We start from the raw sequence: 72,089 nt of genomic DNA, 5'->3' as shown, positions 1-72,089 counted from the left end.
AGGAATTGTTCAATGAATTCTGTCAAAAAAAGGTCGGAAAATTTGTTCACTAACACCTGACAACGAAGATAGTGTAGTGGAAGGCAGCGTTTTCCAGAAGGTCTAACTCCGGCAGGGCTCACCGATCCACCGACGATCGGAAGAAGCTGCTGCACGTATATTCCAGAATAGGGCCCTAACAAAACATAAACGATCAATCGATTACCTACAAACCATTGCAATATGAAAAAAAAAATCCACACAATCGAGAAACGGAGTGGAATTAGGTTTAACGCCGGTGAAATCACAACGACATGATTTGTGTTCTAGGGTATCAGTCTTTGATTTGGGGATGAAAATTGATATTTATATGGGGTAATTTTATAAATACATGAAATAAGTGAGGACAAAATAGTAAAAGAACATGTGGTTTGGGCTGACATTTAAACGGATTACCTAAACTCACCTCCCTTGGCCTGATGTGCGATCCGCCATTCGCTTGATGGGTACCCGGGCCCAGGATCAATCTGTAGCCCAATAGTTGTGAACCAAATCAAAGATCTGAGTGGATTAGAGGATCAATCCACCCAGATCAGCCCAACCAAAAGAGGCCTTAAGAAATAAAATAAGAACTTTGGTTATGAATAGCGAAGTTTTTCATGCATAAGATCTTTAATTATTTGAGTGTACTTGATTGTTGGTCTTATTGTGCTTATTTGAAAATTGCTATATGATCTTATTTTGCTTATTTGTATTGATCATTAGGTGTGAAAATGAGAAAATGGTAAGTAGAAGGGCGCATGTGTTGAGTGCATAAGTGTCATGGTTTTAAAAATATAAAATTGTTTTGGAAATTTTTTCTAAGTCTCGGTTAAATAACCAAGGGTAGGTCGAGTCGGTAGTGTAGGACCTAGGGGTAGTTTGATTCCGCGTAGTTAGTTCGGGTTCGTAATATATGGGTTATTTGTTGAACTTAGATTGATTTTTTCAAAGAGATTTCCGATAATTTTTCATTGCATGCATGTCTTATCAATATATTGAAGGTATATGGTTATAAAAGTAAGATAATTTTAGTCTACGGTCTTCGGTAAGAAGGGATCATATATGGTTTATAAGGTGGTTGGTTACCTGACCCTATAGGCTTCAATACAATGATCAAGACATAGGGTTATAAAATAGGGCTGTCAATCGGACCATGTGAATCGAGCTTGGGTCAGCTCAAGCTCATATACCATCGGGCTTCATTGCATAGATTCAAGCTCACATACCATCGAGCCTCATTAGTATAGGCTCAAACTCGGCTCATGTATTTATTCGAGTTTGGTTTATATCGGACCCCATTACTATATAACTGTAATGAGTAACAAAAAATTATAAAAAGAATTAATAAACAAGATTTACCTCCATTGATGCCAAAAAATAAAAAACCCTAAAACAATCTTTGAAAGTTATTGGAAAAACTTATAAAACAAGACTGAAAGAAGTAAAAAATGATTAGAACTGTTATTATTGGAAACGTTTTATATTCTCAAATCTCGGTGATAAATTTCAGCAATTGGGTTTCAGTGAGTATTTTGCATTTGATTCATATTCTCCTTATGGCCACCGCCACCACTTAATTCTTTTTATTTTGCAAAATAAAATAGTCTTGTACGGTTGTAACTTGTATGTTGTCATAACATTAAAATAATGGCACTTTACAAATAAGCCCATCAATGGGTACTTATTCATAAATGGGTCCAGACAATATACTCTTTCACGAAAAAGTCCACACATGATCTAGAGGTTTGTAAAAGACTAAAATAGCCTCTCACATTTTAATATGCTCCAATTCCATCCTTTAATTTAAACTAACCTCAATTTGACCCCAAATTTTACAAATTATTCAATTTTAACCCAAAACACAATTTTATGGACAATATCGTCCGTTACCGCCTTTGACTTTTTTTTTTCTTCCTAATTTTTTCGCCGGTTTCCGGCGTTGATTTTTTCGCTTTTTTATTTTCCTGATTTTTCCGTTATCGGTGTCCGGCGTTGATTTTTTTCGATTTTTTTTCTTTAACACCTTTTTGCCCTTGTTTAAACAACAATTTTTGTTGTTGTTGACTGTAATATTAACAATAAATGTATTGTGAATGACAGTACAATTATGCTAATGTACTTTTAGTGACAATATAATTATGTTAATTTACTATCAATGACAGTATAATTATTGTTTATGACAACACAATTACGGTCAACGTTTAGCGGCGGACTTAAAAAATAAAATAAAAAACCCACTAGAAAAAATCAACGTCGGACAGCAGTCAACGATGGAAACCGGCGGCGGAAAAAACAAATCAAAAACAAAAAGTCAACGCCGGAGACCAGCGGCAAAAAAATAATTTCTGAAAAAAAAAATAAATTGAAAGAAACAAGTTAAAATTGGATTTTTGTGGTCAAAATTGATTAAATCGGGGTTACAATTAAGAATTTGGTGTAACTGGTTAGGGGTAATTTTGTCATATACATTAATTTTTCCTTTATTTATAATACATATTTATTGGATGAACTTATTGGTGAAAGAGATATAACCCCTGAACCTAGAATTACAAAAATGGTTGATCAGGGACTTATGCACAAAAAACCCTTAAAATAATAAATATATTATATATTTTATTATTAACCTAATCGGTCGGGTCTTATTCGGGTTGAGTCATAGTAGTTTCAAACTCGACTCATAAATAAATCGGGTTTAATAAAATAGCTCAAACTCAACCCGACTCACTATAAAGTATGCTCGGCTCAAATATAATTGGACCGAACCATTGGGCTTCAGTTAGACCCGGCTCAATTGCCGGTCCTAGTTATAATGGTGAGAAGTGATCAAATCCTATGGGCTTGAAAAGAAGCAAAAAAGAAGAATTTAGATAAAAAAAAAAAAAAGGGAAGAATTTCTGTCTTTGGACTATCTAATTTAAAAATTAATAATTTTTTATAGGAAATGTACCAAATGTGCTGAAAATAAATTAATAATAGCTTAGTTATATGTAAGGGAAAAAAAATGGTGGATGAGGGGACAGGCAAAATATCCCGGAATTGAGTTGAACAAATGAGAAGGTTTAGAAGTAAAACCTAAAATGAAAGTGAAAGCAGAAGATTAAATTCCAATTCCACTGGGGTTGGAGAAGGTAGTTCAACCTGAACCCTACCTTGTTTGCTAATTCGGATTCCACCGAATATAAATCAAAAATCGCAGAAAGTCAAATCATCAACGATGGCGGCTCGATCTTCTTCTTCTTCTTCTTCTTCTTCTTCTTCTCAAGGAACAATCAACATCTCCGCTACTACTGAGAAGGTCCTTGTTGATAATCGGATTACTCTTTCCTACTACTACCGCATCGCCCATAATATTCTCAACAAGGTAAACCCACCACCCAATTCACCTTCTTTCTTGTTTTCTATCTGTGCTTCCGAGACTACAATTTGTTGCAAGAAAATGCCAAATTGAACTCTTTAATTTTTTGGATTTTGGTCCAGTATTTGTGACATGTTTTATGAGCTCTTAGTTGAGCCTCAGTAGGATTAATTACTGTTGTTTTTTCTTTATCAAATTGTGATCTCAGTTATAGTGGACTTAATCTCAGGAAATCATACATGAATAAAACATATTGTAATCTCTAAGTTATGTTTTGATGCATTCGTTCATCTTCACTAGTTTTGATGCACTGTTATCAACACACTTCTGAGATTCTTAAATCCGTTCTTCTTAGTCAACAACGTGTTGGCCAGACCATTCCACTGTGTCGATTCTTGTAGAGTACCCAGGTTGGGATTTAGCAAATGTGGTGATGATAAAGCCAATCCTTGGCTGATAAGCACTCTATCCCGAATTCTGAATTGATGTAGAGCTTTGTGCGAGAGTTAGAAGATGAAACTTTTGGATTTTTTGGAATTCTGAATTGATGTAGAGCGCATTCTAATTAGGACATCGTAAGGATTAATAGTGTATGGAATCTTGATGATTAGGCACGAAGCTAATGTTCTGAAAACATTTTTAGCATTCTGTGTTAGAGTTTCACGAAGCCTTGTTTGGTTAGCATCTGGTTGAATGTCTTTTTTCCCCTGGATCAAAAATGTCTTTGTCACACTCATCCCGCAAAACACACCATCACAAATCCAAAATTGGACTCACAATGCATCATAATCATTAATATTTCAAATTATGAGAGCCCAAATTGGATCCACTACGTAGCATAATCATTAAATTTGAAAATTGTTTTATTACTGTAATTGCATATCATCTCCTTTTTACATTAAAAACATTGTATGACCAAAAAAGGAAACAGGAAAAATACTAATGTGACACCACTTTATTGATACAGCTTTACATGATATGATTTCTGTCGTCCAAGTTATCCCACAAAAAACACAAACAAAAATTACTGCTTTATCTCTAAATTTTTTCAGAACACTTTCCCCAGTAAAACCAAATATTACCAAGTATAGCCTATGCTGGTGGTTGTTTGATTTAGCCGAGACCATAGTCAAAGGAGTTTGAATCTTTGACGATCTATTCTTTTGTACTTTCTTGTAGCCTGATGAGGAATGACTGAAATTACTAATGCCATCTACAGTGAAAACTTTTGAGAAACTAAATCTGATCCGCAGGCTATATACTGAACCAGATCTTTTTTCAGGCTAAAGTAGACAAATTGTGCTGTAGATGTCATCTTATGTGGATAGTTGTGTCACATAATACTTTTCGAATATTGTATGTTTTAAATTTTGAAAAATAACATAAACACACACACACACACACACACACACACACAAACAGACACACATATTATAATAACATAGAAATTACAAAACTTAATGATGATGCTGTATTGTGGGTACTATTGTGTTTGGAAGAAGAAAAAAATGTGATTGGGGCAAGAAATGATGAGCATGACTTTGGTCTTTGACTGGAGGAAGGAAAAGCCTTACCAAAAGCTTTCCAGGCGTAGCCTTAGAGATTCGCTAAATCACCAATGGTTACTGTTGGAGTTGTAATCTCCACAATCTTTGAATTGGTACCAGTCGTCTCATTGGTTGGTAGCCCCATTAATTATTATTGATCTATTATTAGTTAATTGCTCTATGATGATGATAGATCCGTATATTCTAGATGTTACATTCCCTATATTCTAATCACCCATCACCTTTTTGCTTCGCCTTCCATCTGTAGTTTGTGCATCAAAAGTTATTTGCAGAATTCTAATGTTGGAAATACTTGGTGCTCCGGTGGAAACAGTTCTTTATAAGTTTATTCAAACATCATGAACTTATTCAGAATAATCACTTCCTTGAAAATAGATCAGTTCTCTATCTAGTGTTAGAATGCAAAGCATGTGCTATGGGGCCATTTGGGTGGTCCATATTTCCTCTGACTTTGAATATATCTGATTAAACCTTAAAAATATGGGGATGCTTTCTTGATATGTACTGTACTGCATTGCTTTGAAATTTAATTTTGTTGTTATGCTACCTCGCAGATTATATATATATATATATAATATATTTTTATTGTTGTTTCCTTTACCTTTGTTTATTTATTTTACACGAGTGGCAATTACAATGTCAATGTTTGACTAAATCTTGATAATTTAGGTATATTGTTCTTTTAACAAGACATCCTGGTAGTTCGATTCTTGTAGATGAACTTCTATATTTTTGTGCTTGAACTCTGAGATGGTTTCAGTTTACCTTTTGAGTTTATTAGTGTCAGCACTTTTTGAGTGCTGGAGAACTGATATTTTGCCGAAATAGTCTATCGGTAATGGTTTTTGGATATTTCAGTTTCATGAAGTTTATGTCTTGTATTTATGCTTTTATGTAACGTTATTGATTGGATCCTTTGTTTCTCATCATTGTTTTTCCTCGTCATAAGATGTATCTATCATGCATTTTATTTATTTCCTACAATCTCGGGACTTATTCCTATTTTTCATCATGTAGGCTGACATCTTTCGTGAAGAAAATAATATCATTGATTTGTATGTCATGCTCTTGCGGTTTTCAAGGTGAGGAATAATGTTGTTTCTATATTTGTTGCTTAAGTTACTCTCAATTCCTCTTTAATGGAAAAACCTATCTTATGAACGTTGCCTGTTGTCCTTCCGTTTGTTTTAGTTTGGTGACTGAGACAATACCTTGCCATCGTGACTATAAGACATCTCCACAAGGAAATAAACTTTCTCTCAAAAGGGTAACAACTAACGACTATTGCTCATTTTTTTATTACTCTTATTGTACTGTTGATGTTGGTGTTATTGCTGCAATGTTTTTTTCTGGTTAATTTTTTAAAGCCTGTTATTTTCGTTAATGTGTCACTGCAGAAATTAATAACTGCACTGACTGAGCTTGAGGAACTGAAACCAGCTGTCCAAGAAAAACTTCAGGAGTTGCACATTAAACAAACATATCAACTAAATAAGCAGAAAAATCCTCGTCAAGATGACTCGCTGGATTCTTCAGTTGCATGGCCTGCAATCAAACAAAACTTCAATGGTTACAGTACAAATAAGGTATAGTTATTGCACATAGTCAGCTACTACTGTGTCATTGCAATGTTGTACCTTTTAGTCTTAAATTTTGCCTGAAACATGTTACTTATGATTAGTCTTCACTTATTAATCATGGTATTGAGGAAGTTCGTAAATTCTCCTATGTACTGCGTGTGATTTTTCTCCTCAACAAATAAATTATATCTTTATTCTACATCGTACAGAGACAACAACCTGTTACTAGCAAATTAGGATATCAAGGTCCGAAAGCTGTAGAAGAGAATCTTCGCAGAATGTAAGTTTCCATTTTGTCACCACTCACATTCGTTGTGCAAAAGAGAATATGCATTTTTGGAAACTACTTACGATTATCATTTGTCATTATGTCAAACGTTTTATAAGATTTTAATACTATCATGGGGTCACTTTTCATGTTCTGACTGACATTTTCATGTGTAACATTAGGAAGCAAACATTTATAAAGAACTGGATTTATCATGATAATATTTCTCAATGTTTTTTCAATCTTTCTTTGCTTTTCCATAGATCATTAAGTATTCCCCGCCCAACAGAGGAAACTCTTTCTAAACATTCTATTTTGGGCCCAAATGGGCTTCGTGGGCAATGGCAACCTCCTAGTAATTATAAGGTGGTATGACGATCTCCTGCTGTATATTGCATTTTATTAATTTCAACAGCTTTTTTGATTTTATTTCATATGCAGGTTCAGTATCCAAGCAGTGTAGACTTCACTCCTCTTCAGATCCCAAGGTTAAAACTAATATCAGGCCATTATTTCATTTGAATTTCTAGAAAGCTACTATTTGATGTTAGAATTTAGATATAAAAAGCATGCGACTCTGTGATATATAACTCGATTTTCAGTAATCTTATTATCAGTAATAATATTTCAGCCCTTGTTCTCTATTCATTGGATGTATCGTAACTTTTGAAGTATGTTTTGTATCCTTATAGGGTTAGCGACACTCAGCAATGTATCAAAGATGGGACAACGGAGAGAGATGATGAAAGCAGACCTGAACAAGAAAGATCAAATTTGGAATCTGTAGTTCAGCCAAAAAATAATAAGCCCCTGATTCAAGAATCTGATTCTCTAATTTCTTTTGAAGATGAAGAAAGTTCTTTAGAAACCAATATTATTAGACAACCTTCTCCCCCTCCTGTTCTAGCAGATGTACAAGATTTGATCCCGTCTGGTGCTCGAACAGAATGTGGGATGGACGATGCTTCCAATGATGCTTTAGTATGCTACGAAGATCCCCTGCAGTTGCATTTAGTAAGGTTTTATGTATTATTGTCAATGCAAATTTTCGTTTTCCTGTCTGAGCACGATTTATCTTCTTAAACATCTGTATGTTTAGTGAAGCTTAAATAGCTTAGATATTGATCATGGTACTTGTTCTTATATCAGCCAACCAAATTGATGGACAGTTTTATGAAGATAGCTAAGCCAAACACAAATAAAAACTTAGAAACATGTGGCGTCCTTGCGGGTTCACTTGTAAGTATCGCTAAAATTTTGATTTTCGGCTCAAAGATTGAGAATTATAGCTGTGATCATTTTAATATCATGGGACTATTTATCTATATATTTGTTCTAACACAAATCATTTTTGTTAATTGCCACAGAAAAACCGAAAATATTACATCACGGCTCTCATTATTCCAAAGCAAGAATCAACACCAGATTCGGTAAGATATGGTGTGCACATGCCTACAGAAAATCACAAGTTGATTATGTGTGAATTTTATACACAACCACTTTTATTATGCAGTGCCAAACGACTAATGAGGAAGAAATATTTGAAGTGCAAGACAAGCAGTGTCTATTTCCTCTAGGATGGATTCATGTAAGTGTATATTCTACCTTTGGGTGGGCTTGAGCTAGCCTACATCTCATTTTTTATTATCACCGGTGTTTAGAATGTGTTTCAACTTCTCAATTTTAAACTCTTGTTGCGCAAATTAGTCATTTCGGCTTCTGACATTCGCAAATTGGCTTGAAATGCATTAAGTTGAAATAAAAAAAAACTATAGGATCCAAGCAGCTGAAGACAGCTCCAGTATTTTTTGAGCCAACAGTCCATTGAGCTTAAGCACTTTCAAGATTGTATGCAAACAGTTCATGAGCTTTTAGTTACGTTTACATAACTTTATTGTTGAAACAATAATCAATTCTGTCATAGTTCGAATTAATTGACTTTGATATTATTTTTTTCTCCCAACTATTTATTCTCCCAATTTATAAGCTTTCATTTCCATCAATCTGCTCATTTCACCTTCCAAAATATTCAGTCATCTTCTCACTGTAGCAGTGGCAGAGTACTGAAAACTGAACCCCTTATTTTGATTTCATTGCCATATTTTCCCAGCGATGTCAACTAGCCCTGATCCTTCATTCTCAAAGCAATGCTTCGAAGCTGAATGGAAAGAATTAGGATAAGGAAAAGTGAGTAAACACTCCTGGTGAGCAACCATGAACAGTGTTCCTTCATGGCGTTTTGGAGACCCGATTGTGAAAAAATGATTGGACTAGAATACTGAATTTTCCTCTTAAACTTATTCAGAGTTAAGTGGTCCAGAATAGTTAACATTGTTGAGCAGCCTCATCGAGTTGACAAGATTACGATAAATATCAATTAGGAACTAAGCCTTCATGCATCCAACATACTAAAAGAAGATAAAACTGAAATGTGAATAGCTGTGTAACATTAGGTTCACTCAGTTATTAAAATGAAGAAGATAGTAAATATAGGAGCAGGCTATCCAGTGAGTACCTGCTGTTACTTTGTTAAACCTAGGAACTCACTCTCTCTTTGCAAAAAGATATAACTATTAAACAGGTTTACTATTGTTATCGTTTGTCAAGATGCATTTATGATGCTTCCTCAGTTAGAAGTAACTATTCAATCTGCTTGTTGTTATGTTTTCCATGAGTATTTAGTGATTTTATTGTCTGCCGCTCATTGCTTCACTGGGGTTATAAATGAATTATTTGCTTTTTCTTGCTTTCGAGCACTGCTATCCATATTTCAAATTCATGCGTCAAGTAGCTTGATGACAATTCACCCTGTCCATCCAATCTGTGGTTTTTATCCGCCAGTATGCTGGTTTTCGAATTGTATGGAGGACAAGTATTTGATTATCCTTTTTTTTTTTCATTTGCAGACGCATCCTACGCAATCTTGTTTCATGTCATCAATTGATGTACACACGCACTATTGTTATCAGGTATAGCTTAATCTCAAACTTCCCCTTCAGGCAGCAACTATGAGTTCTAACTATCTGTATCAAGTAATTTATGAGCTTGAAGAATGTGTTGTTTATTTAGTTGTGCAAATATGTTTTGACATTTTCATTTACAAACAAATGGTCGTCTCTTGTACAGATAATGTTGCCAGAATCTATTGCCATTGTCATGGCACCGCGAGACAATTCAAGGTTACTTGTCTGATTTTCATTGCTTTTGATTGAAAATTGGAAACATGAATAACGATGTATGTGTTTGTTGTATCAGAAAGCACGGGATTTTCCGGTTGACTTCAGGTGGAATGACAGTCATTAGGCACTGCCCAAAGCGTGGGTTTCATTCCCATGACCCTCCTTCTAATGGAGATCCAATATACAGACATTGTACAGATGTCTATATGAATTCTACTTTAAATTTTGATGTCATTGATCTACGTTAGATATTTTACTATTCATCATCAAATATAAATTGAAGTCATTTTCAATCCATTTTTTATGTAAATTTCTGGTATTACATTCATGATCAGTGTATAATAGATTCTTTTACAACATGATCCCTAAAATGTATGCTTAATTACATTTGAAATAGCAATCTATGAGATTACAATGTTTATAGAGCAAATAGCACTAACCCCGTAAAGAAAGTCCATTTTTGCACTATCCGCTTTCAAAATTTGATAAAATTAACGCCAACCTTTTAAACCTAATTTCTAATTGTAATTCCAATTTAACTTCAATTTCATTAATTTGACCAAAAAAGTTTCAATGTTACCTTTTCTTTTTCAACCTTTTTTTTTTCTGCCACCGGTTTTCGGTGTTGATTTTGTTTGATATTAATATTACTGTTCTTGACAGTAAAATTACTGTAAACTCAATAATATTACTGTCAACCAAACTAATATTTGTTTTTTGTTTTTTTAGGGTCTATTACAAATAAGTCCACATGGGCTACTTAATCATAAAAATCCAAACTATGTACAGAGTTGTGTAAAAGACTAAAATACCCCTCACATTTTAAAATGCTCTAATTTCATCATTTAAGTCAATTTAATCTCAATTTGACTCCAAATTTCACAAATTATTCAATTTTGACTCATAACCCAATTTGGACTACAATTTCGCCCCTCGGCCTCGATTAATTTTCTTGTTTTGTTTGTTTTTTTCTTTTTTTTTCTTTTTCTGCCGCCGTTGACCGGCAGTCAACGTCGGTCTCCAGCGGCGTTTATTTTTTTTTTCTTCAACATTTTTTGGCCCGTTTAAACAGTAATATTGTTGTGGTTGACAGTCCTATTAACTATATTATTGTTTAACACAATAATATTACTATATTACTTTCTAGCACACAATAACATTAACACAACAAAATCACTATTTTTGTGTAATAGAGTAATATTAATATGTTGATCGTTCAACAAAGACAAACATAATAAAATGTCAAAAGAATTAATATTGATGTGGTTTATGGTAATATTACTGTCAACCACAATACTGTTAATTCGTTTGACTTTATAATAGTTTATAAAAATTATGGGTGTACTCTTATATTTATAATATTTACACGTTTTCTCCATGTTCCCGTATCCATATTCTTAGAAAATGGAGTTTCCCGTTTCGATGTGTCCACGTTACCATGTTCGTGCTACATAGCTTGTTATATGGATGTATTTATTTTTATCTGTTTAAATTAGGGTTAAATGCACTTTACACCCCTAAAGTATACCCTATGTAACACTTACGCCTTAAAGTATCATTTGTAACACTTACCTCTTAAATTCTAATACCTTCAAATATTTTCTTTTATTAAAAAGAATAACTAAAAGAATAATTAAATTATACAACTAAAAAATCCGTTGGAAAAGGCAATATTTTAAAATATAAAAATATTATCTTGCGTTGGGTACATATTTAATAAATAACATCTAATTGTTATTGGACCAATTAATCGAATATATTCATATCGATAAATTTTAAGAAATCAATACATAAATAATAGTAATCTTAAGTATTCAAATTTATTTTAGTTCATTAATTTCTTAAAATATATTTTTATTCATTATTATAAAATATATATTACTTTCTAATTCTTTTCTAATAATTTAATTTGAGTTACTTTCATTTTTATGTGATTCAATAAATGCTAAAATGTCATGTTTATTATGTTTTAAACGTTAAAATATAGAATAATTGATGTTGAGGGGGTAAGTATTACAAATGATACTTCAAGGTAATGATGACAATTTAGCTCCCCCCGACGGATCCCCGCCCCGACCCGCCTCGAAAAAAATGGGGTGGGTATGGGGATTGATTTTTTTATAACCGTGTACACGGGTATGGGGACGGGTTTGCCTATACTCGCCCCGTACCCGCCCGCATTATATATATATATATATATATATATATATATATATATATATATATATATATATATATATATATATATATATATATATATATTTATATATTTGTTAATTATTATATTAAATATTAGCTATAAATGAGGATTTTTAGGTTTCGGTTATAATTAAATATTGGTTTGTTTGTTGAAATTGTTGAAAAACTAATAAACAATATACAAGAAATAAATATACAAGAAATAGAGAATAAAGTAGGGAGAATATGTAATATGTTATTCCATATCTTCAAGTGTACAACATACAATGCATTGCACCTAATTTATATGTGTAGAAAAGGTAGTCAAAGGTCATGAGTTACAAGACCTTAATGATGAATAATGGTGGATGTAAATAGGTTTAATGGAGAGTGTAATGGTGGTCATCCATAACCTCCAAGAATTCACAATAGAAATAAGCCTTTAAATTATAAGTAGATTGCATATTTATTTATTAAAAAAAATAAATGGGGAATTTTACCCGCCCCAGTACCCGTGAGGATTTTATGGAGCAGATATGGGGATTATTTTTGTAAAGTTCAAGGATTTGATGGAGATGGGGATGAGGATTTTTGTAGCGGGACGGAGATGCAGTTTGCAATACCCGCCCTATACCCACCCATTGTCATCCCAATTTGAAGTGGGTAAATGTTACAAGGGTGCAAAGTAAATTCAACACTTTAAATTATCACGAAAATTATGTTGCATCAACTATCAGTTTTGGTTTACAGTGATTGTATATTTGTATCTAGTGCAGCAAGAAAATACAATCCATTAGATGTTTGTAAACTTTAGTTCTTTAGTATTCGTCTTCACCGTTTTGAAAATGATTTCTGTTAGAACTTCGTTAGTGGTTCCACCATTTAAAACTAATTATGTTGGTAACCGGTTAATCCTATTAACATTAAATACCCTTATATCTTTTATAGTATACCCACACTATTATTTTACTTTTTTGTTTTTTGACTTTTTCAGTAAGGTTGAATAGAACTTAAAATACACTCATTCACAAGATATTCAATGTAAACGTGTAACAAAAAAAAATGTAATCCTAAAACTGTATTGTGTACCACTTTCTCCTTTAAGATCAATCACTACCTATAATTATATAAATATTTTATATTATAAATATGAATAATTAGCCTATTATTATTATTATCTATTGTATTACGGATGTTGATTCCTTATTATTCTATCTATCATTATCATTGTAATTTATTTGGACAAGTTACATTTTCTTTAAAAAAAAATTTGAGGATACATTTTCTTTTTAATCTTAAAGATACCTAATATGCATATTACCATCTATCTGACTATTCTCCTATTTTTCAATAATTATATTTAAAGAACTGCTAGTATCTTGATACTAAGTTGTTGTTTTTACTACTAATAATGTAATTTATGTATTTTATTTTACTTTCAATTAAAAAAAATCTGTAAAATATCTCGTTTGGTGTAATTTTATTTGCGCTAAAACTTTAATAATAATTAGCTAATGAAGTATCAAAAAAAAAAAAAAAAAAAAAAAAATTGAAACTTCATTTGGTAGAAGTAATTAATTTTGTTTGTTCCACATTCAAATCAAGATTTATGGTTGTGTTTTTGGTAACCTGTAAAATAAAAACTTAATACAAAATTCTAATAAAAATATACAGTTCGATTTGATTATATTCATATACTAAAAACCTTAAAATCTTATCACATATTTTTATTTATCTGTAGTTGATATACAATATACACTTCAATAAAACTTTAATTTGAAAAGGGATTCAGTCAGAAATTTTATAGCTATAATTAATTGCATGTAACAATTTGTTTTTTTTTTTCTTTCTAAAAATGACTAATATATCATCTAATATCCAATCTCTTCCACTCTGTATTCTATACACATATGATAGAAGAAAAAAGATGATTTTATCATTCAACTCTTTTAGAGAATACAGTAGTCATAATTTCTACAGGTAAATTAATCGAATTACAAGACTCCTTTGACAAAGCAGCTCTATTCCATGAGCTACCTTGTTTCCGCTTCTCAAAGTATGTTGAACTCGAAACTTCTCGAAGCTTGCTCCCAACCGTTTAATATCTTCGATGATGTTTCCATATACAACTCTAGAGTTCGAGTCCCCTCTAATGGTTGCAACAACAATATGTAATATGTATACACTACACTATCCATCAATAATATCGATATATAATTAAATTAAATTCACACAATAAATTCCCTTTGAATTTCATTCATTATATATTTATATTATACCTTTTTGCTTTTTTCCATGACTTACCTTTTTAAGTAATGACTATACATATTAGGGATTTTTGTGCATAAGTCCCCAACCAAGCATGTTTATTATTCTAGGTTTAGGATCTATATCTCTTTCATCAATAAGCCCATTCCTTTAATATCTCATATATAAAAGAAGGGGTAATGGCAAATAGGCCCATGACAAGGGCACTTAATTAAAAGAGGGACATCCAACTTTTTTGTTTTTCAAATAAATCCAACCCATTCAAACTTATTTGCAAATAAGGAAAATCTCTTTATATATACCAAAATTACCCCAAATTCATTGAAACCCAATTCAACTCCAATTTCATGATTTACACCCCAATTTAGCCCAATTTTATCAATTAACCAATTTTAACCCTAATTTCAATTTTGACCTGCCACCACCGGAGACCGCCGGTCTCCGGCGTTGACTCTTTTTTTTTTGAAATTTTTTTTTTCCTGAAATTTTTTTCCGGCCGGTCAACTGCCGTTGACCGCCGGGTCTCCGTCGTTGATTTTTTTTTTTTTTTTTTTATTTTGTTTTTTCTTAAAAAAAATATTTTAATTAATATTACTGTCTTGGCTGCTAAATTACAGTCTCCGGCAGTTATTTAACTGTCGAAGACAGTAATTTAACTGTTAATTGACTTTTTTGTTTTTTTTTTTTTTTCTTCAAAAATATTTTAATTAATATTACTGTATTCGTAGCTAAATTACTGTCTCCAGCAGTTATTTAACTGTCGGAGACAGTAATTTAACTGTTAATTGACTTTTTTATTCTTAAAAAAAATATTTTTAATTAATATTACTGTATTCGTTGCTAAATTACTGTCTCCGGCAGTTATTTAACTGTCGGAGACAGTAAGTTAACTGTTAATCGACTTTTTTTTTTTTTTTTTTTGTTTTTCCTTACAAAAAATTATTTTAATGAATATTACTGCCTTGGATGTTAAATTACTGTCTCCAACAGTAATTTAACTGTCTTAGACAATAATATTAATAATATTACTGTTCGGAAAAATAATATTACTGTCCCAAACAGTAATATTACTGTCTGAGACAGTAATTTAGTAGCCAAGACAGTAATATTAATTAAAATATTTTTTTTCTAAGAAAAACAATTCAAAAAAAAAAAAAAAAAAAGTCAACGCCGGAGACCGGCGGTCAACGGTGGTTGACCGGCCGGAAAAAAATTTCAGGAAAAAAAAAAGTTTCAAAAAAAAAAAAAAGAGACCGGCGGTCAACGCCGGAATCTGGCCGGAAAAAAAATATTTCAGAAAAAAAATTATTTTCTGAAAAAAAAAAAGTTTTGGGGGTTAATGTGATATATTTGTTTAAATTCGGGGTCAATGTGTAATATTAAGGAAGTTAGAGTATATGGGTGGAATTGATAAGAATTATATTATTGAGGGTATTTTAGACTAAAGACATGGGGATGGGCTTAATTGAGAAACTGTTTTTTTTTTGTGGACAAAAATGCATTTAAGTCCCATGTGATGGGCCTTTTTGCCATTTGCCCATAAAAGAAAGAAACGCTAGGGCAACCCTAAGAAACCCTAATGTCATATGTGTAATTTTTTTTTCAATTTTTAATCAAATTTTTATCTCCTTAATATTATTCTAAATATTATTTTCGAATTTTATCATATTTGTATCCCCTATATATTATTTTAAATATTATTTTTTAGTTTTATCAGATTTTTGTCTCCTAAATATTATTTTTTATTTTTATCAAATTTTTATCTCCTAAATATTATTATAAATAATATTTTTTAATTTTATCAAATTTATATTTCCTAACTATAATTTTAAATATAATTTTCAACTTTTAGCAGATTTTTATCTCTTAAATATTATTTTCGAATTTTATCAAATTTATATCTCCTAAATAATATTTTAAATATTTTTTTCGAGTTTTATCATGTTTTTTTTAATTTTTTATCTCCTAAATATTATTTTCGTTTTTTATCACCTATAAGTTTTGTTTTAGGATTTTTACATAATGAATTGTTGTTAGAAGTTTTATTGGATATTATGTTGTGTTTATTTTTATTTAGTTTTTTGAACTGAAATTAAGTAGTTATTAGTTTTACTTTTATCGACGTGGATGCTCTTATTTTCGAAAAATTATGAAAATTTTAGAAAATTTCGGCTAAGTTTTGAAATTTTAAAGCTTATGTGATTTCCATTTTTTTTCCGAAATTCCAAAATTTCCGGGCCTTTTGGAATTGTAATGAATTTTTAGATTCCGAAAATTTGGAATTGGAATTGGAATTAATTTTGTACTTCCGAAATTTTTTGGAAATTTTCCGAAAAAGCTAATTCCGATCCGATCCATCCGACATTCACCCCTAGACATAGTTGATGATTTTTTTCCTCATTCAAATTTTCAATCTACTGGTATTAGCTGATTCAATTCATTTGGAAAATTATTCAATAGTAAAGTTTTTTTTTTTTTTTTGTATAGTATACTTAATAATGTTCCGGTGATGAATTATTAATGAATGATTATAATAGAATTCTGATCATACGGTACATCAAACGTTTGTTTATATTCTTACAACATCAAAACAATGCAATTTGTTGTCCCGTTCATCAGACGGGTACAATTACTAGTTTATTATAAATTAAAGGAAACGTTCATGTATATTCCAATATTACCCTCAACCATTTATACCCAATTCTTAATTGTAACCCCAATTTACCAATTTTGTCCACAAAATCCAATTTTGACCACAAAAATTCAATTTTGACTTTTGTTTGGAGCATAATTTAATATGCTCCAATTTCATCTTTAACTTAATTTAATCTTAATTTGACCCCAAATTTCACAAATTATTCAATTTTGACCCAAAATTTTTTTTTTTCAAAAAAAAAAATTTCAAAATTTTTTTTTTGTCGCCGGATTCCGGCGTTGACTTTTTTTTTTTTTTTTTACCTTTTTCTTTTTTCTTTTCTTTTATTCCGGATTTTTTGGCCGGTTTCCGGCGGTCTCCGGCGTCGACTTTTTTTAGTGTTTTTTTAAGTTTTTTTTTTTTGGTTTGTTTTTGTTTTTTTTACGTCCGCTGCTAAACGTTGACCGTAATTGTGCTGTCACTGACAGTAATTTAACGTAATTACACTGTCAATGACAGTTAATTAACGTAATTATACTGTCATTGACAATACATTTATGTAATTGTGCTGCCGTTGACAGTAAATTAATGTAATATTATTATTATTATTATTTTTTTTTTGTTTGATTTGTTGACAAGTCAACGTAATTATATTACTGTCGTTGACAGTAAAATAACTGTAAACACAATAATATTACTCTCAACAACATCAATATTATTAGTTTTTTGGGTTTTTTGTTTTGTTTGAGTTATTCACGGAGTAACGTAATAATATTACTGTCTATTATTGTAATATTACTGTAAACACAATAATATTATTGTGGTTGACGGTAATATTACTATTGTTATAGTAATATTGCTGTCAACCACATCAATATTATTATTTTGTTTGGATTTTTTGTTTGTTTGAGTTATTCACGGAGTAACGTAATAATATTACTGTCTATTATTGTAATATTACTGTGGTTGACGGTAATATTACTGTTGTTATAGTAATATTACTGTCACTCACAGTAATATTAATTCTTTTGGTTTTTTTTTTATTATGTTTACCTTTGTTGAACGGTCAACATAGTAATATTACTCTATTACACAATAATAATGAGTTTTGTTGTGTTAATATTACTACTGTGCTAGAGATTAATATAGCAATATTACTATGTTAAACTGTAGTTTAGTTAATTTTACTGTGTTTAACAGTAAGATAGTTAATATTACTGTCAATCACAGCAATATTGTTGTTTAAACGAAAAAAAAAAAGTTACAGAAAGAAAGAAAAAAAAAAATAAAAAAAATCGAAAAAGTCAACGCCGGAAACCGGCGAAAAATTTCGGAAGAAGAAAAATAAAATAAAATAAAATTAAAAATGAAAAGTCAACGCCGGAATCCGGCGGGAAAAAAAGTTTTTGAAAAAAAAAATTGAAAAAAAAAATTTAGATCAAAATTGAATAATTTGTGAAATTTGGGTCAAATTGAGGTTAAATAAAGTTAAAGACGAAATTGGAGCATATTAAAGTATGAGGGGTTATTTTAATCCTTTGGCCTTATTGATAAAAGAGTTTTTTCTCTAGATCTCTTTATAAATAAGTACCCATTGATGGACTTATTTGTAAAGACCCCTACATATTATGTTACATTCTTTTTATTCATTATTTTTTAAGTAATGACTTGACGTATAGTATTCTTTTTTATAAGAATAAAACTTTTTGAATCATAAGTGAAAGGCATTTTTTTTTCTTATGAAATTAAATTATGCTTGATTCTTTGAATAATATGGTGAAAACTTATCTTCACGCAAAGTAATTTAAATGATTCTAAATATACATTTTTCTTTTTTATCTTTTACTCCACATAATTCTGCAAAGTGGTTTTTTTTTAATGAAAGTCTTTTTGCAGTTCTTGGAAATTGTAAAGAAAATTTCAACCTAAATAATGATAAAAACACCATCATTTCGCATAAATTTAATTCCTAAACCTAAAAATTCGATCAACCTAAATAAGAAGAAAAATCATTTATAGGAAATTCAATATTATGAAAAACTGTAGAACAAACTCACTTTATAAAGCTGAAAATTCCGAGAAGTAGCCGTTTTATTTCAATGGTAAATGTTTTGTTGTGATGGACACCAAAATTTTCTATTTTGCAAGAAAAATTTGAAAAGCAAATAAAAAAATAAATGATAACCTAAAAAAAAAACATAAAAAAGATGAAGACAGTACCTTCATTAAAGTGAACTCCTTGTACAAGACTCTAACTCCGTATCTTTGTATCACATATGAATTTTGCAAATGTAATTACCAACTGTTGAACGAAGAACTTATAGAAATAAAAAGGGAGATATATGTTTTGGTTAGTACACGAAATGTGAAAGTGGAGAACTCGGTGAACTCACCAAATTGTGGAAGTGGAGATAAATTGCATTATTTCTTTCAACTTTACATATGATCAACTTTATAATAGCAATCAAGTACATACTTATCACGTAAACCGTTTTTTTTCTCATTCATTCTCCAACTCTTCAAATTCTTTTACTCATTCTCAATTAAGGTGAAATCAATTGCTTATCACATGTACCTATTAATTTGTAGATGCACCTCTACGTGTGGAGTTATTGATTATTATTATTTTTATTTCACTAATTAATTTTACTAACTTAATCACCTACACCACTTTTGTCGATCAAAAAATGGAAGAAACCCAATGATATTCGTCCTTTTATAGATAAAAAAATAATAATAAAATAAATAAGTAAAATAGTATAGAATAGATATGATATAGATAGATTAAAAAACTCTAAAAGTTGCATCTATGATTATATTTATCTTTAAATTTTCAACAAATTTTCTTGTTCGCTTCTCTAATTGAAATTTTAGGAACTTATAAAATATGTATGAAATAAATATATATTCTAATCTAAAAACTCCCAAATTCATTAGTTCATGTTATAAATATTTTCCTTATTGTTTGCTATACTTCTAATATATTTCAACTTCTAAATAATGAAAATACAAAAAGAAAAAATAATAAATACTATACAAAAAAAAAAAAAGGAAAATCCTGCCATTTCCGGCTCCGAGCTTTGCCATTCAATCTGATAGAACACCCAAAACCGTAATCAGCCCAATCCAGTCGGCTCAACTCCACTTCTACTTCACCATTTGCTGGCCGGGTTTAACTCTATGGATTTAAGAAAAATGGGGAGGTGAAATGGAGGATTTCGGAAACCTATGGGGAATGTCTGGTTTCGGTTGTGTGGAGATGAGGAGTGAGTCGAGGAGTTCAACCCACCAAACTTTTGTAATTTCTTCATCAAATTGTCATAATTCAAAAACTGTCCCTGGTTTTACTAGTGATCGTGCGCAACTTCAACTAGTTCCGTACATGGATTCTCTCATTCATTAGTTGAATGCTAGCAAAACTCATGCGCGAGGCAATACCAGGTTTCTAGTAATAGTCGAAAAACCATGCATTGAAGTGAACTAGCCCTGAAGCTGAAGCTATTAAAAGTGACTGTTAACTATATCAATAATAAAACTACCACATAGAAATAAAAGCAAATAGGCTAGAAAACATTAGTATGTGAAGTGAGATATCACGGGTATTCAATACCCGACATTTGAAACAATTCTTAGAGCTACACTCACAGCAGTAGCAGTGTCATTCAATAAACACAAGACTTGGAATCTTAAGCCCACTTCACATAAACGGGAATCCAAAATATTGAATATACTAATTTATTTAAGGTTTGAAATAACTAATATTGGTTTCTCAGCTCCGCATACATAATGAGGAAAAAAACAACAAAAATATTGCATGTAAGAAAGAATTTCATGCTTATGAGAGATAGTGTGACAATGTGAAAATCGAAGTTCCCAACAAAATTCGTGAGTTGGGGGTATCAAGGATAGTAACCAGTAAAAGTGAAACCCCTTCCAATAATCTCACCGGCACAAAACCAAGCAAAACATTCAATACCAAAAAGAGCAGCAATGCCAGCATCCTCAACTTTGAGCTCCTGCCTGTGCTTCCACATGTTCTTTACGTAATCTATTTCCTTCCAGAATGACTCTGTTCTCCCTGGAATGCTGCAATATATATATATATGTAACACTAATGATAACTTATTCCTTTGCCATTACATTTAGGGTCCATTTGGATGGAGGGATTTGATTTGGGGAATGGATTTGAAATGACTCCAATTTTGGAGTCATTTGAAATCCATCACTATTGCTCCAAAATCAACTAAAAAGAAAGGGTGGGGATTTGAAATCCATCTCCAAATCCCTCAATCCAAACAAGTCCGAGGGATTTGTTATTATGGATTTGAAATCCCTCCCCCAAATCCCTCCATCCAAATGCACCCTTAGAGAAATCGAAGATTCAAAATGCAGTACATAAATCTAGCACAGCTCAGCAAGTTAATCGAACAAACTAAATAACAATATGGTTACTACAATCTTTTCCATCTGACGGACAACCCCATACAAAATTGGCAATAGATGATGACAGTTCCAATTCAACGCCAACACAATTAAATGCCTTAAATATCAACATCTTAGCTTTATGATCGTTTAACTTGGCATCTCTGCCATACAATTACTTGATTATAATAATATGCATTTATGCTCCACTGTCATCTAAATCATGCAAAGGTGGCTGCCTACAGAAACTAAAACGATTCAAAAATTAACAGCCCATAATTCCATAATTACTTTTAATGACTTAGATGCCTCTAAAAAGTCCTCAAATTGAAATCTTTGAAATTCAGGAACCTTTAAAAAAAATACCAAGCTCAATTTCCTGTTATGCAAATGCTTATCAATAACAATTCACGTGTAGTCAGTGGCGAGGCCAGAAATTATCGTGAGGGGGGGCTTAAACACATCGGGGGTTCGGGGGCAGAGCCCCCGAATTTTTTTTTGCTATCAAAGAAATATAACATGAAAATTTGATATGAATTTTTTTTTCCCTGCATTTTCAGAAGATAATACCAAAACGAATCGCGAAAGCTAAATTGCTATAAAAATCTAACAAACATGAATATCAAATCGATTATAAAAAAAATTAATCAATGGACTTCGAATTAATATTCATTATGAAAAGTAAGATAAAAGAGAAGACGTCAAACGTTAATTGATCGCTGGTGTGCGTTCGATCGCCGGTGGGTAGCAATTTAACCGCCATAAGTGCGACTATGCGATAGAACAAAGTTTTTTTTTTCTTTTTCAAAGAACGAGAATTTAGTTGGGAAATAGAAGACGATGACAAGTCAGACGTGAAAGGGGGTTTTGAGAAGTGAGGCGACTTTGAATAAATGGGCTTAAGTGAATTAAAAATAAGTGAATAAAATAATATAATTTGGTAGGCTAAAAAATAAAATAAAAAGTATTTTATATATATATATATATATATATATATATGTATATATATATATATATATATATATATATATATATATATATATATATATATATATATATACATATATATAGTAGAGAAAGTTTTGGAAGTGAGGGGGGGCTTGAGTCCACCCTAGCCCTTGGGTGGACTCGCCCCTGCGTGTAGTTCACATTTCTTGAATTTCAAGACATGCAAATTGCAAAGCATTTGGTAATTTACGTCAGTACACTAACAATCATAGATAAAAATGATTGTGATCGCAACCTTAAAAAGGAAGGAATTCACAACTTCTGAACCATCTCCGACTGAGGCACACACAGTCCAACAAAATTAACAGTTGAAATCATGCAGAAGAAAAAAAAAAGATGAACACATAGGAACTCGGTCACCTCAAACAGAACCACCTCGCAAAAAAAGAAACAAAAAAAAAAAAAAGGAGGAGAGAGTTTATAGGAGAAGGAAGTGGATAAGTAACCTGGCAAGACGAGTGTAAAAGAGTTGCTTGGCTAATTCATTACAAGTCTCGACAGTTGGTGGTTCTTTCACATATTGTTTATTTTGCTCCAACATTTGCTTGTAGTAGGTTGTCCCATGCTTCGACACAAATTGTGTTGCCTGACAAGCCTTTGACTGCAATTGATGTAACTTCGATGCCATTATATCCCAAACTCAATTCTACACATTAAACAAACATATCACGAATAAATAAATGTTTAATCAATAAGAAATTTACTATTCATCCGTAGGCTAGAATGCACAAATTACTCATGCTCGAGTGGAATGCCTGCAGATATTGGAAGTATCTATCTATCTATCTAGTATCACAACCCTTAAAACCATGAAAGGACAAACAATTCTCTTATTTTGAACAAACCAAAATGGAAATCCTCTAACAATTACAAACCACAACTGAACATTGACAATGAGATCAATAGAGAGATGTCACTCTACCACAATAATTGTCATTTCAGTTGAATCGTAAACAGAATTATTCTCCTCCAACAGAAAACATTTCTCGTTATCTCTTTCCTCAGAATAATACGAAATCAGTTAATAGATCATCATAACTGGGTATAAATAATTCAGCATACATAACGACTCAAACCCTAAAACTCAGTACTAAATAGAAAATAGATCGGAGAAATACGGCCAAAACCCAAGAAACAAAACTCTGATAAATCAAAAAAATAATTGATAGATCGAAGGGTAACTGAATCTTCATTTACCTTTCGTTGGAACTTGAAAGGGAAGCTGTGGTTGAGATGAACAGACGAACAGCCCAACGGGTTTTACCTTTTCTCGCCGCTAAGCTCTTGTTGGAGAGAGAGAAAGAAAGAGGAGGGCTTGTCGCATCAAGTGAAATATAAAATAAAATCAAAAATCCTTCTTATAATTTTCACCTACTCTTAACTATATTTAATTAAATATGTAAATTAGTAGATTCAGACGACAAAATTATTCATCCGTATAAACAACAAGGGTTTGCTATTATCAGTGCGGTTTTTATCATTCGCAGTGCAAAATAATTTATTTTTTTCTTTTTCAAAATCTTATCCAAATCCTATCTCAAACACTCTCAACCTTTAATTCTTGAAATTTTTCAATTTCAGTAATTTTTCGACCTATATCAGTTAGAGCACAAGTATTATCGACATGGATGACAACGGCTTCGATTTTGAGGTGAAAATACACTTTTTTGTTCGTTTCCAACGTTTTTACACATTTCGTGTTATAACACACGAAATATATGCTTTCATTTCGTGTAATCCTATACGAAATATGTATTAAAATCGTTTGTTGTTTGTTTCGTATACAATCATACGAAATTCAAGCTTCCATTTCGTGGTAAACACTACGAAATGCAAGCTATTATTTCGTGTGTGTTTACACGAAATGTAGCCTACATTTCGTATGTTTTTCTACGAAATCCCTTAAATATTGTCTTTTAATTTTAAGTATTTATGCAGGAACTAAGAGAACAGTCTCACGATCATAGTCACTTCTTTGAACGTGGTATTGTGTGTGATAGTAGAGAAGCGTTAATCATGTGGGCAAAAGACACAGCAATTAGTCATAATCATCGACTGATTAATCATTTTAAATCAGAAAAACATCATGTTTTAACGTGTGCAACATATCAATCTGGACGACACGTACTATTAAAGAAACGTTCTTGTCCGTTCAGGTTAATTGGCAAAAAATCAACGGAGGATGGATTATGGCGATTGAGTGTGAGTAATGGTAATCATAACCATCTGCCGGGTATTTGAAAGTTTAACTTATGTTTAAATTTGTATTTGTTTTAATTTTGCATTCAAACTTATGTTTTGGAATATTTAAATTTGTAACGTTGTGTTTTGCATTTATATGTTTAACCTATGTTTTTTGGATGATTAAATTTGTAAGGTTATTTGTAAGGTTGTTTAAATATGTACTTTAATTGCTTCAGTTGTACGTAGTTTCTAAATTCAAATCATAAAACTAGTGAATTAAAATACAAAACAACAAACTAGTAAAATAATTAGTTCATAATAAAAATAAAAATAAATTATTAAATTAAATAGTTCCTAACAATAATAAAAATGCATAGTCATAATAATAATAAAAATAAACTTTAAAATTAAATAGTTCATAAAAATACATAACTGGCAAAAAAGACCGATAAACTACCGCCTCGCTCTCCTCGGCGGCTGCACCTCATGATCGTCGTCGTCATCGTCGTCGTCGTTGTCGTTGTCACGGTCGATGCCAAGATATCGGGCGGCGGGCTGCATAATATCTCCAAGATCGGCACGTAGATCGGCAAACTGCTGCATCCAGTCCTGTCCAGTGCTCCTGGTGATCGGGTACAGGGCACGTACTACCTGGTAATAAGCCGGCTGATCTGGTGGCCTCACATTCTCTCGATGCACTGGAGCCGGGCCTACGTCGGGGTTGTTGATCTTCGGATGAGTCCGATCGGTGTACCACTCCATGTAGTGCTCGTCGACTTCCCCCCGTTGTCGTGCCGTCTTCTATGCGCGGGCACGAATGGAATGAGCCTGGACCATGTCCCACATCCCACCCGGAAATGGGTAGTTGACTTTGTACGAAGTACCTCCTTTGGGACCGCGTGAACATGGCTCCATCGACGGAATCAAGCCGCGCGGTATATCCTGAACCCACCCGAACTGTCGGACGCAACGATCAGGCATATACGGCTCTACGACCCACATGTACTGGATCGTGCCATGATACAACGTACGAGGGATACTCTCGTGTATATCCCGACCATACGGTAGCCACTCGACCTAAACAGAAAACAATATAAATACATAAATCAAAAAATTCATATTTAAACAAACTACAAGACATTTTTAAATCAAAAAATTCATATTTAAAATTCATATCGAAAAATTCATATTTCAAAAAATATAAATACATAAATATAAAAGACTTACATCATCCGCTGTCATATTGTCGAGTAAACCTCGAATATGCTCGAGCGTGCCCGCTTTTGGCGGCGCGTTCCACATCTTGCATCGAGGCTGAAACTCGCGGTAGCGCTCGCTCTCCTCCGGCGGCTGGAATCTCGGGAAATACTCGTATATCCAGCACTGCAATATTTTATTTAAAGATATTAAAATTTATTAAAATATATTAAAATGAACAAAATAAGTTCCAAATATATTAAAATTTACCTGAAGAAGGGTGGTGCAACCCGCCAAGCCCCTCGACTGTGCTCGGCTGCATATACCCAACTCTCTGTATAGATTGGCCAAACAGGCCGAACCCCACGAATACATGCCGACCTGATCAAGCACTGAATCCTCGAGCACGTGCATATACCACGGTTTCACCCGATCACATGTCTTGTCGGGGAATAAAATCGATCCGAGGAGAAACACCAGGTATTTCTGAACTCGGCGTCTCATGGGCGTGTCGGGCATCAACAACTGTCCCTGTAACATCCTCCATGTGGGGCCCCCATGCTTCCACGACTCGTCAATCTCCCCAAACTCGAGGTTTAAGGCCTCGGACAGCAAATACACGCAGTTTGTCCGCTCGATGGCATCGTCGTACCTAGGCGCGACCACCCGTCCCTCCACATTGGCACCTAGAATCATCTGGACATCGTGGAGAGTGATAGTCATCTCTCCCCACGGCATATGGAAGTTGTTCGTCTCCGGCTGCCACCGCTCCACGAATGCAAACAACAGCGGAGTATCTAGGCCCTGTAAATAACATCGGGCTAGGGGATACAAACCGGTCATCCGCAGAAAATGCTTGTCTACGGATACATCTACGTCTTCTAGGGCATCTGCTATCTTCTCGTAGTTGAATTGGTTCAGGGAGTGGATACGGGACTCCACTCGTCCAACCGGACGTTCCTGCAATCATTTATTTAGAAAACATATTAATTAATCAACTATAAATATTTTAATAGAAGATACAAAAATTATAATATTAAAATTAAAACAAGTAATTAACTTACTTCTCCCCTCCAAATATATGCCGCTACGTGCGACTTGAAACTCGGTATCAAAGACGGATCCCGCGGGCCACCGGGAAATGGACCATCTAGCACATCCGGATTGACTCGAGTATGAGGTCGACCTCCACGGCCCCGTCCTCGGCCTCCACGACCTCTACGACCTCCACGAGCTACAACCTCAGTCTCGTGAACGGGGTCCACATCTTCCTCCTCCTCCATAGCACGAGAAGACCCAACATCGGGATGTGGAACTGATGATCTGGCTTCACCAGCTCTCTCAGCCTCTCGCCTACGTCGTGTAGACATAGTCATGCGCTCGCGCTCGCGCTCTTGATGTTCAGCCTCTTCACGAACTGCTCGCATAATTGCACTTGATTTCCCTTTGCCTGCCATCTGTTAAATAAAAAACTATTAACATCAGTCTAAATAATAATAATAAATAAAATAAATCTTTAAAAAAAAAATATGAACCGTGCTATTTCACTGTCATTTCGTGGACAAACACACGAAATTAGTGCCTCTATTTCGAGTAAGAACACACGAAATACAAGCACTAATTTCGTGTGTTTGTCCACGAAATGACAGTGAAACAGCCAAAGTACATACGTTTCGTGTACAATTACACGAAACAAAAGTTTACATTTCGTGAGATTTCTCACGAAATGTAAGCTTTTGTTTCGTGTAATTGTACACGAAACGTAATAAAAACAAACAAATACGTCTATTTCGTGTACAAACTCACGAAATTAGCCCCTTAATTTCGTGAGTATCTACACGAAATGTAAGTTTATTTCCGAAAACTTTCGAACATAATCAAAATACTCAAAACGTATAGATTTTCGACGAAATTTGTTAATATACTACTATAAAAACATTGGGTCAATGATTTCGAGTTCGAATTTTACCTTAAATCGTTGTTGAATTGCTCGTTTAATCCGCAAGAAGTCGAAGAACCTTGGATAGGGTTTGAGAGAATTTTGAATTTTTTTTTTCCAGCCGGTCTCCGGCGTTGACTTTTTTTTTTTTTGGAATTTTTTTTTCTTAGAAAAAAATATTTTAATTAATATTACTGTCCTGGCTACTAAATTACTGTCTCAGACAGTAATATTACTGTTTGGAACAGTAATATTATGAATATTATTTTCCCGAACAGTAATATTATTAATATTATTGTCTAAGACAGTTAAATTACTGTTGGAGACAGTAACTTAGCAGCCAAGGCAGTAATATTAATTAAAATATTTTTTTTTTAAATTAAAAAAAAAAATCAATTAACAGTTAAATTAATGTCTCCAACAGTTAAATAACTGCTGGAGGCAGTAATTTAGCAACGAATACAGTAATATTAATTAAAAATATTTTTTTAAGAATAAAACAGTGAATTAACAGTTAAATTACTGTCTCTGCCGGTTAAATAACTGCTGGAGACAGTAATTCAGCAACGAATACAGTGATATTAATTAAAATATTTATAAAAAAAGTCAATTAACAGTTAAATTACTGTCTCTGACAGTTAAATAATTGCTGGAGACAGTAATTTAGTAGCAAAGACAGTAATATTAATTAAAATATTTTGGAAGAAAAAAAAATAGTCAATTAATAGTTAAATTACTGTCTCCGACAGTTAAATAACTGCCGGAGACAGTAATTTAGCAGCCAAGACAGTAATATTAATTAAAGTATTTTTTTTAAGTAAAAACAAAATTATAAAAAAAAAAAAAAAAAAAAGTCAACGCCGAGACCCGGCGGTCAACGGCAGTTGACCGACCAGAAAAAAATTTCAGGGAAAAAAAAAAAAAAAAAAAAAAAAAAGTTAACGGCTGCGACGGGTGGTCTCCGGTGGTGGCGGGTCAAAATTATGGTCAAAATTGAAATTAGGGTTAAAATTGGTTAATGGATAAAATTTGGCTAAATTGGGGTGTAAATCATGAAATTGGAATTGAATTGGGTTTCAATGAATTTGGGGTAATTTTTGGTATATATATAATAGGATTTTCCTTATTTGCAAATAAGTTTGAATGAGTTGGATTCATTTGAAGGGATAACTAGCTGGACCCCCCTTATTTGGAACTTATATGGCTGGGGTCAATTTTATTAGTTGATTATAGCTATAGGTCCCTTGACCAATAAATATAATATAAATTAAATTCAATTATTTTTTATTGACATAAATACCCTTAATTATTATTTATATTAATATAGTTAGTTATGGAAAATGTAAATATAATCCCACATTGCACTCCATATCACTCATTTAACTACTACTATCTCCTCCCCTCACCCCTCACGTCTCTCTCTTTTTCTTTTCTTTCCTCCTTCCTCTCTCTCTCTCTCTCCTTTTCTTTTCTTTCCTCCTTTCTCTCTCTCCTTTCTCTTTTATTTTTTTATTTATACTAGTCCCACACCTCTCTCTCTTCTTTTCTTTCTCTCATTTTTTTCTCTCCTTTTTTTTTTTTTTAAGTTGTGTCAAGTTATAATAACAAATTGCAAAATACAATTAACAACATATAAACTGCAATTTGCAACAGCAAAAATAAATAGCAAAATAAATATAATACGGAACCACCTACCATATGTCAGAAATATTATTTTACAAATGTCTTTTCACAACAACACAATATGGAACTAATGATAATTTACTCAAACATCAATACTTCAAGTTTTTTTTCCTCGAACAATATAAAATATTTTTAAAAGATAAAATATGAAATAAAAGATGACATAACAAACCAACAAACCAGTTTTGTCCATGAATAATCAGTACATTAAATACAAAATATTGTAAGATACAAATTAGTTTATACAAGCAGTGTTGCAGTATAGTGTTGCAATAACTGATTCTGGCTGAGGGTGATGTCATAACGGAAATAGTCTTGACGTCCTACTGAATTCACAACTTTCAAACGTCCCGACGATCTTCTAGAAACTTGATCGTGTCAATATGAGTTTGGGAAAATAACCAAAAAATATGTGAAACCTTCCATAGTTATTCCCAAAAAAGAAAAAGAAAAAACTAATATTAATTTGCAATAACGAGTTGCAGATTAAAAAATGCAGAACTGCCAAAGTCAATTTAAAAAATGGAAAATGAAAACCGCAATCAAATAAAATGTAAGGGACAACCAACAAACTTCAAATTACAGACAACAACATAAAAAATATAAATTGCAACAACAACAGTAACAACAAAATAGTGGCAACAACAACCAAATAAAAGTATGCGAATAACCATATCCAAATGCAATTGTCAACAACAAACTGCAAAATGCAAACGATCTACAATGACAACAAGTATTTTGTTATGATAGAAGAAACCATTTGTTACAACACCAAACTGCAAATATTACAGTAAAGTGCAAAATACACATAAAAACAACAAAATAAAAAACAAATAAAAAAAGACCCTTGCAAAAAACAAAATTATTACCTGGGGTCGTAGGCTCCAAATCCCTGTCTTTCACTTCATTCATAAAAAAACCCATTGAATTTCTTCAAAGAATCGCGATTTTAAGAAAATACAAAAATATGCAATACATAGAAAATTACCTGTACGTTTTCAATTTTGCACCATCTTATCGGTTTACAGACCTGCAAACTCTCCATCGATCTGAGCAATAAGGGTTGTGATTACAGAGTTTGGGTTGAACGAAATAGGGGAGGGTTTTTGCATATTTCAATTTGACGAAATTTGCAGATTTTTCCTGCTGTGTCGGTTTCCATCGATATCAGAATTAGGGGGATAGGGGCGTTGAAAGAAACGAGAGGAGAGGCAGTTTCAATCTCACGATTTGAGATTTTTTTTGCCTCAATTTTAGCTAAAATCTGATTTGGTGGATAATTATATTTATGAAAGGAATTTTCCTGTTTTACTGCAAAGGGCAAATCAGCCAAAAATATTAGTTGGGAGTTTTAGCAAAATAAGACTTATGACTTGGACTAGGACCTATACAGTCTTAGAATGGAGGGTCTATAGAAAATTACCCCTTATTTGAAAGACAAAAAAGTTGGATGTCCCTCTTTTAATTAAGTGCCCTTGTCATGGGCCTATTTGCCATTTGCCCTTTAAAAAAAGATCTTAATTTTTTTCTTTTAAATAAGTTGTTGGAGAGAAAATAATTTTTTTTTTTTAAAGTATCTCTACTCCGCATTTTTATTTAAGATATTATAATGAGTAAAACTAGAAAATAAGCTCATTATCCAAACACTCTAAAAATTAATCCTAAAAATAAGATGAAACAACTTATCAGCTCTAAAGAAACTTATCTGACGTAAGAGGGTGTTTGGCTAAGCTTATAAAATGTTAAAACTTATAAGATGTTTAAGAGCTTATAAGTTTTTCCAAAGTGTTTGGTAAATTTAAAAAAAAAAATCTTTATTTTTTTTTAACTAATAAGTTGTTGGATAGCAAATAAGATTTTTTTTAAAAAGTACATCTATCCCACATTTTTATTTAAAATCTTATAATGAGTAAAAATAGGAAATAAACTAATTATCCATACACTCTAAAAAATAATCATAAAAATAAGATGTAACAGCTTATCAGCTCTTAAAACATCTTATCAAACGTAGGCGCTTATCAGTTGTTTAAAATAAGCTTAGTCAAACACCTTCTAAGTAAGTATTTTTTTTTCTTTTTTTTTTTTAAATTGTTTATAAACTCAACGAAATTAGAAAATGTAGCATGGTTATTATATAAATATGGATTTTAAGCATTGAATGATTGATATTTGTTTGTGGATGCTTATAATTTGGTTGAATTTGGTCGTTTATTTTTAGTTTTCTTCGTGTGGTATTTCTATATGTAGATGTCAATTTGTTTTTAAATTTCGACATCTAACATTTCGAAAATTTGTTAAAGTTCGACAACTTTTTGTCGATATTTTCGACATTTTCAACATTTTAATGTCGAAATTTTTTTAACAAATCGACAAGAAGTTGTCGATTTGTTAAAAAAATTCAGCCTATCAACGTCGAAATTTTTGAAAAATCGATAACAATTTGTCGAAATTTAACGGTTTTTTTTTTCCTAATTTGTTGAAATTGTTACATGTGTATTTATTTATATTATTTTCACTACTTGCAGTGGAACCTCGTCTACCACTGACCATTTTCGTTAACTGTTTCATTTTTTATTGTTTTGTTTTTCCATTTCTTGAAATTGTTCCCAATGATTAACTAAAGCCCAAGTTAATATTTTAGGCTCAAAATTAAATGAATTTATTATATAAATAGTTCAATTAGAAATACAGGTATATCAATTAATTATTCTTTTATACTGCAGAATATTTTGCTTACATTCTCTCCATATTTTTCTCTCGGGTCTGGACACACATAAGCATTAGCGGTAGGGATGACAATTTGACCCGCTTCAATATAATGGATTCCCGCCCCGCCTCGAAATATGGGGTGGGATTAGGGATTGAAAAAAAAAATGACAGGGTGCGGGGATGGGGACGGGTTTGTAGGTACCCGGCCCGTATCTAATTGTTCCATTCCCTACTATCCACCGAGAAATATTATCAACTTTTAACTTGGATCAACTTCTTAATACCCAATCTGCCTTATTCTACAGGTCGACATATTCTGTCCCACTTGACCTAATGATATCGCGCAGCTCCATAAGAACATTGCCATAAGATGCTCAATCCTATTAAGGACTGATTTTGGAACATATGAACCGGCAAGTGTGTAAATTGGTACGCTAGACAAGACTGATTTAATCAAGGTAATTTTCCCGCCAAATGAAAGTAATCGAGCTTTCAAACCATCAAGTTTCATACGGATCTTATTCACTAGAAATTCATAATTATTCGCCTTGTTACGACCCACCAATACCGGAATGCCGAAATAAAGGATCAGACGAATTTTTCCTAACGAGATCTCTTTCTTTAAGTTGCTAGTTAACATTTGTTGAGCCAGAATGAAAAGCATTAGATATAATGGGTCCCACTGCTGAACCCCTCGATACGATCGAAAATGACCACAATCTCCCCATTAATACGAAATCCATAGCCAATGCTGCAAATATTTTGATATATTAGATCACAAGCCTGGTGAGAAAATCCAAATGCTTTCATGGCTCGAAATAAAAACCTCCATTCCAAGCGATCGTAAGCTTTAGCCATATCCAATTTAATCACCATATTGCCTCCGTCCGAAGCTCTGCATATTTCCCATAATCTCTTGAGCAAGCACTATATATATGGACGCATAGATTCAAGGCAGGAAAATACAGCAGTATATATGGTTACGGTTTGAATTCGTCTTTCAGACCTTCCTATGAATAATCAAGCGGATTATCATAGACCTTCCAAACTATATATTTGGTCCTTATTGCAATATATCTATATTTTTCATGCTTACATAAATAGAAGAAGAAAAAAAAAAGATTTTTCCGTTCACTTCAAATTAAACTGCTCGAGTAAACTGTGTAGGGTCCATATATCGGAATAAATAGTAGAGTTTCTACCACATATTCTTATTGAATGTATAAATAGTAGAGTTTCTACCACATATTCTCAAATTTGTGAAAGCATCTAACAATTAACACAAGCATAATTTCAGTTCCATACACTTTGGAACATATGTCCCCACTTAATTCTAAACTACACAAAATAAAACATGTCTTTAAAGTTGAATTAATGTGGGCTCAAAATGAAATAAAACCGAACCACCTAATCTAGAAAGAATAAAAAATGTTGCTCCAATCCAGCATCCTTGTAACTAACTATACATACACATATATATAGATGATGATGAAGATTTATGAGAATGAACTAGAAGTGCATGACCATTGGTGCAAACCTAAGCAGGCGGTCCAAAGCATTGACAGTGAATTTCCTGGCGAACAAGTAGCAAACATTTGTGGGATTCCCGTTGTAGAGACACTGCTTCCCTGTTCTCATCCGGTACAACATGTCCGGGGATATATCCGTCCTTATAAATTTCAGAGGGTGGGGCCCACCTCTTGACCAGTCAACCCAAGTCAAAGTCCTGTTCGCATTCTTTGTCGGGAATTTCTTGGTGATCATGGTTGGCAAATAGTGCTCGTCGGAGTAGCATGCGGGTTTGCAATACTTTTTAAAAACAGAGTAGTAAATGCGATCGGCTATTACTTCAACGGCCAATTCTCTATCCATCTCGAACCACTGCGCCCCTTTACGCCAGTCCTCCAAAGTCACGTAAGGCATCATGTGGCTGTCGTATCTGCCTCGGCCCACCGGGCCCAGCAAATCGTACGACTCCACAAACGAGGTGGTTGATTCCATAAGGTAATTGTATATGGTTTTGAAGTTGAAAAGTGGGATGCATGCCTCTGATAACAGGACGAATCTTTGGTTTGATACATCCAGTAATGCGTTTGCTAATAGACGCCGTTCTGCTTCTATCATACTGAATTCCCCCCATGCTACCTCCTGCATATTATCGTCGAATAATTCTTATGTTGTTTTTTTTATTATCTAAAATCCCATTGATCCATAGAAAAATGCAAACAATGTAGAGCATACTAATAAAAATTATAGATTTATTCTTTTAGAAAATTGAAATAATATATACTTCATCATATCGATCCTTTTCCTGCCTGCCCTATTGAAATGGAACATTATGTTTTTATGTTTTTGTTGTATAGAGAATCTTAATGAAGAGCATCAATACCTATTTTTCCCATTTGGACTTGTTGTAAAGAAGAAAAGAATTCGTAAAAAGTTGGACAGCTATATATGCAATATCTAGAGTGGAGTCAAAGAAATGTGCATCAAAAAGTTGCACATTAATTCCCATTAATCTTGTATCAAAAAAAACCCATCTTTTGTAACGAAACGACCAACAGAATCTAGACATGTATATAATTAATCAAACAAACAAGTATACGAGGTACGATCTTAGTCTAAATTTATATATAATTAGTCTTAAGTAAAGAGTTGACTTGGAACTTACGAGGTCAAGTGAGATATATATTGATATTACAAATCTATAATAACTAGCTTAGTACTAGGAGTATTAAACTAAACAACCGACACATTGTAATTAATTAGAGCTCATTCCGGGGCGTCCACAAGTTTTTTTTTTAATTAATGGTAATTAATCTGAATTAATTCCATTGGCATAACTATGAACAACTAATTAGACACTTGAAATTCCAACGTCCAGATTCATAGATCACAACTAATTAATTACACCTTTATTTCAAGAATTCAAAATTTTAAATAAAATTCGAAAAAAGATATATAAATTAAGGTGCATGTAAATAATGTTTATTATTGAAGGAGAATGAAAAAAAGAGAGAGAGAGGATACCTTGCTGGGAATTCGGCGGCCATAAAAAACAGAATCGGGAGGGACGGTAGCATTATAGGAAGGCTGAGAATGAACATAAATGGAAAACAAGCCTTGATGACCTCTGAAGAATAGCTCCCAAAGAGGAGCCATTGGCAAATCCCTTTTGGCTAGAAACATGAATGCTACTTTTGGTGTACGTCTGAATGGATATTCCCTAACCTTTGGTTTCATTGATGCTCTCCATATCAATTCCTCCTCCTTCATATCATGCATCACATTTGGTGTCGTCAAATACTCCTCCAATCCTCCCCCACGAACCGGCGGCGGTGGCGGTGGCGGTTGTATGATTGTGGCTGGCGGTGGTGGTGGTGGTGGATGAACGAGATGTGGTCGTGCTAGAATATTACTGGTGGTGGAGGAGGAGAATTGCTTGAGTTGTAGATTTGAAGGGATGTCTTTGAGATAGAAACTAAGTGTAATACCAATGACTAAACCCGAACCGAAAAAGAGGAAATATACAACCAGGTTTTGAAGATAGGCTTGTGATGTGTGAAGCATGGCGGATTGTATTAGCTGCTGATGATGCTCTTCCTGCTGATGATGATGCATATGTTCTTTCTTCATTTTTTTACAACTATTATTTTTTCAAACCAAATTTATTATATTTATAAACAAGTGGTCAATTTAATTATTGTATTAATTAATCAACTTTGTGTGTGTGTGTGTGTGTGCAGAGAAATTAAAGCAATTTAAAGACTATTGTAAGGCACAAGAAGCTTCAGGCTGTTATCCTTCAAGATTCCAGAATTCAAATAAGGGAGGAACCCCTTTTTGTTTTGTTGTTTTTTTTTTTTGGTTTTGTTTTGTTTTTTCAATCAAACATGGGATACCAAGGATCATTCATTATATAAGCGTTGACGTAATTAATTACCTGCAGTTGCATAAATTATTTATTTATTAATAGATGAACTAATAATATATATATATATATATATATATATATTCATATATATATATATATATATGAATAGAAGTAAATATTTCCTTTGGACTATCATATGACCATATATAAATAAATAAATAAATAAATAAAGTAAGAAACATTACCAATATGTATTGTGTTCATTGAAATCCACTGCAAGTGTGTGTGATTTCATGGAGGAATGATGAAATAAGTTTGATGGAGAAACAAAGTATCAAAGAGGGATTTGAAATGGGAATTAACAAGATAAATGATAAGAGGAAGGAAAAGAGAGAGGGAGACAAAAAGATTAGTTATGTTGGTGCCAAGTGGATTTCAAACGTCCAAACCTTTGCTTTCCCTCCTTATTTTCAGGAACACTAAATGTCATTTCTATTGTGCCTGTCTTTTTTTTTTTTCTTTTTTCTTTTTTTTTTTAATAATTTTATTGTTAATTAGAAAACAAAAATCACCTCTAAAATTTGTTTCACTTATTCAAAAAACAAACTAACTAATGAAAGTATAAATTTGAGCTCATTTCTATTTACAATGAGTACATATCAAAATTAAATAATTAAATTTGAGTTCATTTCTATTTTGTAAATTTTTATTATAATATATATAATTTATAACACCAAAATAATGTGAATACAAAAATTAAATAATTTTTTTAACAAAATGAGCTTGATGAGCTCTTGAAATTCGACTTGTGCTCGAGCTTAATCTCGCCAAATTTGTCAAACTCGACTCGTTCACACGCCTATGGACAACACATTCCTTTTAGAAATGAGCATTAAAATCATCTTCCCCAAATTATTATGTACTTAATACTTAATTATGTCGACAAAATAAAATTGTGAAAGTGTAGTTACTCGTAAGGGTGACCTAGTTGGTGGAGCAAGACATCATGAAGTCAAATGATCTTAGTTCGAATTTCACTTGCAAAGGCTTTATAGATGAAGATTGTCACACAGAGTTTATGCCTAGTGTAATTTACATCTCTCATATGGCCGGTTTAAATGTTATTGCAATAACAGTAGAAGTTTACACATTGCACCTATTTTAGCTTGTACTATTCCATTGGTTCCAAAATAAATGTCATTTTGGGTTGTCAGCACATAATAGAAAAAATAATAAGCATGCGTGGATTTTGGAAAAAAAAAACATACAGTGTGACAAAAATACACATGTCATTAAAATTCCTTGTGTGATGCGTGCCTTGTATCCAATGTTCATTGTGAAAAAATCATTTGTAAGTTCCTTGTCAATATAATTAACCGTCAGTTTTCAAGTAATTCACATGTTCAGTGCTAATTCTCAACGTCAAAATGGGAAGTTCGTTCCGAGTTAGCTGCCAATTTTTGAAAGTTCATGTTCTTCTTTTGTTAAAATACTCTATTTTCAAAAGTCCATGCCAATTTTCATAAGTTAAATACCTATTCTTTGGTTTGTATGTTTTTTATTTTTATTTTATTTGTTAAGTTCACTGTTATACTTATATTTTATTTTTAAAATACTCAATGTTTACAAATTCATGGTCATGTTATCTAATTTGCAATACTAATTCTTAGCCAATTTTCACAAGTTTAGAGTCATTTTTTGTCATATTTGTTGTGGTTAATTGTCATCAACGTTTTCTACATAAGTTACACTTGGAAATCAGTAATGAAGAAAACAAAAGGCTAACAACAGCCAATGAACATCTCATAACCGAAATAATGAAAAACAAAAACGAATTATAAAACATATAATTATACAATGTCGATACAAAAGAAGGCATTAAATGACCTCAAAAGTCAAAACACAAAGAAATGATAAAGAATACTTGGACGGATCTGAATTTTCTCTACGCCTAAAAAACATATTTGAAATTTTATAAATTTCCAATGTCAAAATTTCGAGGCCAAAATGATATATCGAATAACCCAAATTCGATATAGCTCATTGTTTTGCTTCACAAAGAGCTTTAGAGATGAAGTTAAATGTAAAATGGAAAATACATATTTTAATGAAGTTGTACGAAATAAAATTACTTTGTAAATGATATATATTTTTTGGCGGCGGTTATATGCAAACCCATTTTTTTATTAGTTCAAGACCACATAAATGAGTTTATTAGTTCAAGTCCGTAAATTAATTTAATTTTATTACATCAAGACCAAAGATGACAAATATACCCTTATCCACAAATAATACTCAAATACAAATAAATCTTATTTTTAATTTGTTCAAGACCAAAAAAAAAAAAAAAAAAAAAAAAAACAAAACAAAACAAAAAAGAAATATCACGACTGCCAACCAGCGAGACTTTCACTGCACCAGCGATGACCAGCGACCCACCCACCGCACCACCACCAACAAGTAAATCCATTTTACTAAACTTTTGTTTGTAAATTCGAAAACATTAATCGAGCATCGATGTCCTTTTTACTAAATTTTTATTTGTAAATTCGAAAACATTAATCGAACATCGATTCTTGATAAATATGTATGAATGCACATTAATCTATGCTTATTTCTTGTTGGGTTGCAATGATTTGGCCGATTTTGGAAAAAAAATGAGATTGAAATTTGTTTTTTTATTTTTTTTCGTTGGTTTCCAAAATAGGTTTATCCAGACCGATTTTGTACACGAAAATCGGCGTCATAATACCGATTTTTGTTAACCAAATCGGCGACACAACGTCGACTTTACAAGTCAAAATCGGCGTTCTAATGTCGATTATTGAGTACAAAATCGGTTTTCGAATACCGATATTTTTTGAATTTTTTTTTAAATAATACATTATATATTTGGTTAATTGATATTTTTTAAATATTTGAAACGAAAAATGTTTATCACCATTCGGTGGCGTCTACCACTGCTTTAACCCAATCGAGTAGAGCTGTCCGTATCTCAAATATTTATTCGTGAGATAATTCATTTGAATAATCCTTCATCAATCCCCTAGGTTGATGCACGCAACTATGAGAAAACGGTCTTAAAAAAACACAGATAATAAAATCGGTATTTAAAAACCGATTTTTGTAGTACAAGTCGGCATGACAATACCGATAATACAAAAACAAATCGATGTTGTCATGCCGATTTTTACTACAAAAATCGGTTTTTAAGTACCGATTTTTATTAAAATAATCGGAATGTGGTTATCGACTTTAGTAACAAAAATCGGTATTTGCAGACCGATTTTTGGTATCGTCGAATTTTTTTCCCAACAAAAAAAAAAAAAACGACCCAAAAGCAAAAATAAACGGTTTAAAACATATTTCATTGTGTTCTCCACCATCGTAAACCACCATATCATTGTTTTCTGGTTCCATCGTGAATGTTTGGTATGTATTTGATAATTTTGGTGTGTAGAATTTCTTTGTGGGTTTGTGAAGAAGAATGAGAAGAAGAAAGAGAGTTTTAAGTCGTGAAATAAGGAAGAGGGGTTTCTGGATTTATGTATTTTATTTGGTCTTGCACAAAGGAATTAATTTTTTTTTTTAATGTTTTGTGTTTTTTATTTGATTTTAAGTTTTATTAAGGGTAAATTAGTATTTTTATGTTGGAGGTCTTGAACTAATAAAAAAATGGGCTTGCATATAACCGCCGCCAGATTTTTTTTATGAGAAAAATTTGAAAATGATTATTAATAAGGAAAAATATGTTTATACCCTTGTCCCCTATTTAATGTTATTTTGCTAGGCTATATTAGGGATTAGCTATTTATTGTTGCTGAAATGCTAATTGTAGCGGGATTTTTACTGAAATTGGCTTATTTGCAGCGGTACCTTTTTCATTTAATTTTTTTTTCTTTTCAATTTCTCTCTCCTATTCCAAACATTCTCTAGGAGAGAGAAATTGAAAAGAAAAAAAAATTAAATGAAAAAGGTACCGCTGCAAATAAGTCAATTTCAGTAAAAGTCCCGCCGCAAATAGCAAAACCCTTATTGTTGTTTAGAAGATTGTTGTTGAAAAAGAAAAAGGAAATTAAAAGCGGAGAGAAGAAACGGGGGTTTGTTTGGCGTGACTGACGGCTCTAACAAATAGACAAACAGCTCGACTTCCTCTCTCTCTCTCTCTCTCTAGTCTCTACCCCCAATTCTCTTCGCTTTCTCTTTGTTGTTTCCAATAGGCGGCTCGGAGATCTGGCTCACTCCACAATTCTCAGCTTGGTAATCAAACTTCAAACCCTTCCCCCCTTTCTCCATCCTTCCCTCCATTTTTTCTTTCTCCCCCACCTTATTCTATCTCTCTCTCTCTCTCTCTCACACACACACACACACACACACGAACACAATTGCTAATTTCTACTAAGATCCACTCCGATGTTGAATTTGTTTCCCTTTTTTTCTTTTTCCCGTTCCCATTTTCAATTATTTAATCACAGTTTTATCTAAAACCCAAAAGTAAACTTCACCTTGGATTTCACGCTCTTGATCTGACCCGCTGCTTATGAATTTTCTGGTACAAATCTCTCTCTCTCTCTCTCTCTCTATAAATGTGAAATTGAACGCTGAATCTGATTTTATTGTTGTTGTTTGAATTGACATATGGGTTTAATTAAAATAGACAGCAAGTGATCATGGAATAGCTGCAGCTGGCAATGTGATGGATTGGGGTGTCACCACTACATATAATAATAACCAGCAGTCCCTAAAAGGTTTTCATTTTCTTTATTTATTTGTTTTTAAATGGGGCTTTTTGTGTTGATTGCTTGCCTTTTCTTATTGCCGCCCCTTCTAAAGTTCCGTTTGTTCTGTAGAATTTATCATCTCTCTTATTATTTGCTCCTCTGTATTGTTCTTATTCCGGTTGCGATTGTTCTATTTTTCGGTTAAGATTATTAAACCAAGTCTGGTACCCGGGGTACTGTTACTCCAATTAGGTTACATCCAGTGCTGTTAAAATAGTGATTTCACGTTAATCTCTTCTCTTCAAGACTATACTGTATTGGTGATCACTCATCACGACTATATATCCTTGTTTTTTCCTTCTTTAAGTCCTAGTCTTTTAACGGATGACAAGAATGCTGATCAAATTTTACATTTCCGTGTCCTTGTGATTTTGCTTGGAAAAGCAAACGTTCCTTACTAATTCATGCGTAGACACACATACATATATATATATATATATATATATATATATATATATATATATATATATATATATATATATATATATATATATGTGTGTGTGTGTGTGTGTGGTGTAGTTTAAAAAGTTTAGCAACAAAAATCAAGTGAACATGCAGCAGTTGTACATTTTTAATCATAGTGACTGCATGCAGATTTTATATGATTTTTCCACTTATTTTTTAACGAAAGAGATATTGTTGTGGAAACACATCTTGTGATATCGGAAAAAAATCATTCTATCAAAGATCGAACGTATTAATTTTGCAACCAAACACCCTATAAATGTTGCACTTTAATTTTTCTCGTCAATGATGATATTATTTTCTGTTTATTATTTGTAGCTGATACGGATCCCAAGTCTGTGAACGTAATGAATACAACAATCATCCCACAGAGTGATCCAATTGATATCGGCTTGGGTTCTATGGAGAAGGGAAATAGTGTTAAACCAAGGAAAAAGACAATGACTTCTGTTTATCTCAAATATTTTGAAACAGCGCTTGATGGCAAGAGTAGAAGGTGCAAATTCTGTGGACAAAGCTATTCTATGGCCACTGCAACTGGTTATTTTCTCAACTGAAATTTTCTCCTATTTATTTATTTTCCCTTTCCCCTCGAGTAGTTAACTATATGTGCATACTGCATCTGGAGTATCTCACTGTTCGACACATGTAGATGGCGAGAAATAGTCTGTTGTTCATTCGGATGTTGGTTCTAGTTCACATGCAGGGTTCGCTTATACTTTGTCTATGACCTAATTGAACAGCCACATAAACTGTGTTTCCAATCGAGCATTTTTTTCAGGAAACAAGTTTCTGTTAGAAATTTTACCGGAAATTTGACTAGTTACTGACATATTTGGTGAAGGTAATTTGGGGAGGCATCTGAGCAATCGACATCCAGGATATGAGAAGATGGGGGAGTCTTCAAACAGTCATGCTCCACAGCCTGTCACAGTTGCTAAGAAACCTCAAACTCTTGTTAAGGTTCCTACGATGGAACTCGATCACTTGAACTGGTTGCTCATTAAGTGGCTTCTTGTAGCTTCTCTTCCCACTTCTACTTTGGCTGAAAAATGGCTGACTAATGCATTTAAGTTCCTCAATCCTTCAACTGAGCTTTGGAGTGGAGAAAAGTTCCAAACAGTGCTGCGTGAAGTCTTCAAAAGCATGCAGGAATCAGTGAGGTTGATTGTTGAGCAAGTTTCTTCCAAGGTTTCTGTCACTCTTGATTTTTGGACTTCTTACGAACAAATACTGTACATGAGTGTTACATGCCAGTGGATTGACGAAAGCTGGTCCTTTCAGAAAATTCTTCTTGATATTTCTCACATTCCGAGCCCTTGTGGGGGTTCTGAAATCTATTATGTTTTATTGAAAGTCCTAAGGTTGTACAATCTCGAGACTAAAATACTCTGTATTACCCATGATAATAGTCCAAATGCCTTGCATGCATGTCATACGTTGAAAGGTGATATGGATAGTCAGAAACTGGATGGATTTTGCTATATCCCATGTGCTGCTCATACTCTGAATTCAATCATAAACGATGGGTTAAGAACTACAAAATCAGTGATTTTGAAGATCAGGGAGTTTGTGCTGGAACTGAATTCGTCATCAGAAATCTCTGAAGATTTTGTTCAATTTACCGCAGCATATCAAGAAGGAAATTGGAATTTCCCGCTTGATGCTTCAGCTCGGTGGAGTGGGAGCTACCAGATGCTTGATATTGCACGCAAGGTATGTGCACTCACCCCTGCCATGTCAATTTAAACAAATGTTAATATCCATCAAACTTTAAATGTATTATGAAGGACTTGATTCTAATGTTCTTTGCCTTTTGAAATGTTTGACTTTAGTCTTATGTTTAAATTATTTTTTTACTTATTTAAAAGTAGTTCTAAGTTTTAAAGCAAGCCCCCATGATGTCTTTTATGAGGTCGATACTACTGGCTATCCCAGAATTGAGCTACTGATCAGGGTTGTAGAATTTGCGGATATGGACTTCAGTAATTATTAATTAATCTTGAAATCTTTTAGGAATTCCTGTGTGTAAATATCAAATGTTGATTCGGCAGATTATCAATTGATCATGAACAAGAAGTTGCTTCATTTGACTGGTGTGGTAGCCCTTTTTACGTATGACGTGTTTTCATACCTGCAAGTTGATTTTATACATCGCACTCGAAAATGTTGAACATGTAATACTTTATCATGAATGTATAGTATATTAGAGCAGTGTCTACATATGGATTTTACTGAATGTTAACGAAAATAACAATTCCGAAGTGTAAGAGTGAGAGATTCTATGTTACAGCAGTAGCGTTTTTAATTATTCATATTTGATTAACGATGTATTTCTTTTGCAGGCTGGTAAATCTATGGAAACGGTTATCAGGAAGTATGACGAACAACTGGGTAGTCGCTTGCTGCTCAACTCTGCCGAGAAAAACGTCGTTAATATTATGCATAAATATCTGGAGCCCTTCTATAAGACCATTAACAACATATGTAAAAACAAAGTGCTCACAATTGGAATGCTTCTCTTCTTCATGGATCATATTTCCGACACAATATTGGCGTGCAAAGACTCAAGGCAAACCCCAGATTGGCTTAAAAGTGCGGCCGAAGAAATGTATATCAAAGCCCAAAATTACAGTGAACAGGTTTGCAATGCATTCACATACATGACTGCAATTCTTGATCCGCGGATTAAAGTCGAACTCATTCCTGAGTATCTTAACTTAGAAAGCAATTTGGAGGAGTCGAGAAATCATTTCATTAGAAATTACTCGACATGCTATTTTTCATCAATCAGTAATTCATACAGCAATCAAGTGCCGGAAGATGGAGGAACTGCTTCGTTTGCAGAGGAAATTGCACGTAAGAAACGAAGGGCAAGCATTAGTTCTGCTACAGACGAGCTTACACAATATTTATCTGAAGCGCCAGTGCCTATGCCGACAGATGTTCTTGATTGGTGGAAAGTTAACAGCTCAAGATATCCACGCTTGTCTTTGATGGCTCGTGATTTCTTAGCAGTGCAATCAACTGCTGTATTGCCTGAAGACATATTCAGTACAAAGGGTGATGAAATTGATAGACAGAGATTCTCTACACCACAATACGAAACACAAGCTTTGCATTGTGTAAAATCATGGATGCAAAATGGAATCAAGCTCAAGTACAAAACCACAGAGATTGACTATGAAAGGATGATGGAATTGGCCGCAGCAGAGAGTAGCAGTAGAAGTTTTGAGAGGAAGCCAAAATCATGACTCGAAAATTGATGTGACAATTGACAAAGGAGATCCGTAATTTAGGCGAATTCTGTTTCTTACGCTGATATATGTACTTATAGATGCCATCAGATGTGAATGTAAAATTAGTTGTTGTATCTTTTGGTGGATCATCATCGGCATCAGCATCAGCATGTTTTAAAGGTAAATTGTATGTAAGGTGAATTGCATGCGCCATGCCGGTATAGATTAACATAGCTTTTTTATAATCTCTGTTTACTTTTATTGACAATTAATCACACTGGTTTTCCGTGTATTGGAGTTTGGAGTGTTGGGGTAAACATATAGTAATCAGATAGCAACCATTGAACCAGACGTCTTTATTATTATTATTATTATTATTATTATTAGTATTATTATTATTATAATATATTTACAATAATTGATTGACAGAGATTTATTACTTGTCAAACCCAACTTGTGAGAGAGGCAGCGCAAACATTGAATTACTCTGCTATGTATTTCAACATAGCAACCCCTCATATTAAATGCAATTCTTATCATAATTAATTGCAATTCCAACATATCATCATCAATAATCATCATCGCCCTGGAAAAGTTGAATAGTTTCAAGTTTGAACAGCAACACTAATAAATGGCAAGGATATAAAATCCAACAAGGCCTGGGAATTGAATATTAGAATTCCGGATTTTGTTGAAATGGATGATGAAACTGGTAATTGTGTGTTATGTGAAAGGTCTGGTGGTTTGTGTACTAATTCTTCAGCTGATCAGTCGTCGTTACCAACGTGCCTCTGCCCTCATACTTATGGAGGACCATCTTCTTATCACTTTGTATGCCCTAATGCTAATACTAATACTAATCCAGGTTTGTTTCTTTCTTTCCTCCCTCGTCAACTATCAGTTTATATGAATCATCTTCTTTAATTTATCTTTCATTATTTATATATGCTGCTGCATACCCATTTGATCATATATTATATATATCGACTTGTTGTTCCTTCAACTATGCGACTTTATAAAAAAAGTAACTTAATTAGCTTGTGATCATAGATCATAGTATAAGTCTATAGGATGAATACTGGAACAAGCTAAGATTGATTACATAACTAAGTCAATTAGTGTGAGTTTGATTAGATTATTGATGAACAAGTATCTTCATATTCGAGAATACTATCTATATTTTGACCAAGTCAAACGTGGAAGGAAGTTTGTCTATTACTATCTTTAACTCAAGAAAACTGAAAAGTGATTAGGGTATAATATATTGATTGACCCTAATGAGAGGCTTTTTTCTCTCATCTCCATGAACTTAGATTCAAGTGTTTTTTCCTCTTTTGAGTATAAGCTCACTTCTTCAATATGTATTACAAGTGAAGGCAACTCTATCCCGCAAGTGATGGGCTAGCAGTTGCAGTAAGTCAGTATGTGTTAATTGGTCTAGGTTTAAATCTCTTTGCCAACGATTGCTAGGTCGAGTTTGTCACATATGGTTAGTCTAGTGTGATATACGTCTCTTGTATGATTTGCAAGCTATTATATAAGAGTGAAACTTTATCTAATCCACCTATATGGTTGGTTGAGTGGGTTCCTTCGTTGTGGAAAAAAAGAAGTAAAGCCAACTCTAATATTTATGACAAAATTATCAAAAATCCTTTAAGCCCAATTCATAATTGTAAACTCTAATTTAACTTCAATTTCACAAACTTTGACCCTGAATTCGATGTAGATTTTTTTTGTTTTCTTCTTTATTTTTATTTTTTTTGAATTTTTTTCCGTCGCTCGTCTCTGTTATTGACTTTTTTTTTGAAGTTTCTTTTTTGTTTGTAATTTTTTTTCTACCGCTGATCGCCAATCTCTAGAGTTGATATTTTTTTTATTAGAATTTTGTCTTTTGAAAAAAATATTTTAGAAGCTTTTTTTTTTTTTTAATATTAACCTTTAGTTAATATTAATGCGTAATACATTAATATTAATTTTCTTATTTTTGAATACTAATGTATTAGACATTAATATAGTAACATTACTGTGTTAGACAGTAATATTAACTATATTACTATGTAACATAGTAATATATTGTGTTTATCGAGAAAGAGAAAAAAACGTTCAGAAGAAAAAAAATCAGAAAAAAGAAAACGAAAAGTCAGCATCGATAAACCGGTGGTGGCGGAAAATATTCAAAAAAAAAAATCGAAAAGAAAATTGAACTTCAAATACCAACGGTCAACCATGGTGAAGGGGACAAACATCAATTTTTTAAAATAAATAAAATAAAAAATAAATTAAAATAAATAAAAATAATAAAAAAGTCAATGTCGGTAACCGACGGTATCAGTCAAAATCGGGGTCAAAATTGGATTAAGAGACAAATTTGGTTAGATGGTGGAAATTGAGGTTAAATTAGGCGGGGCTGGGCATGGGTTCGCTCGGGTAATTATCGGGCATTTACCTACCCAACCCAATCTACCGATTTTGTCGAATATTGAAAAACATTATCGATTGAACCATTGTGGGTCAGATAATAGTTAGCAACTGACTTTGTTGGATAAAAAATGGGTCGATTGGTTGTTGTGGCCATATAATAATTGATTTTTTTTTACAATAATAAAATGTTATTCGATCAATCTTTTTATGAAAAGTTCTTTTCAAAAGATATTCAAAATTTTGTGAAACCTTGTGTTCCAAAAATATTAACCTAAAAATTAAGAATCCTTTTTTACTTAATTTCTACAATAAATAAATATATAAAGAAGAATAGGAAATAAAAATTATAAAATAAAATTGGTAAATTTTTATTTTGATTTTTTGACTTCTTTTACATGTTATTTTAACTTTTAAAAATAAGAATTACAGTTAAATATTTAAAAAAGTTTTTATTGTTAAAAAGGTCGGTTGGTCGGGTAATTATCGGCCAACTGACTTTTGAGCAAACTGAAAACTACTGACCGACTCATTTATACATGGGTCGGACGAAAAATTATCGACCTGTCTATATGAATCGGTTAATTATCGGTTATCGGCCATGAAAAATGGATCAAAGATAGGTTGATTGGCCGATAAACCCGATCCGTACCCAAACCTAAATTAGGGTCTAAGTGATGAAATTGAAGTGTATTAGAATTTGACGGATATTTTTGTATTGTATAGACCATTAGGCCTTATATGTCCTTTTATGTAAACGGGTTTATGGGTAGACTTCTTTGTTAATAAGTAAGCCACAATGAGTTTATCTATAAATGCCCCTTCGTCTTATTATTAAAAGTATTTTGGTATGGTACGGCATCACCATGGTAATTATTTTAACCATTATTTTGGTTATAACTCTCCGACCAAAATAGTTTTATAAAACGGTAATGTACCGTTACCGTTTAGTTCGTAGAAACAATTTTGTATATAACTGTAGAAAAACAAAATTCACCCGTACTAATATGAACTCCGTAGAATTTATTTCGAGACTCAATATCTTATGTAGAAGTAAGATCGAAACATCCACAAAACAAGGAATCAAAGGAGTGGAACCGCGACTCTTTGTTTATAAAAAAACAAAAGATTTGGTATGTGAAGACGTCACGATTAATTGTGAAAATAGATTGATAAGTCGGGTTGAACGCACGGAATACTCCGATACGTTTGAAAAATTCTTAAGACACTAGAGAGAATAATCTTAATATTTTATTCAAAATTCGTCCATCAAAATAAAGAATATTGACAACCTATTTATAAATCCTAAAAAAAACTCATTTTTTCCAAGAAAAATGACTCTAAATGTAGAAGAAAAATGGGCTATACATTAAGATATGTTTTTGTTTGTTTGTTGTGTGTGTGCGTAATAATACACCATTGTGACATGTATTCTGACGTCATTTTAGTTATATGAGATTTTTGGGCGGTACCACTAGCAACCGCAACTTGAAAACTTGCACTCCATTCAAATTTGAGACAATTAATCAATAGCTGTCCCACATTAATAATAATATATATTTATAAAAGTATGGTCTTATTTTGACTCTTAGACCATCAACATTATATATTTATAAATTAATTAATATGCCGTACTCTTCTTCTTTCATCACTATATGTAAATTGTAATAATCCAATAACTGGAATATATCTATACACTTTACTACAAGTTATCGTCCCTCTTCATATATGTTGCTTCAAGTTTTAAATAATTCCCAAAGTTCCCCAAGTAATGAAACCAAAAAAAAAAAAGAAACTCGTTTCATTTTCATTCTTATTATCAAACCATATATCATATTCATTCTTATTCTCTCTCTCTCTACCTTGCATCAATATTAATAATAATCTCGTCCAGTTAATTACTGGAAAGTAAAAATTATGCCTCTTCCTATGCTCACCATCCTATTCCTGTTCATTTCTTTGCTATCAATAATATTACCATCCACAAGTTCTAAAACTACTTGTCTGCCCCACAACTACTCATGTAATCAATTAAATATAAGGCATCCCTTCTGGATCGACGGTCTACTACAAAATCAGTCGTCCAATTGTCGATCTACGGGATTCAACGTCACCTGTCATCAAAACAAGCCATTGATCAACATCAACGGCGATGATTTCATCATTCGAGACATATTTTACAAAAACAATTCGCTTTTATTAGCTAAATCCATTGTTTTCGATGCTGGAATCCGGTGCCCGACTCCTCAGCGTAACTTTACAGTGGACGGGACTCCATTTAGTTACGGACCTGCCACATCAGATCTATTCTTCTTCTACAACTGCGCTTCTCCTTACGATAGAGAGACGTACGCCGTTGATTGTGCCAGCAATGCAAGCAGTCACTCTTTTGCCGTTTTTCATGTCGAACTTCTCAAGCACTGGAACTATTCCATCGCTTCTTGCCGGTGGGGCCCGGTCAATGCTCCTATAGAGGATGACGGTCTCGATAAGCTTTTGAGAATGAACTACACCACAATTCTCAAGAAGGGATTTGTTCTACAATGGCAATTAGGAACAAACAATTGCAGAACTAACTGTAGCGGTAGGCCGCGTATTTTGTCAATCAACCTCTCTGTTAAATTATTTCAGAAATCATTCCTCATTATATATCTCTTCATATCACCATTTTGTTTTGGTTTTCACATCGATCATTAATTAAAGGACAATTAGTGAATTGAATGCACAACATTTCCTCATTAACTAATTTTTCAGGTGATCATTAATTATAACTTATGGAGTTAGAAAAATCTCTTTATAACCCTTTTTTGTCCTCGGTTAAATGTATCACAGGCAGTGGATTAAATTTGGGGCTCAAGATTGGAATAGGTACTGTAACCCCCATATAGCAATATCAATTTATCTTTTGCTACACAATTATTTTCGTTTACTTAATTAATATCCGGCGCTCTATGATTGAGAAATTTGTTACAATTAATAAATAATTATGTTTTGCAGGAGTAGGAGCAGCTGCAGTTGGCGCCTTTGTAATGTTCATAGTTTTCATGGTGTATCATCGCAGGTACAAAAAACGATATGCGAGTTCATCTCTAGTAGTATCCCATATTGGATCTTCTTCTTCTACTTCTTCTTCATGTTTAACAAAAGATCTCAAAAAAGCTGGAATCCGTATCTTCGAGTACAGTGAGCTAGAAGAAGCCACAGACAATTTCAACCCCAAAAGGGAACTTGGAGATGGCGGTTATGGTGCCGTATACAAAGCCAAACTCCCAGACGGGCGCGTTGTGGCTGTCAAAAGATTATACGAAAACCACTACAGAAGAGTCGAGCAGTTCACGAATGAAGTCGAAATACTCACACGCTTGAAGCATCAAAACCTCGTTACACTTTACGGATGCACATCTCGCTATTCTAGGGAGCTTCTACTTGTGTACGAATACATCCCTAATGGAACATTGGCCGATCACCTTCACGGGCCCCGCTCAAATCTTTCTTGGAATAACCGTTTGAATATCGCAATTGAAACCGCAAGTTCTTTGGCCTACCTTCATGCATCCGACGTAATCCACAGAGACATCAAGTCTACTAATATTCTATTGGACAACAATTTTACTGCCAAGGTTGCGGATTTCGGTCTATCACGTCTTTTCCCAGCTGATGTAACTCATGTTTCGACGGGCCCACAAGGTACTCCGGGGTACGTGGACCCGGAGTACAATGAGTTCTATCAGCTTACAGAAAAGAGTGATGTTTATAGTTTTGGAGTGGTGTTGATGGAGCTTATATCATCGAAGCCGGCAATTGATATTACTAGGAAACGTCACGAAATAAATTTGTCGACGATGGCTATAAACAAGATACAAAACAATGAATTGGATGAACTTGTGGATAAAGAAGTTGGGTTTGGTTCATATAAAAAGGTAACAAAAATGATGATTGCTGTGGCGGAGTTGGGATTTCAGTGCTTACAGAGTGGGAGGGATATGAGACCAAATATGGATCATGTTTTGAATTGTTTAGAGGAAATCAAGAACAAGGATTATAGCATAATAGATGATGATGTATTCATGGATATTATTATTCCACCTCCTTAATTATGTTCAACACTAATTCAAAATGGTTGCTACTCAATCCCTAGACTACTTACTAGCTATTTTTCAACAACTGATCATTTTTCATATTTATGCCCCTCTTGAATTACCAAATCCTATATTTTCACCAAATCTCTCACTGTTCCACTAATTTACCATTTTGTTCACCAAATCCTATTTTTCCTATCAAATATAGAAGTGAAAACAAGATTTGGTGTCACTAAAACCATTTTATAATTAACAAATAAATGTTATTATATTAAGTTATTTGATGTGATTACCAGCCTATAAAAATATTTATAGTAAATATATTACTGTTAATTAATGAATTAGTGTTCAAAAGATAAATACATTTATTATTATTATTATTATTATTATTATTATTATTATTATTATTATTATTATTATTATTATTATTATTATTATTATTTGTGTTGTAATGTTTTTATGCAATAATTTATGAAATTATTGTTTTTGTGTGGTTTTATTATATGTATAATAATTTCAATTGATTTTCATTCATGTTTCAATAATTTTTTGAAATTTATCATAATTTTGAAATTATATAATCAATAAAATTATTATTTAACATGTGATATATAATCAAGATTTTGAAAATAAAATATAACAATTAACATTAAATACATAAATTTGTGACATATTTGGTGAAATGCCGTAGGAGACGAAACCAAATCATATTCTCTATAAATAGCAAAATAGTAAAAGTTTATTATTTTCGCATAGAATTTGATGGAATTGGTGGGAGACCAAATACACTATTTGTTTTTTTTTTTTTTTTTTTTTGAGTAAATTCAAGTCTATTACAAGGGGAAGTAGGGATGGGGGGACTCGAACCCTAGACCTTTACCCTATTGGTAAAGGCTAGGTACCAACTCTCCTAATGAGGGTCGGTAATACACTATTTCTTCTTAAATAGTGAAATTGTAGAATAGTGTGCTACCGGCAGAAGAAAAATCCACTCTTTCACCACGAAAATAGGATTTAGTGAAAATGGAGGCAATAGTTTTGAAAAAGAAAATCTACAAGTGGAAACCTAATTCTAATTCAATTCCAAAAAGTTGTAATCGGAAATTTTTGAAATCAAAATTTCGATAACTTAAATGAAAAAACAATTATTCCAAAATAAATAAAATCGGATCATAATTGATGGAATTTTAGAGTGCGTTGGATGGAGGGATTTGAAGGGGGATTTGATTTGGGGAAGGGATTTAAAAGGACTCCAATTTGAAGCTATTTGAAATTATTCACCACTATTGCTCCAAAATCAACTAAAAAGGAGGTGTAGGAATTTGAAATCCATCTCTAAATCCCACAATCCAAACAAGTCCAAGGGATTTGTTATTATGGATTTGAAATTCCTCCAACAAATCCCTCCATCCAACACTTAAGTTTCTAATTCTTTACTGATATATAATATAAAATAACATAATGGTATTGATATTATTAGTGTACTTTTCATAAGTAAATTGAAAATTTTCGAAGGAATTTTTAAAATTAGAATCCGATAAAAAATCAAACTCTAATATGCATTAGAATTCCAATCCAAAAGTCAAAACAATCTGGAAAAATCAAAACTTTCAGAATTCGAAACGAAAAATATTTTTGAACAAACGATTTTTTATAAAAATGAAATCAAAGGAATTTGAAAATTTCATTCCAGTTTTCACCCTTAGTTGCAAGGAAAGCCGAACAAACATTCATGTTTGATAGTTACAACTCATCAAAAATGTTAGGACCCCTGAAGAATTCATGTTTCCTTATTAGTTTTATCATTGTACTTTTTTAAACGATTGAACCGACCTATTTCACCTACATCTACGAGACCTTAAGCATCATATGCAAGAGGTGAGTTGAAGTGTTTAAACACTAATTTATAAGTCGTAGCAGATGTAACATAAAAGTAGTACTTGTAACAAGAAGATATCTGAAGCACAATCTTGCGAGAGAGAACTTTTTAATTACAGCTATATATATCGGGTTACAGATACAGGAGAAGAGTCTGGCAAAGTAGAGAATAGAAGCACCAAGTTGGATGGAGTAAAGAGGCCTACCCTAGAAAGAGTTTGATGAATATGAATCTAGACAAGTTAGCTATCTGAACTTGGGTGTTGTGACTCGGGATCTGACTGCTTGGGGGCCGAGGCCCCTCCTCCATTCATCCTAGCACGTGCTTCTGCAAACATCCTCTGCTGCTCTGCCAATGCTTCTTCTTCAGTCATTTCAGCTCCGTTGCTCCATTTCCCACTTCTCATCGTGTCCTGTCACAAACCATTTCCCACATACCAACCATCTTATCAAACAACCTCAACATATATTGTTATGTGTATATATATATATATAGAGAGAGAGGGGTATACCATTGTTTCAAGCCTGTGTTGCTCGTATGCAGCGTAAACTTCTTCAATATACTCCCCAAATCCAAGAACCTGATAGATCATGATGAATGAATCAAACGTGCATGTTACACCTAAAAAGAACTAAATCAACTCTACATGCAACGATTTCCTGGAGACAAGTAACATCAGCCAAACTAAAGACAAACATCTTAATCAGATATTCAATAACTCTGTTAAATCATGAAACTACATGATATTGAAAAATAATTATGCGTATGCCTACTCTAAAAAGCAATAGCACAGAAGACAAAATGATTATTCGTAACATCTTTTTTGGCAATTCCACAAACATTTTGTTTAATGGGAGAAGAACAGTATCTGGTTCGAGGGCGGGCGATTGGGTTTGAAAACCGCTCGAGATAGATACCTTCACCACACATATAGATGAGAATAGAGAGAGGAAGAAAAAATTGAACCAAAACCTTCATTCATTCACGTGTGATTGTTGAAGAAGATGAATTCTCCATTTCTACATATTACTTTCCTAAATTGTTACTAGAATAAGATATGCGCTACTACAGCTGAGAACAGATCATGTTTAATAAAATTGGGTCGTAACAAAGAATGTGTGTACGACAAATTCAGCACAAACCTCTTACAAGTACATAGGAACTACTAGTAACAAACATTGTCATATTAATGGATAGGATAAGAAAGAAAAGACAAGAAATTAATTGTTATTGAGATCAGAACCTCTAATGCCTTGAGCACATGTTCTGGTGCAATTGTTCTTTTCTCTTCTCTATTACAGACGTCATTAGATTCTGATGAAATAAGATTGATAAATTCTGCAACAGAAACAAAAAAAAAAAAAATTTACAAATCAAACATCAAATTGGGAAATATACTACGATGGGATAGAGACTGAAGTGACAATAATAATCTTAAAATTTCAAAAAGCAGAGGACAAAATTACGTCATAAAATATTATGATACTAATTCCGTGATATTTAATATCTATATGATGGTGAGATCAATTGAAACAATTTGTGGCATCATATACTTCATACGACTCAAAGTCAAAACTATCGTTATACATCACATGCATTTGATTAGACTTGAATCATCATTTCTTGGAGTTCCAAAACACAAAATTGATCTTAGAAAGAGGCTTTTGAGATATTCAATATCATCCCATCAAAACTTTTTGCCAATTGGGCTTTTCTCTCTCAATTTTTGTGGCTGAATACTAATACTAACTTAAAAGAAAAAAAGAAGAAAAAGAAACTGATTCATCAAGACAAGTGCTTAAATCTCTGGCGGATATTCTCATGATCCATTTATAAATGCACATATATTATACCCCGTTGAAGTCCAGAAGATGAAATAAAGCCGGTGTATCTCTATTTCATCACCCTCTACATACTGCTGTATTCCGTCTCTTAATTTTAGGGGAAAAAAAAAAGAAGAGATCATTAGCTTTTTCGTTTCAATGAACTTTTTTCTCTTTCACAGCTTTTCAGCCTGGTTCTTGCTACTAAACAAGATTCAACTGATTTAGTTTAGCTAGAAAGACGATGGCACCATTTCACTAAGTAATGAACTTGCTTGAATTCATATATCCTGAATCTCCATCAGAGAATCATCTCCATCCATGTTTTATTTATCACCTACGAGCCATAATTCTCTATTTCGACAATCTTTGCAAGTCACTATTGCAAGTATTTATTCTAACTATATTCATTTCCCAGAATGGATGATGGAGAGTCTATGATTGGTGAATAGCATCGCCTAGAATGATAGGATGGTTTTGATGATTGCATCTCTTACGTGAGAGCTTTGCTGACAAGTGGAATGGCCAGAATCATGACTGGTTAGGAAGTACTCGTTTCACATCACAAACTGTTAATCATCAATAATACTTTCATAACTACCACCTTTTTCTTGCCTGCTATGCAGGATACTTTAACCCATGTGCACAACAATACTTCATCTAATTCTCACATATGAAGCATGTGCACGAAACTAAAGATGCTAACTATACATTGCATCAGAGTTTTGTGGTTATAAACGCCTAACATTCAATAGTCTCTTGAATATGGAGCACGAATTTGCTCATCGAGGTTAGGGATTCTACTATGTCAGCAATTTACATCAGAGTTTTGTGCTTAGCTTACTCAAGTTCAAGCATTTCAATAAATCTTGAATATCGAAAATAATTGATGTTCAAAATCAATAACAAATTTGCAGGGTAACAAAATAAAAAAATAAAATGGCAAAAAACAGTAGAGACAGTTGTCAAGGAGTACTTGCCCAGTTTTGTAGGACAATAGTGAACATATATTATTTATTGAGTAGAAGCAAAAGCAAAAGCAAAAGCAAAAGCAAAAACAAAGACAAAAATACACACCTACACAACACTCGATCAAAAGATCTTGAGTATCTCTTGCGACACGAACATCTGGAGGGAGCATCTCCTTGATGATTTTCGTCATAGTTGCTGAAAGAGAATAACTAGAGATCATTAAATTTATGTACAAAATATATAGTCACTAGGGCTTCAATAATATCACAGAAAGAATGTCCTCTAAGTGTCCAGATAATCACGATTGCTCCTCTTCTCGATATTTTTGTATCAACAATCATGATATACTCAAAACTGTAAGAATCAATGAAAAGCAACGCTTAATTTAATTGAAGACTTCAATATATTGTCAATTTGAGCGACCACGGATTTAATAATCAGATCTTCCCTTCACAAAGACAACGATTTTATCGTATCTTGCCCTTTATACAAACATGTCTTTGTGCAGAAAACTTCCCCTAGACATTATTGCCAATTAGTTATGGAGTTCACCCTACATTTCTGTCAAAAAATCCATATTGCCTATGAGTGTGTTAGGCAATTTATCCGTAGATAAATTAGTGCCTTCGGACATCAACTTACAAAACCACTCGATTACGGAAATTACAATGAGTTATTAAAAGAAAAGAAAAACACAAGAAATGGTGCCCTAAACAAGCTGAAGTAAAAGAAAGACTCTGTTAATGTATGTACGCAACTTAAGAAAACAAAATTAAACAACACTTGAATACCAAACTCACACTCTATGCCATAAATTACAGAAAGAAAAAGACAAATTACAAGTAATTATGTACAAGTTTCAGATATAGGGTTACGGGACTTTGACGCAAAATAGGGGATAGGGCAAAACCTTTAGGAAGGGAAGCATCCTCTTTTGTTCTACCAACAATGTCCATGGGTTCCATTTTTACCTTCACATAACGCAAATTAATTAAGATTATTTATAATACCTTTTGCTGGAATGATTATGATTAAAACAAACAAACAAACAAAAAAACATCAGAAAGGAAAAAAGACCTACCCCTAAAAATCAAATCCGTCGAATCTGAAAGATGATGAAATAACAAAATCAGTACTGGTTCAATGATAATTAACCGATATAGTGATGAGAAGCAGTTGGTCGGAGTTGCAGGCGGTGGCTCATGGTCGATTTAAGAGAGAGAGAGAGAGAAGAGAGAAGAGAGAGAGAGAGAGGGGTTCCTGACAGATGACTAGGGCAAAGATTTCACCAATATATATTTATCACGCGCTAATCCTTGCGTGCTACAACATTATACGAGGTGTGACGTAATTAAACACTAACGAGTGAGGCGGTGAGTAGCACACTCGCTGGATTAGTGTGGGAGGACAACCCTACAAACTAAATATGGTGGCTCGGTTCCGCGCTGCATTACAGAAACATCTAAAACATAATTGACCTGCACTCAAGAAATTATTTTAAGGGCCAATTTGCAAATAGGTTCTCCTATACTGGATTTTATGCGTAAGAAGAATTCAACTAATAATTTCCTATTTTTATTAAATATATTATTTTTATTGTGTCTGAAATGCCCTTAACATTATATGGAAATTAAAAATATACTCTATATAATAAAAGATCCGTAATTAGCGATTCATTCAAATCCCCAAAATCCCAAAAGAATAGCAGTAGCCACCCATCCATAAAACCGAATTGAGAAATAAAGAACTGTAGCCGAAAAATGTATCACGAATGCCATAGTAGGGCGCTCGGATCGTTTGCAATCTCCTAAATTTCGTTTGTTGTTTGCCGGTAATTGTTTGCTCGTTGTTTTGTTTGCAATCTAGGAGACTCTGGTAGCTATTTTGTAGTATTTGTTCTTGTTTGCTTTGTTTGGTGTTTGAGATTTCCACTCATGATCTCAGTGCTTGCACAAACGCGCAGAGAAATACACTAGGTAACCATCCAAAAAATATAACGACGGTTCAAACATGTATGAGTCTCAGTAAGCACCAATTTATACATCCAAAATTTTCGATTCTCATTCAAAAACCATTATTTTTCAAAACGAACCCAGATGACGACTACGAATCACCGAAATCGGATATAGCATTCAGGGTTTGTCCATGTCATAAGTTTGGTTTTGCAGTTTGCATTTTGAATTTCTTGTTTACGTGTGATTTTTATCGATTTAATTTTTCGAGTTTGAGTGTCATTTGTATGAAATCTGCATATTTTAAGTATTTTAGATAGTCCATTGAGTTTAGGTAGTTTGAAAAATGAAAATCGTGGTTTGTTGTTTATTAGCTAGGTAGTCTGAAGAATGCAAATTGTGGTTTAGCAAGCCCGAGAATGAAAATAGGTGAAATACCAGAGTCTGAAAATTGTTGCTCTGATTTTTGTTTGCTATTTTCTATTTTTTGCTAGGGATTATCGATTTAATTATTACTAGAATTGTCGATGTAGTCGTTGTACGTCGAACTTTTATTTGCTATTCTTTTTTGTTGCATTTCTACATGCTATGATGTAGGGTAGTGTACATACTGATATTTTTTCTTCATTTGTAAATATAAAAAAATTATCTGTACATCAAATTGTGCATTAGACATAAAAGTTGCAGTTATCATTTATTTTTTTCGGTTTATGTTGGAAGTGCATTGTGTTTGTTATTTTATTTGTTTAGTTTAATTACTGTTCATAAGTAACTGTTTGTATTTGCATTTTATACTTGAGAGTTTACAGTTTATACTTCACTATTTACAGTTTGTACTTTATTCTTTATCATTTTTCGTTTACAGTTTGCCTTCACTGTTCATATTTGCAGTTTGTAATTAGTGGTTGTTAATATTAGTAATTATTACATTAGTTGTTTTGTATCGTACAATCATCATTTTTTTTGTTTCACATTCAACAGCTTTGCAAAAAAAAAAAAAAAAGGATCAAGTCATTGTTCAACAATATCGAAGAAAGGAAAAACAATATTAAATGCATACGGACGTCCGTGAAATCAATATTAATGGAGAAAAAGTTCACGGTGTGAGAATATGAGCGATTTTCATTACTTTCTTTTTCCACTTCATTATTGTGAATGTCCTATTGTCAAACTTCGGAACTGGACAGTACTTGTGTGTGATAAATATTATACTCGTGAGAGCGTGTCAACTCGTATTTACACAGAAAAAGAGAACGACGATCCATTTTTGTTCATGTTGATAACATGTACAAGGTCCTCTAGAGCGCCAAAAAAAATTATCGTTTCATGATTCACAATCATTTTATTGTTTCAAGTTCTTTTTACTATGCACATCATATAATAATCTTACAATTTAATTTTCAGTTATAAGTTGCAATTTGCAGGTTTCTATTTTATGTTGCAAATTTATTTTGTTGTTCAATTTTTTTTATTTTATTTTGTTGTTTGTTGAAGTAAACTAATTAGAAAATGCAAAAAAAAAAATGCAATATTGTCCAGTACATACAAAATTGCTATAACAACTAAAATCTAACACACATGATCACAATAAAATTAATAATTGAAGATTGCTATAAAATACTTATGTAAATAAAATTAAATAATTTCTTTTAAAGAAATAAAGAATTAATTTTCATTTAGCTGCCTTGAGAGAGATATATGTGTGTGTGTGAGAGAGAGAGAGAGAGAGACGTGTAGGTGTGAGGGAAGAGATGTTTGAGTGTTTGACCGTGTAGAGAGGAGAGAGAGTGAGAGATTTGTTCCCTCAATTTCTAAAATAATTATTTGCATATAAATATTAATTGGGGGTATCTATGTCTATACACTAATAATTTAATTTAATTTAATCTACACCTATATTAATCTAATATAATGGATCTCCACCTATATAAGAGAGTGTTTGACTAAGCTTATAAGATGCTAAAACGAGCTTATAAGATGTTTTGGAGCTTGTAAGCTCTTCCAAAGTGTTTGGTAAATTTTTAGAAAAAGATCTTTATTTTTTTTAAAATAAGTTGTTGGAGAGCAGATAAGATCTTTTTAAATAAGTACCTCTACCCCACTTTTTTATTTAGGGAAAATGAGGGATAACCCCCTAGTTTTGAAAATATATAGGGAAAAGTCCTATGGATTTTTCTTTCATAGTCAAAAACTCAAATTCTAATATTAATTTGATAGACCCCCCTAGACAAATTGAAATACCAGTTTTGCCCTTTTAGTTACAATTTAAAACGCTAAATTTCACCAACTCTCCTTAATTTCTCTCTCCCTTCTCACAGCTGTTTTCTTTTCTCATCTCCCTCCTCCCACGTTTTCTCTTCTCGCTCTCTCAAAATTCTTGTTCTCTTCTCTTTCACTTCCCACCGTCGTTTCTCCGCTTCTCCGCCGCTCCGCTTTCTCCGCCGCTCCGCCTTCTCCGCCGCTCCGCCTTCTCCGTCGCTCCGCCTTCTCCGCTGCTCCGTCGTGCTCCGTCGTGCTCCGCTGCTCCGCACCGGTTGTTCCGCTGCTCCGCGCACCCCCTTGTGTCGCTGCTCCGCCAAAGTCTTGCGCCGCTGCTCCGCCACGGCCTTGTGTCGGCCGTCGTTGCTCCTCCCACCGCCTTGAACTTGGTACTAAACCATTCACTTAACTTTTTTAAGTTATTTTTTTAATTTATGAGCCAATCCATTTTTTATTTATTTTTTGAAGATCTGAATTCTTATCACTATTTCACCTTATTTTATTGTTTTTTTAATGAAACCAACTGAATTCGAAAATTTTATATTGTGTCAGATCTAATGGTGAATTTCATATCTGGAATTGGTGATGTTCGATTTGTATATATTTACTGTATATTAGAGAATACTATATTATAGAAGTCTTGTAATATTAGGATTCTAGTATGATTCGGTTACCTAAATTAGTTAGGATTTAGTTACCTAGTCAAACTCTATTACCTTGCAATATTTCTCTATATATATTCCATATAATCAACCCATAACACAATGGGGGTTTCAATTCTATTCTTCCTATATGGTATCAGAGCACCAGGTTTTTTAACCTAGCCGTCTTTCTTCTCCCGGTGACCACCCAATTTTCTCCCTCCCCCGGTGGTGGTACTCTAATATTTTTTCTTTTTCTTTTCTATCTTCTATGAACACCACCCGAATTTTCTCCCTCCCCCGGTGGTGCATCTTCTTCTTCTTCTTCTTCTCCATGGTCTAAAACCTAGCCGTCGCCTCTCTTCTTCTCCATGGCCGGCGACCACCAAACCGAATTTTCTCCCTCTCTCGGTGGTGTATCTTCTCTATCTTTTTCTTCTTCTTCTTCTTCTTCTTCTCCATGGCCTACAACCTAGCCGCCGCCTCTCTTCTTCTCCATGGCCGGCGACCACCACCCCAATTTTCTCCCTCCCCCGGTGGTGGTAACTTATATTTTTTTTTCTTCTTATTTTCCGACATCTTCTTCTTCCCAGTCGCTTAATCTCTTCTCTCTCTCTTTTATCTATCTTTCTTTGAATTCTTCTCTTCCCTCATCTCTCATCTCTTCTCTCTATCTCGATAATTAAAAAAAAAAAAAAGTGCTTATTATTCTCACCCATTATTATTATTATTATTATTATTATTTATCAATTGGACAGATATTTCTACAGAGGAATTCTCTAGCGATGTGTTTCGCGATTACTGTCCAGTCTTCGCGTTTGAAGTTTCCAGTCTTCAGTCTTCACGTTTGAAGTTTATTCGTTTTGAAGTTTATTCGTTCCGACTGCGGGAGCGTGCTAGCAAGTGATTGTCCAGTCTTCACGTTCGTCACGTTTCGACTGCGGGGGCGTATTAGAGAATACTATATTATAGAAGTCTTGTAATATAAGGATTCTAGTATGATTCGGTTACCTAGATTAGTTAGGATTTAGTTACCTAGTCAAACTCTATTACCTTGCAATATTTCTCTATATATATTCCATATAATCAACCCATAACACAATGGGGGTTTCAATTCTATTCTTCCTATACTGTATTTATTTAAAAAAAACCAGATCTACTATGTTTTTGAAGATCTGTGAACAGTTAATATTAAAATATTTTTCTTTGGATTAATTTGTTTTTTTACTATAAATCATATGTAATTTAAATTTTTGTATTTATTTGAAGATGATTCGAAATGCCTAAAGTGTGAGAGCTTTGTTTGTCTGTAATAAAAATTTAACCAGTTGTGGTTACTTACATGGGTGATTTGAGTTAGGTGAATATACAGTTATATTTAGTCATATATAGTCAGTCACATGTAGTCATGTATAGTCATGACTATATATAGGACTTGTAGTATAATATAGTCATTTGTAGTCGATTTTAGTTCAGTAAATTTATCAACAAAAAAATCATGTTTTTTTTGTATTTTTCATGTAATTTGATTTTTTATTATAAATCATATATATGTAATATTTTTTTTTTGTATTTATTTGAAGATGATTTCAAATACCTAATGTGTGAGAGCTTTGTTTGTCTGTAATATAAATTTAACCAGTAGTGGCTACTTAAATGGGTGATTTGAGTCAGGTGAATATACAGTTGTATTTGGTCATATACAGTCATATATAGTCAGTCACATGTAGTCATGTATAGTCATGACTACATGTAACTATACATGACTATATATAGGACTTGTAGTATACTATGGTCATTTGTAGTTGATTTTAGTTCACTAAATTTATCAACAAAAAAAATCATGTTTTTGTTGTATTTTTCATGTAATCTAACTCGCATGTTCCATTTTGCTATTTAACTCGTATTTTTTTTGTCACAGGTTTTGCTTTTATTATAATTTTATGACATGCAGAGAATAAAATTCGATGAAGTAGTGCCTTTGTGAAGTTGAATTCATGCTACAGTACTCCAGACTTATGCCATTTATATAACTATAGATAATTGTATAAACTATAGTCACGTGTAGTAACATATATTTATATGTATGTTATGTGTTTTTTAATGTATAGTAATGCGTGTTCATGTTTTAAAGATTATATGCATGTGATTGTGTTTTTTTCATTTTTTTTTGGGTTAGTTGATTTATAATATCAAGATTAAGTTGTGAATTTTGTTGTTGGTGTAGATTAATTTTGGGGTAAAAAGACAGTACATGATTACATATAACTATACATGACTGTGGTATGCTGTAGACATATATAGTCAATTCAGTACAATAAATTTATCAAAAAAAAATTAAAAAAATTAAAAAATTAAAAATTAATTTTTTTTAAAAGTATTTAAAAAATTAAAAAATTAAAAAAATTAAAAAAATTAAAAAAATTAAAAAAAATTAAAAATTAAAAAAAATTAAAAAATTAAAAAAATACAAAATACTATATATATAAAAAATAATAATAAAATAAGAATTTATATTTTTATTAAAATAATCTATAAAAATGATAAATGCAGGCCTAAAATGCTAAATGCAGTTCAGCATTATGTTGAATGTAGGGGCGAAAATACTGAATGTTGTTGGGCGAAAATTGCACTTAAGGGCACAATAGTACTTTTGCATCTCCAGGGGTATCTCAAAGGAAGAATTTTAGGGCTGGACCTATCCCTATATATTTTCCATTATAGGGGTGTATACAATGTTTTGAAAACCGGACCGGACGTTGAACCGTACCACCAACTGGGTCGTGGTTGGACCGGTTCAACCGTGGTCCGACCGGGTTTTTTCATCTTTTTATTTTTAATCATTTATATATAATTCTTATAGTTTCTAAAATACAAAAATGTCACAAAATATATGCAAAATTACCTATTCATCACCAATATAAAAATATATCATAAATACCAAACAATAAATTAATAATCCTATTTCATTTACCATATATACATTTATAGAGTTATTATGTGCATTAATAGAGGTTGAGACTTCTATGTAAATTACTAAATACACCCCAATTACTCAAGTCTTAATATGTGATTTGTGAAAACTACCTCATCTTCCCATCTTACTCTCCGCCGCCCACCCTATTTTTCTCCCCATGTACCATGTCCTCAATCGGTTATTCAACTTCTATCTAAAATATTTTTTTTTCTTTCTTTTGTTTCTTATTTTCTCTTCTTTCTTTCTTAATCCCCACCACGATTCACAGTACCGTGTACGAATCTTATGGGGAACCTCCTTCAAAGACCCAATATTGTTGTGATTGACAGTAATATTTACTATATTACTGTTAAACACAGTAAAATTACCTACACTACAGTTTAACACAGTAATATTGCTATATTAATCTCTAGCACAGTAATATTAACACAACAAAACTATTATTATTGTGTAATAGAATAATATTACTATGTTGACCGTTCAACAAATGTAAACATAATAAAAAACAAAAAAAATTAATATTACCGTGAGTGACAGTAATATTACTATAATAACAGTAATATTACTGTCAACCACAATATTATTACAATAATTGACAGTAATATTATTACGTTACTCCGTGAATAACTCAAACAAACAAAAAAATCCAAACAAAATAATAATATTGATGTGGTTGACAGCAATATTACTATAACAACAGTAATATTACCGTTAACCACAGTAATATTATTGTGTTTACATTAATATTACAATAATAGACATTAATATTATTACGTTACTCCGTGAATAACTCAAACAAAACAAAAAACCCAAAAAAAAAATAATATTGATGTTGTTGACAGTAATATTATTGTGTTTATAGTTATTTTACAGTCAACGACAGTAATATAATTACATTGACTTGTCAACAAATCAAACAAAATAAAAATAAATAACAAAAAATAAAAAATAATAATATTACGTTAATTTTACTGTCAACGGCAGAACAATTACATAAATGTATTGTCAACGACACTACAATTACGTTAATTAACTGTCAGTGACAGTATAATTACGTTAATTTACTGTCAGTGACAGCACAATTACGGTCAACGTTTAGCGGCGGACGTAAAAAAAAAAAATCAACGCTGGAAACCAGAGAAAAAATCCGAAAGAAAGAAAAAAAAAATCGAAAAGTCAACGCCGGAATCCGGTGGCAAAATTTCGTTTTTGAAAAAAAAGTTTTTGAGAAAAAGAAAAGTCAAAATTAAATTTTTGTGGTCAAAATTGGATTTTTATGGACAAAATTGATTAAATTGGGGTTACAATTAAGAATTGTGTATAAAGGGTTGAGGGTGATATTGTCATATACATGAATGTTTCCTTTATTTATAATAAATATTAAAGGGATGGGCTTATTGGTGAAAGAGATATAGCCCATAAACCTAGAATAATAAAGATGTTTGGTTGGGGACTTATGCACAAAAACCCCTTTTAAATATTTTATTGCTCTAATTATTGTTTTATTTATTTTCTTAAATTTATTATTATTATTTTTGCTAATTGAAACAACTGAAATGCTATTTGTAGCGAGACTTTTACAGAAATTGACTTATTTGTAGCGATAGTCTCATTTCTCTTTTTTCTAACTTTCTAAAAAAACCGAACCTCTCTCAACTCAAAAAATCTAAAATCTACGAATCTGAAGATCGTTTGACAAATTTGCTGTCGAGCAACAACAACAACTTCAATGGCTGATCCGTATTACTATTACGAGGTAAAACGAGCACGAAAGTCGGAAAAAAAGGAATTTCGTTTTTTGTAGAACGAAACCCCTAAAGAAATTCGAAAATGGAGGGGTTTCGTCCTACAAAAGACGAAACCTAAAAAAAATAGAGGTTTAGTCCTCCACATAACATAATCATGGGGTTTTCTTCCTCAAGGTTTTGTGCTTTAGAGGCACTAAATCTTCAAAAAAAATCCAGGTTTCGTGCTATAGAGCACTAAACCTTAAAAAATTCAGGGTTTCGTGCTCTAGAACATGAAACAACCAATTTTTTTCTTTTGAGAACCACTATATCTAATCCTTAACACACATTTGTAACTAAATTATAAATGAAATTGATTGAAAGTACTATGATTAGAAGAAAAAAATATCATGATCGAGAGTCGTACGCTATGGATTGGAAGCCAAGATTTTTTCGAAGTTTGAACGTGTTAAGAGGGTTTGGGAGAGAGAGAGAGATTTCAAAATGAAAAAAATTCAAATGAATGAGATTTCGCTGCATTCAATAAAATTCCCGCTGCAAATAGCAAGACCCAAAAACGGAGTCTTACATATAAATATAGTAGCACCTCGATAAATTAATAACCTCGCTTAAATATTAATTTCTTACGGTCCCGACTCGGTAAAACCGTACTAAATTATTAGCTCGATAATTTAATATTTCACTAAATTAATAGAATTTTGTCAGTTCCGACTATATTAATTTATAGAGGTTTAACTGTATAGGGCAAATGACAAATATGGTCATGACAAGAGACCTAATTAAATCCATCATACTCTAACTTCATTAATGGTTTTTTTTTAAGTTTAAAAAAAAAAAAAAATCAATGCTGGAGACCGGCGGTCAACGGCGGTTGACCTTCCGGAAAAAGAAAGGTCAACGTCGGAGACCGGCGGTCAACAACGGCTGAATTTTGGTATATATAAAAGAGCTTCATTTGAAAAATAAGTTTGAATGAGTGGATATATTTGCAAGACAAAAAAGTAGGATGTCAATTTTCTAATTAAATGCCCTTGTCATGAGCCTATTTGTTATTTGCCCATAAATAGGTTAAATTATAACCACCACTGAGGTATGGTCAAATTACGAAAACCCCCTCTTGTTTAGGTAATTACAACCACCCTCAATTATTATTAAAAATTAATAATTACAGGAGTACCATTAGGGTAGGATTCTTCACAGTTTAGTTTCAATTTTGGTAATTGTTAAAAATGATACTTAGAAATTAGTAGAGAAAAAAATATTAAAAATAATTATTTACTGAAATACCATTAGGGTTTTTTATGGTTGCCCAGCGTTTCTTTATTTTATATATAAGATGATTATTATTATTATTATTACTAGTAATTGTACCCGTGCGATGCACGGGACAACAAATTGCATAGTTTTGATGTTGTAAGAATATAAACAAACGTTTGATGTATCGTATGATCAAAATTCGTTTATAATCATTCATTAATAATTTATCAGTGGAACATTATTAAGTATACTACACACACAAAAAAAAATAATAACTTTGCTGTTGAATAATTTTCCAAATGAATTGAATCAGCTAATATCAGTAGATTGAAAATTTGAACCAGGAAAAAAATCATCAACTATGTCTTTCATGTTGAACTTAAAAGTAATTAGACTCAATAACTTAGTTAACATAATCAAAACTAAACTATCGACAACATACCATCGTAAAAGACCATCTATACATCTTGCATCGGAAATAAGCCCTTCTCCACTGTCTCATTTTAAGGCTGTTTTGCCACTGGAATTAACAATTGGAAAATTAAGAAACAAAAAAATCTGATAAAAATCGAAAATAAAATTTAAAATGATAGTTAGGAGATAAAAATTTGATAAAAATCGAAAATAATATTTAAAATAATGTTAATGAGATTAAAGTTGATAAAATACGAAAATAATAATTAGAATAATACTTAGGAGATAAAATATGATTAAAATCAAAATTATTATTTAAAATAATATTTAGGAGATAAAAATCGAAAAAAATATTTAGGAGACAAAAATCAGATAAAAATTGAAAATAATATTGAGGAGATAAAAAACTAATAAAAACATGATAAAACTCGAAAAAATATTTATAATATTATTTAGGAGATATAAATTTGATAAAATTCGAAAATAATATGTAGGAGATAAAAATCTGCTAAAAGTTGAAAATTATATTTAAAATTATATTTAGGAGATATAAATTTGATAAAATGGAAAAAATATTATTTATAATAATATTTAGGAGATAAAAATTTGATAAAAAAAAAATAATATTTAGGAGACAAAAATCTGATAAAACTAAAAAATAATATTTAAAATAATAATTAGGGGATACAAATATGATAAAATTTGAAAATAATATTTAAAATAATATTAAGGAGATAAAAGTTTGATAAAAATTGAAAAAAAATTACAAATATGACATTAGGTTTTCTTAGGGTTGCCCTAGCGTTTCTTTCTTTTATATATAAGGTATATAAAATATCTAGGAGATAAAAATTTGATGAAAATCGATAATAATATTTAAAATAATATTTAGGAGATAAAAATTTGATAAAAAATCAAAAAATAATATTTCGGAGATAAAAATCTGATAAAAATCGAAAATAAAATTTAAAAATAATAGTTAGGAGATAAAAATTTGATAAAAATCGAAAATAATATTTCAAATAATGTTAATGAGATAAAAGTTGATAAAATACGAAAATAATAATTAGAATAATATTTAGGAGATAAAATATGATTAAAATCAAAAATATTATTTAAAATAATACTTAGGAGATAAAAATTTGATAAAAATTGAAAAATAATATTTTGGAGATAAAAATCGAAAATAAAATTTAAAATGATAGTTAGGAGATAAAAATTTGATAAAAATCAAAAATAATATTTAAAATAATGTTAATGAGATTAAAGTTGATAAAATACGAAAATAATAATTAGAATAATATTTAGGAGATAAAATATGATTAAAATCAAAATTATTATTTAAAATAATATTTAGGAGATAAAAATCGAAATTAATATTTAGGAGACAAAAATCAGATAAAAATTAAAAATAATATTGAGAAGATAAAAAACAAATAAAAACATGATAAAACTCGAAAAAATATTTATAATATTATTTAGGAGATATAAATTTGATAAAATTCGAAAATAATATGTAGGAGATAAAAATCTGCTAAAAGTTGAAAATTATATTTAAAATTATATTTAGGAGATATAAATTTAATAAAATTAAAAAATATTATTTATAATAATATGTAGGCGATAAAAATTTGGTAAAAATAAAAAAAGTAATATTTAGGAGACAAAAATCAGATAAAACTAAAAAATAATATTTAAAATAATATTTAGGGAATACAAATATGATAAAATTCGAAAATAATATTTAAAATAATATTAAGGAGATAAAAGTTTGATAAAAATTGAAAAACAAATTACAAATATGACATTAGGGTTTCTTAGGGTTGCCCTAGCGTTTCTTTCTTTTATATATAAGATTATTATTATTATTATTATTATTATTATTATTATTATTATTATTATTATTATTATTATTATTATTATTATTATTATTATTATTATTATTATTATTATTATTATTATTATTATTATTATTATTATTATTATTATTATTATTATTATTATTATTATTATTATTATTATTATTATTATTATTATTATTATTATTATTATTATTATTATTATTATTATTATTATTATTATTATTATTATTATTATTATTATTATTATTATTATTATTATTATTATTATTATTATTATTATTATTATTATTATTATTATTATTATTATTATTATTATTATTATTATTATTATTATTATTATTATTATTATTATTATTATTATTATTATTATTATTATTATTATTATTATTATTATTATTATTATTATTATTATTATTATTATTATTATTATTATTATTATTATTATTATTATTATTATTATTATTATTATTATTATTATTATTATTATTATTATTATTATTATTATTATTATTATTATTATTATTATTATTATTATTATTATTATTATTATTATTATTATTATTATTATTATTATTATTATTATTATTATATTATTATTATTATTATTATTATTATTATTATTATTATTATTATTATTATTATTATTATTATTATTATTATTATTATTATTATTATTATTATTATTATTATTATTATTATTATTATTATTATTATTATTATTATTATTATTATTATTATTATTATTATTATTATTATTATTATTATTATTATTATTATTATTATTATTATTATTATTATTATTATTATTATTATTATTATTATTATTATTATTATTATTATTATTATTATTATTATTATTAGCGACGACTGTCTGGCCGCCGAACGTCGAGTCGTCCACCACCGACACCAAGTTCGCCGAAAATGCTTGAAACCCAGTACTGTGTGACTACTCTTGAGATCCTGCTGCTCATCATTGCTTCTGAACCGCTGTGGTGGTGGTTGTGGTTTTTGTAGCTGACGAAAAATCAAAAGGGGAAGAAGATGAACGCACTTCTTTTTCTTTTTCCTTTTTTCTTGTCTTTATGATTGGCCCTTCGTTCTCACGTGTGTATAGGGATGGCAACGGGTCGGTTCTGGGCCGGGTTGGCCTAAACCAAGACACGACCCACGAAAAATATATAAACCCAAGACCCGCCCCAACCCGATTTAGCTTAGACCCAGACCCGCCCGCCCCAACCCAGACCCTAACCAAACGGTTCTGACCCGCCAGACCCGCTAGACCCATTAACATATAAAAAGTTTGATATTTTTTAAAACTTTCATAACATTTTGCTTGTATATTTTTACGAAATAATCTCAATACTAAAATACAATATTTTAAAAAATCTCTACAACTGACATAACATGAACAATAAAATTACAATTAATTATATTTAATTTCGATAATAAGTAAAATTCAAAATGCAAGACAATTAACGGTGGTCGACAAGTGGTAAATATTACTCACGAGAAATAAGATTCGAAAAATAAAACAGTGAAAATAGATAAATGAGAATAGACAAGATGGAAATTGATAGTTTGATAAATGAAACCCAAACTTTTGTATAAATTAGGAGAAGAAAAAAAAATTTGGGACTTTTTTTGGATAAATTAGGAGAAGAAAAAATTTGGGACTTTTTTTGTATATTTTGAATTTTGAGTGGACTAAATAATATATAGATATAATATAATGTGTTTTTGGGGAGAGGGGCTAAAAAAACAAGAAAAACATTAGGACTTTTTTTGTATATTTTGAATTTTGGATGGACTAAATAATAATATAGATATAATATAATGTGTTTTTGGGGAGAGGGGCTAAAAAAAAAAGAAAAAAATTAGGACCTTTTTTGTATATTTTAAATTTTGGGTGGACTAAATAGTAATTTAGATATAATATAATGCATTAATGTGTTTATGGGAGAGGGGCTCAAAAGAAATTTAGACAAAACAATAAAACTACACTTTTTCTGACCATAATGGAGTCGAACTCCTGACCTCGACAAATAAGTTGGAGATCTTTGCCACTAAGGCAAATTTATTTTTGTTATTTGGGGTGGTCCATGGCATACTTGGCCACCCCCTAGATCCGCCCCTGAATGGTAGGTATTAAAATGAGGCATCTAAACCCTTAATTGATGCTTGAAATAATACGTTGGTACTTCGAAAAAACTTATATGCTCCAACCCGTAGGAATCAAATAAATTATTTTATTTTTAAATATGTATTAAGCATAAATTAATAGATATATTTGGTCCCTAGTCCATATGAATTTGTTAGAATTTTTTTTTTTTTATGTTGAAATTGCAATTCCTAATTTCTAGGAATATTTGATACTTGGTTTTTTTGGGTGCATTTTTGCACCTCTAGAAGATAAAATATCAAAAAAACTACCCCTTTGATGCTTCCGTTGGAGAATAAATTTTAAGTTTTGGGAATCAAAATGGAAGTTTTATCATATAATACTCCATTTGATTCCCCCATTGGAGTTGCTCTAACTCTCTCATCCGAAGTCCATTTATGTTGATTCAAAATGATTCAGAAAGCTAACGGAAAGATCTATAACTTTCATGTTTTGACCAAAGAGAGATTCGAAGTATAACAGTGACGAAATCGAGCTTGAAGTGCTTGGATGTGCACAACAAAAAATGTCTACGCGAGTTTAGAAGTGTGATTGAGAAGTCGACCTGATGTTCAAGTTATTGAATTTAATTATGCACGTTTTTATTTTAGGATTTTTTATGTTTTTATTATTTTAGAGTTCTTTTATGGTTATGATTTTCTTATTTATTAGTTTCCATATTATAGTTTTGGTAAGAGTTCTTTTCCTTATGAAACATGAGTCTTTTTAGATCTTATAAATAGGTTGCCAATTTTTCTTATTTTTGTGGACGGATTTTAATGAAATTTTGAGATTACTAGTAACTCACCCTTGCGATACACGGGAATCTATTCTAGATTGAAATGTATTAATGATTAAAACACGTCGAGGATTTAAATCGAATACCTCTACGAATGAAAAGAGGATGTGCTAATACAATTCATGGGGACAATTAAAAGAAATAAAAATAGATCTAATCCAAAAACTTAAAAAATAATATATGTTTCATTTTGATTTAAGTACCGAGTTAAAGAAAAAAAAATGATAAAATAAAATATAAAAAATTATAAAACTCTGATACAAAAAATAAACATTCTTTGACCCAAATGGTACAACTA

At 31.8% G+C, this 72,089-nt stretch overlaps 6 protein-coding genes across 10 annotated transcripts; 3 read left to right on the top strand and 3 right to left on the bottom strand.

Annotated features, from left to right (window-relative positions):
* The first annotated feature begins 2,917 nt into the window (after window positions 1–2,917).
* AMSH1 (associated molecule with the SH3 domain of STAM 1) lies at window positions 2,918–10,401 on the top strand. The gene is made up of 14 exons (XM_013001568.2): window positions 2,918–3,382; window positions 5,962–6,026; window positions 6,136–6,211; window positions 6,342–6,530; window positions 6,734–6,804; window positions 7,056–7,158; window positions 7,234–7,280; window positions 7,485–7,806; window positions 7,942–8,031; window positions 8,160–8,222; window positions 8,306–8,380; window positions 9,699–9,761; window positions 9,919–9,971; window positions 10,048–10,401. The coding sequence occupies exons 1-14, from the start codon at window positions 3,236–3,238 to the stop codon at window positions 10,217–10,219; spliced, it is 1,536 nt and encodes a 511-aa protein (XP_012857022.2). The 5' UTR covers window positions 2,918–3,235; the 3' UTR covers window positions 10,220–10,401.
* Window positions 10,402–20,771: 10,370 nt separating this feature from the next.
* On the bottom strand, window positions 20,772–23,825 carry LOC105974508 (uncharacterized). Its single transcript, XM_012999621.2, has 3 exons — window positions 23,680–23,825; window positions 22,929–23,128; window positions 20,772–21,138 (listed from the first exon to the last, which is right to left on the bottom strand). Exons 2-3 carry the CDS (start codon window positions 23,108–23,110, stop codon window positions 20,952–20,954), a joined length of 369 nt encoding a protein of 122 aa, XP_012855075.2. The 5' UTR covers window positions 23,111–23,128; window positions 23,680–23,825; the 3' UTR covers window positions 20,772–20,951.
* Window positions 23,826–33,450: 9,625 nt separating this feature from the next.
* LOC105953549 (glycosyltransferase BC10) lies at window positions 33,451–36,488 on the bottom strand. The gene is made up of 3 exons (XM_012977223.2): window positions 36,314–36,488; window positions 35,225–36,137; window positions 33,451–34,342 (listed from the first exon to the last, which is right to left on the bottom strand). Exons 2-3 carry the CDS (start codon window positions 35,828–35,830, stop codon window positions 33,704–33,706), a joined length of 1,245 nt encoding a protein of 414 aa, XP_012832677.1. The 5' UTR covers window positions 35,831–36,137; window positions 36,314–36,488; the 3' UTR covers window positions 33,451–33,703.
* A 3,614-nt stretch (window positions 36,489–40,102) lies between these two features.
* Window positions 40,103–44,902, top strand: LOC105953551 (BED zinc finger and hAT dimerization domain-containing protein). Of its 2 annotated transcripts, XM_088816855.1 has the most exons (6): window positions 40,114–40,328; window positions 40,544–40,620; window positions 40,726–40,816; window positions 41,633–41,854; window positions 42,159–43,030; window positions 43,660–44,902. In XM_088816855.1, the coding sequence occupies exons 2-6, from the start codon at window positions 40,609–40,611 to the stop codon at window positions 44,566–44,568; spliced, it is 2,106 nt and encodes a 701-aa protein (XP_088672981.1). In that variant the 5' UTR covers window positions 40,114–40,328; window positions 40,544–40,608; the 3' UTR covers window positions 44,569–44,902. The 2 variants fall into 2 exon arrangements, with proteins under 2 accessions (XP_012832679.2, XP_088672981.1); XM_012977225.2 differs by having other exon boundaries at window positions 40,103–40,620.
* A 177-nt stretch (window positions 44,903–45,079) lies between these two features.
* On the top strand, window positions 45,080–51,102 carry LOC105953552 (LEAF RUST 10 DISEASE-RESISTANCE LOCUS RECEPTOR-LIKE PROTEIN KINASE-like 1.1). 4 transcript variants are annotated; one of them, XM_088816854.1, is made up of 4 exons: window positions 45,115–45,418; window positions 49,804–49,839; window positions 49,969–50,032; window positions 50,156–51,102. In XM_088816854.1, the coding sequence occupies exons 1-4, from the start codon at window positions 45,250–45,252 to the stop codon at window positions 51,063–51,065; spliced, it is 1,179 nt and encodes a 392-aa protein (XP_088672980.1). In that variant the 5' UTR covers window positions 45,115–45,249; the 3' UTR covers window positions 51,066–51,102. The 4 variants fall into 4 exon arrangements, with proteins under 4 accessions (XP_012832683.1, XP_088672980.1, XP_012832682.2 ...); XM_012977228.2 differs by lacking the exon at window positions 45,115–45,418 and adding an exon at window positions 48,603–49,555; XM_012977229.2 differs by having other exon boundaries at window positions 45,080–45,418; window positions 49,969–51,102.
* A 1,906-nt stretch (window positions 51,103–53,008) lies between these two features.
* On the bottom strand, window positions 53,009–57,235 carry LOC105953550 (protein Dr1 homolog). Its single transcript, XM_012977224.2, has 6 exons — window positions 56,806–57,235; window positions 56,635–56,695; window positions 55,830–55,919; window positions 54,173–54,267; window positions 53,441–53,509; window positions 53,009–53,341 (listed from the first exon to the last, which is right to left on the bottom strand). The coding sequence occupies exons 2-6, from the start codon at window positions 56,687–56,689 to the stop codon at window positions 53,171–53,173; spliced, it is 480 nt and encodes a 159-aa protein (XP_012832678.1). The 5' UTR covers window positions 56,690–56,695; window positions 56,806–57,235; the 3' UTR covers window positions 53,009–53,170.
* Between the last annotated feature and the right edge of the window lie 14,854 nt (window positions 57,236–72,089).

This window comes from Erythranthe guttata, chromosome 4, assembly GCF_056151865.1.
Source record: "Erythranthe guttata isolate IM_541 chromosome 4, IM_541, whole genome shotgun sequence".
Lineage (NCBI taxonomy): Eukaryota > Viridiplantae > Streptophyta > Magnoliopsida > Lamiales > Phrymaceae > Erythranthe > Erythranthe guttata.
The sequence above is the reverse complement of the archived record's forward strand: the minus strand, read 5'-3'. Positions and strand labels throughout refer to the sequence as shown.

What these genes read in the sequence shown, in the direction of transcription:
- LOC105953550 (XM_012977224.2), bottom strand. Translation starts at nt 56,689, where the DNA reads ATGGAACCCATGGACATTGTTGGTAGAACAAAAGAGGATGCTTCCCTT. An exon ending in TTTGATCGAGTGTTGTGTAG is followed by an intron (nt 54,268 to 55,829) that starts GTGTGTATTTTT and finishes TTTCTGTTGCAG; the next exon opens with AATTTATCAATCTTATTTCA. An exon ending in ATGTGCTCAAGGCATTAGAG is followed by an intron (nt 53,510 to 54,172) that starts GTTCTGATCTCA and finishes ATGATCTATCAG; the next exon opens with GTTCTTGGATTTGGGGAGTA.
- LOC105953552 (XM_012977227.2), top strand. Translation starts at nt 48,889, where the DNA reads ATGCCTCTTCCTATGCTCACCATCCTATTCCTGTTCATTTCTTTGCTA. An exon ending in TTGCAGAACTAACTGTAGCG is followed by an intron (nt 49,556 to 49,803) that starts GTAGGCCGCGTA and finishes AATGTATCACAG; the next exon opens with GCAGTGGATTAAATTTGGGG. An exon ending in GGGGCTCAAGATTGGAATAG is followed by an intron (nt 49,840 to 49,968) that starts GTACTGTAACCC and finishes TATGTTTTGCAG; the next exon opens with GAGTAGGAGCAGCTGCAGTT.
- LOC105953551 (XM_012977225.2), top strand. An exon ending in TAACCAGCAGTCCCTAAAAG is followed by an intron (nt 40,817 to 41,632) that starts GTTTTCATTTTC and finishes TATTATTTGTAG; the next exon opens with CTGATACGGATCCCAAGTCT. An exon ending in TGCTTGATATTGCACGCAAG is followed by an intron (nt 43,031 to 43,659) that starts GTATGTGCACTC and finishes TTTCTTTTGCAG; the next exon opens with GCTGGTAAATCTATGGAAAC.
- LOC105953549 (XM_012977223.2), bottom strand. Translation starts at nt 35,830, where the DNA reads ATGAAGAAAGAACATATGCATCATCATCAGCAGGAAGAGCATCATCAG. An exon ending in GCCGCCGAATTCCCAGCAAG is followed by an intron (nt 34,343 to 35,224) that starts GTATCCTCTCTC and finishes GATAATATGCAG; the next exon opens with GAGGTAGCATGGGGGGAATT.
- AMSH1 (XM_013001568.2), top strand. Translation starts at nt 3,236, where the DNA reads ATGGCGGCTCGATCTTCTTCTTCTTCTTCTTCTTCTTCTTCTTCTCAA. An exon ending in CCCATAATATTCTCAACAAG is followed by an intron (nt 3,383 to 5,961) that starts GTAAACCCACCA and finishes TTCATCATGTAG; the next exon opens with GCTGACATCTTTCGTGAAGA. An exon ending in TTCCTCTAGGATGGATTCAT is followed by an intron (nt 8,381 to 9,698) that starts GTAAGTGTATAT and finishes TTTCATTTGCAG; the next exon opens with ACGCATCCTACGCAATCTTG.
- LOC105974508 (XM_012999621.2), bottom strand. Translation starts at nt 23,110, where the DNA reads ATGGCATCGAAGTTACATCAATTGCAGTCAAAGGCTTGTCAGGCAACA. An exon ending in TTTTACACTCGTCTTGCCAG is followed by an intron (nt 21,139 to 22,928) that starts GTTACTTATCCA and finishes TATATATTGCAG; the next exon opens with CATTCCAGGGAGAACAGAGT.